The 72,089-nt window shown below is 38.7% G+C and overlaps 4 protein-coding genes across 6 annotated transcripts; 2 read left to right on the forward strand and 2 right to left on the reverse strand.

The window, feature by feature from the left end:
* Window positions 1-8,716: 8,716 nt before the first annotated feature.
* Window positions 8,717-13,501, reverse strand: LOC111913645 (putative disease resistance protein At3g14460). 3 transcript variants are annotated; one of them, XR_006185177.2, is made up of 3 exons: window positions 9,532-13,500; window positions 9,100-9,444; window positions 8,717-8,970 (listed from the first exon to the last, which is right to left on the reverse strand). XR_006185177.2 is itself a non-coding variant. In XM_052765276.1 (2 exons), exons 1-2 carry the CDS (start codon window positions 13,248-13,250, stop codon window positions 9,433-9,435), a joined length of 3,714 nt encoding a protein of 1,237 aa, XP_052621236.1. In that variant the 5' UTR covers window positions 13,251-13,501; the 3' UTR covers window positions 9,128-9,432. The 3 variants fall into 3 exon arrangements, 1 of the variants encoding a protein (XP_052621236.1); XR_006185178.2 differs by having other exon boundaries at window positions 8,717-8,992; XM_052765276.1 differs by lacking the exon at window positions 8,717-8,970 and having other exon boundaries at window positions 9,128-9,444; window positions 9,549-13,501.
* Window positions 13,502-22,626: 9,125 nt separating this feature from the next.
* Window positions 22,627-23,459, forward strand: LOC111913646 (WEB family protein At2g17940). The gene has a single exon (XM_023909366.3). It carries the CDS (start codon window positions 22,691-22,693, stop codon window positions 23,339-23,341), a length of 651 nt encoding a protein of 216 aa, XP_023765134.1. The 5' UTR covers window positions 22,627-22,690; the 3' UTR covers window positions 23,342-23,459.
* A 2,951-nt stretch (window positions 23,460-26,410) lies between these two features.
* LOC111913647 (nifU-like protein 2, chloroplastic) lies at window positions 26,411-28,177 on the forward strand. The gene is made up of 4 exons (XM_023909367.3): window positions 26,411-26,726; window positions 26,838-26,931; window positions 27,254-27,564; window positions 27,793-28,177. The coding sequence occupies exons 1-4, from the start codon at window positions 26,592-26,594 to the stop codon at window positions 27,982-27,984; spliced, it is 732 nt and encodes a 243-aa protein (XP_023765135.1). The 5' UTR covers window positions 26,411-26,591; the 3' UTR covers window positions 27,985-28,177.
* Window positions 28,178-30,461: 2,284 nt separating this feature from the next.
* On the reverse strand, window positions 30,462-34,975 carry LOC111913649 (ribosome biogenesis protein BOP1 homolog). The gene is made up of 17 exons (XM_023909368.3): window positions 34,709-34,975; window positions 34,310-34,396; window positions 33,948-34,079; window positions 33,667-33,821; window positions 33,446-33,563; window positions 33,094-33,352; window positions 32,878-32,986; window positions 32,691-32,793; window positions 32,453-32,603; window positions 32,222-32,354; window positions 31,976-32,079; window positions 31,805-31,872; window positions 31,651-31,711; window positions 31,308-31,535; window positions 31,145-31,229; window positions 30,884-31,062; window positions 30,462-30,794 (listed from the first exon to the last, which is right to left on the reverse strand). The coding sequence occupies exons 1-17, from the start codon at window positions 34,850-34,852 to the stop codon at window positions 30,709-30,711; spliced, it is 2,202 nt and encodes a 733-aa protein (XP_023765136.1). The 5' UTR covers window positions 34,853-34,975; the 3' UTR covers window positions 30,462-30,708.
* Window positions 34,976-72,089: the final 37,114 nt, after the last annotated feature.

Below are 72,089 nucleotides of genomic sequence, written 5' to 3' on the forward strand. Positions count from 1 at the left end.
CCCATCGCCAAATCGCCCTATAGATTGGATCATGCGGAGATGCAAGAGCTGTCCAGCCAACTCAGTGAGCTTTTGGACAAACCGACCCAGTTTCTCACCCTGGGGAGCTCCGGTTCTCTTCGTTAAGAAGAAAGACGGGTCCTTTAGGATGTTTATTGACTACAGGGAACTAAATAAGCTCACTATTAAAAATCGCTATCCCCTCCCACGAATCGACGATCTATTTGACCAACTCCAAGGCGCAAGCTATGTCTCTAAGATAGATCTGCGATCCGGATACTACCAACTCAAGGTCCGGGAAGAGGATATCCCCAAAATCGCTTTCCGAACTCGTTATGGACATTATGAATTTGTTGTAATGCCCTTCGGTTTAACGAATGCCCCTGTCACATTCATAGACCTAATGAATCGAATTTGCCGACCATTGCTTGAAAACTTTGTCATCGTTTTCATTGACGACATTCTAGTTTATTCTCGAAGCGAAGAGGAGCATGGTCAACATCTCTGACGAATCCTGGAAACCCTGTGAACCGAAAAGCTATATGCAAAACTCTCTAAATGTGAATTCTGGCTCCACAGTGTGAACTTTTGGGTCATGTCGTTAGTCAAGAAGGGATACATGTGGATCCTTCTAAGGTCAAAGCCATTGAAGGATGGGCGATCCCAACGGCACCCACAGAAATTCATCAATTTTTAGGTCTCACAGGTTATTACAGGAGGTTCATCCAAAACTTCTCTAAAACAGCCAAGCTACTTACCATGCTTACACAAAAGGGCGTACTCTTTGAATGGACAGATAAGCAAGAGCTTGCATTCCGAACTCTGAAGCAAGCACTCTGCAGTGCACCGGTACTATCACTACCAGAGGGAACAGAGGACTTCATAGTCTACTGCGATGCGTCGAATCAAGGCTTAGGTTGTGTGCTTATGCAGCATGGGAAGGTGATAGCTTATGCGTCCCGACAACTAAAGACACGTGAGGTGAATTATACCACCCATGATCTCGAATTGGGAGTTGTGGTCTTCGCCTTGAAAATTGGGAGGCACTACCTTTATGGTACCAAGTGCACCATTTTCACTAACCACAAGAGTATCCAACACACTTTAAATCAAAAGGAGTTAAACATAAGGCAACAAAGATGGGTGGAGCTGCTAAACGACTATGAGTGCGAAATCAAGTACCACCAAGGTAAGGCTAACGTGGTAGCTGATGCCTTGAGTAGGAAAGAATACTCGGACCGTCGTGTGAAAACTCTCTCCGTAACCATTTAATCCCACCTAACCTTGCAAATCAGAGCAGCTCAGTCCAATGCCATGAAGACAAAAAACAAAACAAACGAAGCATTACGTGGAATGTAAAAGAATTTCGAAACGAAGGAGGATGGAACATATTATTTCATGAACCGCATTTGGATCCCTAAACTTAGGGGATTCAGAGAAGTAATCATGAATGAAGCCCACAAGACACGATACTCTATCTATCCAGGTTCTGATAAAATGTACTTGGATATCAAGCAACATTATTGGTGGCCCAACATGAAGGCAGAGATTGCCACCTATGTTAGCAAATGCCTTACTTGCGCTAAAGTGAAGGTGGAATATCAGAAGCCCTCGGGATTATTACAACAACCAGTAATTCCCGAGTGGAAATGGGAAAGGATTACTATGGACTTTGTGACCAAATTACCTAAGTCAACAGATGGATTGGATACCATATGGGTAATAGTCGACAGATTGACGAAATCCGCTCATTTCCTGCCAATAAAAGAGTCCTACAAGATGGAGAGGTTGACCAGGATATACGTCAAAGAGGTGGTGAGACTTCATGGAGTGCCCATATCTATCATCTCCGACTGAGATAGTAGATTCAATTCGTGTTTTTCGCAATCACTAAAAGGCTATGGGAACACATCTCGACATGAGCACTGCTTATCATCCACAAACGTATAGTCAAAGTGAGTGAACCATTCAAACCCTTGAAGACATGCTTCGCACATGTGTGATAGACTTTGGAAAGTCGTGGGAAACCCACTTGCCTCTAATCGGATTCTCATACAACAACATTTATCATTCAAGCATCAAAGTTGCTCCCTTCGAAGCACTATACGGGCGTAAATGCAGATCGTCGTTGTGTTGGGCTGAGGTAGGTGATACTCAGCTAGCAGGACGACAGACATCCAGCAAGGCATTAACGGGACCGGAGATCATACGCGAAACAACGGAAAAGATAATTCATATCAGAGCTAGACTACAAGCATCACGAGATCGACAGAAGATCTACGCTGATAAACGGCAAAAGCCCTTGGAGTTTCAAGTCGGGGATCGAGTATTGTTGAAAGTCTCTCCCTGGAAATGGGTGATTCATTTTGGTAAACGGGGAAAACTAATCCCACGATACAATGGACCCTTCGAGATTCTTGCCCGAATCGATCCAGTGGCTTATAGACTGCAGCTACATGCCGAGCTCAGTAGTGTACACCCCGTGTTCCATGTTTCTAATTTGAAAAAGTGTTTATCCGAAGAAACCCTCGTCATCCCACTTGAAGAAATCGAAATCAACGAGAATCTCCTGTTCGTCGAAGAACCAGTCGAAATCATGGACAGAAAGGTGAAGCGTACTAAGCAAAGTCGCATTCCGATTGTGAAAGTACGGTGGAACGCGAAGCGTAGGCCGGAATTCACATGGGAACGCGAAGACCAGATGAAGCAGAAGTACCCTCACCTATTCTCGCATTCTCAAATCTAGCTTTAAAAGAGAATTTTGGGACAAAAATCCCTCTAACGGGGGATGATGTCACAACTAGGAATTTTGATGCTTTGTAACAACAACAATGATAACATTTGTGAACCAAAAATGTAAAAGCATGTATGATGCTTATTCAATAACAACAAAGTTTCCATCAAACACTCTATACAAGCACTTCAAATAGTCAACAAAGAATTGGAAGCCCTAGAAATCCCGGTTTAAGTCCATTATGGACTAGGATTTCCTTAATAGGCCTAATGGACCAATACGCTTCCAATTTGACTATTTTGGGCTTAGAACCCTTAAATGGACCCTAATTGGACCCACTTTCATTTATTTAAACATTTTGGGCCATAATGGGCCTAGAATGAAATAAAATACCCTAATGGGCCATAACAAATCTAATTAACCTAATGAGCCATAAAACTCATTCTTTGAATTATATTGGGCCGTGAATCACCTCTAAAGACCAATTGGGCAGAAAATCATCAAAGTGGGCCCCTAATATGGACTTAAGCACAAAAGGGCCCAAAATCTTTCCTTCTTCTCTCTTTCTCGGCCCAAGAAGAAAACAAAAAAAAGGAAAATGGATAATTATCCAAGCCATTCCACCTCACTAATACATGGAGGTAATCCATGCAAACTAACCACTAAACAATACTCAATCCTATACATCCATGCAATTCTCTCTCTTCTCCCCCTCTCTTTTTCTTCTTCGACCGAGAGCAAGAGGAAAAACACACACACCTTCAAACTTCTTTCAAACTCTCTCTAAGTCTTCAAGAACATCTTCTTACCCTCTATCAAAATTTTCGAGATCTAGAGCTTTTCAAGGAGGTTATTCCACAAAAATCATCATCTTAGGTAAGTTGATGCTTGGATCCATAATCTAGACTCTTTGTTTTATCAAAATCTCTTCTTAACTCATATAAACTCATGATCATCATCCTAGAAACCTCTAAGATCGAAATCAACCCAAGAAAACTTGCTAGGGCCAAAAATAGCATCAAACTCTTCCATCTCTTCTTCAAATCAAAATCAACAAGCAAAGGTGAGTTCATACCCCTCTATTTTCGGTTTTCATATGTTTTATGGGGGAGAATACAAGTAAAATGTGTAGATCTATGTGTATGTGTATGTTATGTGTGATTTCATGTGTTTATGTGGTAATTGTGTAACAAAAAGAATAGAAATTTCGAGATCTATGGCTCTAAGAGGAAGATAAACATGATCTAAGATATATTACATTAAAACAAGTCAAGAAAAATTACCCTCTAAGATTAAAATATACATATTGCAACATAAAACTCATTTTTGGGCTATAATTGTCAAACAATCAAAAGTTGTGTTGAAAAATTGCTATTCATGGTTTTCTCAAGGATTAAAAGAGTCAAAACAGTAAAAATAAGTGTTTTTATGAACATCACACTCTTTTAAAGGTTAGAAATAAAATTTATGGCTTAATGGGCCAAATTTTGGGCTTTTTGGCCCAATGAGCCAAAAACTTGTGAAAATTACAACTTTCAAGGGGTTGAAATGGTAAACTTCTCAAGACAGGGGGTAAAAGGGTGAATAAAACTAATTCAGGGGTTAAAATGATGTATTTTCCAAACAAGGATAAAAAAAATGTAAACTTCTTGGATTTTGGGCCAAAATTGTAAAATTGCGAAAAGTTTGGGCTTAAACCGAAAAAATCTTTACTGGAAGGGATGAAACTGCCAAGGAGTAAATTTTTAACTAAAAACATCACATAAACAAGTCTATGGATCAAAAATGTCAAGAAAATGATTTACGGGCCTAAAATGTCTTTTTTTTATAAGGGACTAAAATTGTCATTTTTATTAAAGAAGGGCTGAAAAGTTCAAACCAATATTTTGAACCAATTGTTTTATTATTAAGATATTTGAGTCAAAAATACCAACCTACAACTCATGAAAATGGAAAGATGAATATACGTATAATTCCAAAAATCGTTATAAACAACCGAACGGCCTCGTGTTGATCCAAAAATAACAATCGTTCAATCAAATTTTCCAACAACTATACAATACCTAAAACAAGTAAACATTCAAATCCTTGGGCTTGAAAGTCTCAAATCATGCTTATTGGGCCTTCGTGACCCATTAACATAACTTTTGAGCCCAACGATAAAAATCAATGTTATTGGTTCTCTTGTGACCCAATTACATGTTTAAGGGACCCTCAATGGCTTTTAGGTGCTATTGGGCCTCAGTGGCCCATTAGCATTGCTAGTAAGGTCCAAATAAATCGAATGCGAAATGGGCCTATGTGTCCTTCATATACCCAACAGCCTTAAATAATACACATAATTAGCAGGACTTTGTAATCCTCTTCTTCTCGTTTGTTAGGCTTACCTTCAATACAGTAAACAAATACAGGTCGATAATCAATAGTAATCAAATTCATTGGGATTTAGTGAGTAATAACGGGTGGCACCAACGAGTGTTAGTCGTAGTCTGTAGTTATAATCAAAGTCTCCTGCAGGGAGAGCGAGAGTTTGTGTATAGATCTATACGGGGGTGACTCCCCCACACCTCAGATGTTCGCTACAGTTAGACTCGGCCAGTCTAGGGTGAAAAAATCTTAAGATCAATACCAGCGTTCGCCAGAGTGCCAAGACAGACGAACTAGTCATTATCATGCATAGTTATAACGACTCACATAAATAAATAAATCCAATACTATTCGAGTAATCAAGGCAAATCAAAATCATTCGTTGTGATGGAGTAACAATTCGAACAGTTATATGATATCTTGTTATCGGAAAACATCGGGTTTTCCGGTGGAGATCAACATTTTTCACTGGTACTTTTAATACAAAGCTTTTCAATTATACACATTTTGAAATCATCACGCATATATTTACGGATCTTCATCCTTTTATATAAACAATTGTCTTTTCAGAAAATATCGGATTTTCTGGGTTGTTTTCTTACAAACTACACAAAACATTTTCATATCAAACCTGCTTATGAACTCACCAACATTCCATATGTTGACCGTTTTCAAAATAACTTGTATTCTCAGGTAATAGGTAAGCTGAGGAGTAATACCAAGTATGTTAGGGTGTTATGCTTTTGAAAACTATCAAACAATTTATGCTATGGATTTGAAATGTTAAAACAATGTATGTTATGTGAATAATGTCAGTTGTAATGTATTGATGCATGGTGATGTTTATGTTATGATTCATGTATATTCATTGTGATGATATTCAATTTAAGTCACGCGAGCCATCAGACGTTTCTGTCGTCTGGTTCGGGGGTGTGACACAAAATAAATATCCTCTCACCTCCTTCAACCATCTCTGATGAACACCGCCATATCCACCACCGTCAACGGCCACCTCACCACTGGAACCGCCAACGACGACACGTCCACGTCACAGCCTCCGACCACCGGCGATAACACTTAAATCCGTCATCGTAGTTTCAGATCTGGAACCACTAATGTCTCGTCTTTGTCATTGTTGTGGTGAACCGCCACAATTGTCATCGTGTCCTCCTTCCATGACATGTCTGCTCCGACAAGCCACCGCTTTTTCTTCAGATCTGCTCTAGAGAGCCACCAAAACTACCAGATTTTCACTAAGATACGGTAGATCTCGAATGCATCAGATCTGGACCACGTCCTCCTATTCTCATCAACGAAATCAGATCTAAGATTTCCGCCAGATCTCTTCCCCTTCTTGTCCTCCGACGACTTTTTTCATCGTCGTCTCCTTTGTCAGCTATCAGAAACCGACATCCATGAGAGTTTTCCAGTAATGTTTTTGTTTAAACTATCACCAATCACAACAGAATGTAAATCATATCTAAGTATGCGATGTTTTTCCATTGATGTTTTCCGAAGATGTTTTTCGACTACTATTTTAGGCGTCCCGGTGAGTTCAACACGACTAGGTGTGCTTTTTGGTCACCAATTCCGACAGAGATATTTTCCGACAAGCATTTCATGTGGTTTTCAAGCGTTATCGTTAAAAACAAAAGGTTAGATTTACAAGAAGTGAGAAATCCGGGTTATTTTCTCCAGTAATGTTATGGAGACGTCAAAAAGTTAAAGGTGTATGTGCTATATGTGTGTGCAGTATATGTGCAGGTGATTTGACGGAGAGTGGTAAAGGTTTTGCAATTCTCCATATTTAATTGCTTCCATTTACTCTGAAGACACAAGCACAATAAAGAGTATATTTTTTTTATTGTTTACATATATCTAGTCTGACATATCTAAGGAAATAGGAATAATTCATAAACAAACAAAATTTAATCTATACAACAAGTTGTGTAAATATATAATTATATGTAAATGAACTATTAAAGTAAGACTAATTATATAGAATTTAATAATTGAAATACTATTTAGTCGTAAACTTCGCACAATATTTGATTAAATATCTTAATGATTTTTAAGTTGTTAAGTTGCATTAAATTGTGCATGATAGTCTTGAACTAGTATTGTGAATTATATAAATGAGAGTCCTGAACTATTTTATTAAACTATGAATGAAAGTCTTAAAATATAAGTTTTAAAGTGAGAATAAGACTATGAAAACATACTTTTTGTATATTAAATTATGAATTTATTGTATTTAACTGCGGATTTTGTGTATTAAACTGTGAATTGATTTTATTAAACTATGAATTGATTGTATTAAATTGTGCATTTTTTTATGAATTTTGTGTTTTTTTTTAAATATGAGATGAAAGAAGCATTTATGCGTAGAGATGATTTTCTATAATTTTGAATAAAGTATATAAAGTTTAAATTGTGAATATTGTATAAACTAAATTTTAAAAGAAGCACTAGCCTCTAGATACGAAGGTATATGTGAATGCATATTTTTTGTGCATTAAACTGTGAATTTGTTATATTAAGTTGTGAATTTTGGGTACTAAACAGTGAATTAACCGTATTATACTTGTAAATGAGCTATGAATATACTATATTAAATTGCAAATGTTTATTTATGAAGCTGTGAATTTTATTCACGACTTAATATATTAAATTCACAATTTAATACATAGACATGCTTCCATATATAAACGTATAAATGTAAGTTTTAATTTGAGAATATGGATGTGAATATATAGTTTTTGTGTATTAATCTTTGAATTTTATGTATTAAACTTAAGATTGATTGTATTAAGAGTTTTAAGTTGATAATATGACTGTGAATTTTATACTTTTTGTTTATTAAGCTATGAATTTATTGTAATAAATTGTGAATTTTATTTATTAAGCTATGATTTTTGTATTTTGAACTGTGAATTAACTACATTAAGTTGTGAATTTTTTGTTTAAACTGTGAATTGACTATATTAAGCTCCTAATTTTGTGTATTAAACTGCGATTTTTGTGTATAAGACTTTAAATTGACTACGTTAAACTATAAATTTTTTGTTTAAACTGTGAATTAATTGTATTGAGTTGTTAATTTTAATGAATTTTATGTTAAAATATGAATGATTTATATATGAATTTTTGTATTAATTTTCTTGTGAATATATTTATTTTTTGTGTTGTATAAATATGTAAGAGTATTAGTTTTTATAATTATTTTACATTAAAATCATAATAAGTGAATTAATCGGTTTATTAAATTGTGAATATAGTATTTAATCTGACAGTTAATGATTTTTATATACAAATCTAATTTGGAACGAAAGATGATTGCAACAGTGACACATGTGGCTGGTGGTGGTGGTGGTGATGGTGATATATATATATATATATATATATATATATATATATATATATATATATATATATATATATATATATATATATATATATATATATATATATATATATATATATATATATATATATATATATATATATATATATATATATAACTCCCTACATTATATGTATATATCAAGTTTAGGTGGTTCGGGCTTGGGTTCGGATTCTGAGATGAAATGTTGTAAATGGATTCCCGAGATGAAATGTTGTAAATATAGGATCATATTGATTTATATTGTAGCGCCTCCCAAAAAAGTATCTCAAATCAATAAACATAATTACAAAATGTGTTTATATTGATTTTTATTTACTTGAAGATTTCTAAAAGATGCATTTTTATTTTTATTTTTATTTTTGTATGGGCTTTTCTTCACTTTCAATTTACTTGAGGTCGATGAGGAGTCCCCTTGCTAATTTATTCGGTTCTTGTCACTCTTTGCATTGTACATGTCCACAGCCTATTTCCAACTCACAAATTAGCTAAAAAAATAAAATAAAATAAAAAAACTCTATAGTATGAAATATTAAACAGAAATTTAGGGTGAAATATTGCCATAACCTAAAAGATTGAGGGTCAGTTCACACACCTTCCTGTATTTCTTTTCATGCTTTGAGTTCGGTTAAAGGCAATGCCATTGCAGCAAGTTGAACATGACTTGCACGGAAACACAAAAACTGAAAAAGATGTAAATGCCCTCGTCTACATCAAGAATCTTATTAGGCACTGTTTGTTACGTGACAAGACATAACAGAACAATATCTTTTGTTTATGTAAAAGACATGAATACCCTTGTCCTCATCATCTTTTGCTTTGCAGAAATGACAATAATACCCTTGGTAGAGCACCGACTTTTACAGCCTCTTTCAAATTATGCAAACGGTTATTTTCTTGTTTTTCAACTCGCTGCTGCAATGATTGGTTATCCTAGAGGCTGTTAAACGTTAATAAACTTTAGTTTAATTATATTATTAAAAATAATAGCCAATTTTTAGTACTTATAATGTAAGAAGAGACATACCTTTTTCACCACCATACCTTTATGGTCAAAGATGATGATGGGTGGTCAGAAGTGGAACTTATCTCGGGCAGATCTCTAAGCTTCGGGCAGGACATAATATGAAGACGTTTAAGGCACGAGAGGTGTTGTAAAACCTCTGAAACTGATTCCACATTCATAAAATCATCAAGTGTTAAAGAAGCTAGAGATTTTGGAAGAAGAAAAGACAATGATGATGATGAAGTAGTTGTTGTATTCTTCACGTCTTTTTCCACTACAAACGAAACCACTCCTGAATTTTTTCCATTTAAGTGTAGTTCAACAAGTGAAGTTGGAAAATTCTGTGGGCTCCACTCGGACATGGGCTTGTTTAAGCATCCTATAACTAGGCTACTTAAATTAGGAGGCCACAACCCACAAGGAAAGGTGTAGTCTATACTTTGACAATCATATATTGATAGTTGTTCCAAAGATGTGAGACTTTGGAAATGCTCATAAGGAAATGACTTTAGATTCTTGCAATTACGGATGTCAAGAGATGTTAGGCAAAACACACAATCACTGCTTATTGTTTTGGTGAAAGAAGATGAGAAGGTCAATGAAGTCAATGAATGACAACAACTTATCACTAACCTCTCAACACTATTTAAGCAATTGTAACTCTCGAGTGTGTCACAATTACGAAATATCACTTCTTTAAGAGATTCCATGCTATTAGTAATAGTATTCCCCAAATTAACCTCTCTCTCTTTCTCTACTAATGATAATGATAATGATAATGATACTAATTTTTTACAATTACGAATCTCTAACTTTTTTAAACTCACGAAACTCTTGCATGCCTCCGTTTTTTGTTCCCACAAGTACATCAATTCATCACATCCATCAATATACAGATTCTCAAGTGCTCCAAGATGCATTAAATCAACTTCATGTAATTGAGTAAGTCCTTTAACCTTCCACATTTTCAATGCAACAAGTGATGTGGACACACCAACCATGCTTCTTAAAACCATTTCGGAGCATTCTTTTATATGTAAAACTCGAAGTGATGGTATCAATCCAATTGACACTTGAGTTAGTTTCGGACAATGTTTGATGAAAATCTTATGAAGACGAGGAAACAACGATCTAGAAATTTCATCATTGTTGTCCTCGTCCCCAAAAGTTGACCATTTCTCCCAATTTTGCATGTCAAGAAACTTCAAAACTTCAAGTGATGGAAATGCAATGTGAATGAAAGAATTAGAATTAGTAGGTGTAAGTAACTCAAGACCAATTGTCTTGAGTTCATTCATCTTTTGAACAATTAACTTCTTAAGTGAATTTAGATGTCCAAGTGTTGGTAAATGTGAACAAGTACAACCACGTAATGTAACCTCTGTTAACTGATCAAATACAGGATCACCAACCCAACTAGGAAATCTCATTCCCATGAAGAACAAAATCTTTAGATTTTTCAAGTTATGATGAGGGGTTAGTTCTTTAAGTACTTCATATTCAATCATCTCATTCCGAGATTCATCAAACACATCACTATACACCAATTCCAAAACATCAAGACCTTTCTTTTGATGTAAGCTCGCATCCTTTGCTTGTATTGGATGAATCACTTTGTCAAGCCCCATAATGGAAAGTCGACCTTGAAGATCCAATAGCCTCTTAAGCTCAGATATTTTGAACGTATTGGTTTCTTCGATAATAACCTTGGTTAGAGTTTGTAGACTAATCAACCCACCAATCCCTAAGGGCATTTTGGTCAACATTGGAGTATCGCTCATGTCAAGATGTCGAAGGTTTATTAACTTTATAAAACCTTTTGGCAAGCAAGATAATCGAAAACAACCACGAAGCAACAAGCTTTGTAGATTGTAAAGATCAGTGATTTGTTCAGGTAAATCGGAGATTCCACAATAAGAAAAATTTAGGTACCTTAGATGTTTAAGACTACCAACCGAATTTGGTACCCCTTTGGTTATCTGATTGGCTAGGCTTAACACCCTTAGATATTGTAGTTTAGGAAGTAATTCATCAAGAACATCATGCAAAAAACCACCTGACATTGGTAAGAAAGTTCTCAAGCAAGAAGCGCTTTTTAATTTCTTGAGTTGTGCATACGATTGTAGATTTATAAATGAAAAGTGATGCAAACGGAAGTTTTTAAATGTTTCATTTGCGTATCTTAATTCATCAAATCTAAAGAAAAACTCTCCTGCAACACTCGTGGCCAAATCATTTATCAGACCATGCATTGTATATCTTAATTCATCATTAGTTGAATTTTGAAAAAACGACCTTGATTTTAGCTTTTCAAAATAATGATGACCTAAATTCTCCATTGAATTGTTGCCCTTTGATTGGGATAAAAACCCTTCTGCCATCCACAATAGGACTAACTCATTCTTGTCAAATACATAGTCTTTGGGAAATAAAGAGCAGTATGCAAACAACTGCTTCAAATGTGGAGGGAGGTGATAGTAGCTTAGTTTTAAAGCTGGAAGAATCTCACTTCCATCCTCTATATCCCATATCTCACTATTCAACAACTTCTCCCATTCATCAACATTTCTTGTTGTCTTCAAGACTCTTCCAAGTGTTTTCAAAGCCAAAGGCAATCTACCACATTTCTTCATGATACCTTCACCATGGAGTTTAAGTGTTGGATGTTTGTCAAAGTTCTTTTCACCTAAAGCATTTTGAGCAAATAAAGACAAAGCATCTTCATTTGACAAAACGTCTAGATGATAAACTTCATCAGAGTCCATCATGGTCACAACCCGTGTATTCCTAGTTGTGACCATGATTTTACTTCCAGGTGCCCCTACAACAAGAGGGCTTTGTAGAAGCTCCCACTTACTCTCATCTTCATTCCATACATCATCAAGAACAAGTAGGAACTTTTTCTTTAGGAGTTTTTCTTTGAGGACCACATGAATCAGATCTAGATTGGAAGATCTTTTTTCCTCCCCACTTACAGCTTCAAGAATCGCCTTACTAATATCAAGAACATCAAACTCACCAGAAACACAAACCCATATCCTGAATTCAAACTCATCTTTCACTTTCTCATGGTTGTACACAACTTTGGCAAGAGTGGTTTTGCCTATCCCACCCAGACCAACTATGGAGACTATGCCAACATTTTGATCGAATCTCTCATTCCTCAACAACTTCTTCAACAACGCCTCTTTATCCCCTTTCCGACCCATGATTTTGGACTCATCAACCAGTGAAGTTTGCCCTAATCGTCTCTCTAGTCTATTCGGCCTTTCAGCATTCACATTCACATTCAAACCGAGATTAATTTTCTGATCAACAAGATCACGCAATTTGTTGGAAATCTCATCGAGCTTAGAACTCATCAGACGACCATACATAATGTTGCGAGGAGTGAAATTCGTACAACAAGTAGGGATGATCTTCAATACCTTATTACTGCTGGTGCTGGCATGAGATTCATGATTCAACTTGCGTTGACCGGCTTCGGTGGCCAAATCATCGAGTACATCATCAATGTCGTAAGCCAAATTGTGGAGATCGTTCACCCACAATTGAACAGCTCTGTCTGCTATCTGTTTCTGGCTTGCATCATCCAGCACGGCTTGGATCAAGGGCAAGGTTTTCTTCCATTTGTTTAACTGAGAATCGATTCCTTCGGATCGAGCGAGCTTCAACAAGTCAGTAGAGATCAGCCGCTCACACAGGACGGTGATGGCGGCGCTTACAACGATTTCTGCCATTGCAATTCAGTTTGTAGAGGGTTTTGACTTTTTGATTTCAAAGAGACGTAGAAGCAAAAGCGTGGATTAGCATAACTATGAGCATCAGTAATCAGTGATCACGTATTGTAGAGTAATCCAGTTTACGTGGTTTTCAAAATATCTGGAATCTCGTCACCATTAATCGATGAGTCTTCATGTGCAGATTATTTTAACAACATAAATCGTCATAAATGGGATACACAAAGCAATTAAGGTCTAACACTGATTACACTCATAAATGGGATACACAAAGCAATTAATGTCACAAATAAGGTATACAAAGTAGATTGAACATGGCTTGGTTTGGATCTGTTTTCATCTAAAACACAACCCAACACAATAAAATCAGTTTTCAGAAAAATAAAAACCGAACCTAGAACCCAAACCGTCAGTTCGGTTCCAGGTTTAAACCCGAACCCAATATTAATCTCAAATAAACTGATATAGGGCAGGATAGAGGTACCGATTTCTTATATTAAGGTTGTGTTTGGCGCGCCACAGCTAGCTTATTTTTCGAGCTTTTTTATGTTGTCGTGTTTGGTAAGCCAAAAAGTAGCTTATAAACTAGCTTTTTAAAAAGTTACTTAGATTAGCTTTTTAGGAGCTTTTTTAAAATTTTTCAAATACACCCATTAATTAATTATAGAAACACATATTCTTACATGTCCTTTTATGTAATTTTATATATTTCAGCTAGCTTTTCAGTTAGTTTTACCAAACGTTATTTTTTTATCAGCTAGCTTTTCAGCTATCAGCTAGCTTTTCAGCCATCAGCTAGCTTTTCAGCTAACAGCTAGCTTTTCAGCTAGTCCGCCAAACATAGCCTAAGGGTGAAACATGCGTAACTTTCATACATCCGTCGATATGGGATATACCAAGTTCCAAATTAAAATAGAAAACTTGGGGAAAATTTTGGCAAGCAGGAATAACCAAACCCTTGACATCAGGTTTAAGGGGAAGACGCTCAACCGCTAGGCCAAGAGGGTGTTTGTATATCTAATTCGCGTCTTAGATATATATATATATATATATATATATATATATATATATATATATATATATATATATATATATATATATATATATATATATATTCATATGATTACATATACAAAAACGTGGCACTCAACCGTTAAGTCGGTTTCTCGGGTTAGATGGGTCAGTTTCTAGGCAAAAATCTAACCCGAACCCGATATTTCGGTTTTTAAAAATTTGAAACCCAAACCGCGGTTTTGCTTCGGTTCCGGTTTTTTCGGTTTCGATTTCGTCAGTTTTGGTCGGTTTTCCGGTTTCTTGGTTCGGATTTGCTCACCCTTACAAAGCAATTGAGTTTCATATAAAATTTCCGATTTAAGATTACTTTTCCACCTGTTTTTTGGAATTTTTGTTTTTTTTAAAAGCCAAAAGCTTAAAAAGTGTTCCGTAATTTCAAAAGGTAATGCAAAGAAGAAAAATAAATTGTTTTAGAAGTTATGAATTGGTCCCTTTTGGATTTTTGGTTTTAGCCTTCTTAAAGGTTAACGCAAACATATTTTAAAAAAAAAAATTTGAAAAAAAGTCATTTTGTCAAAAAAAAAAAAAAAACTTTTTAGATTAAAAAATAATCTCAAACACCTCATTAGGCTATCCGATATGGGATAGTAGAAGACACGTAACTTCCGAGTTGGCAGGCCAAGAGACGTGTGAACACCGCCCCATGGTTTGGTGGTTTGGTTGTGGAGTCTCTATTCTCTAACTCTTTATGAAGACAGGGCTTGCTATTGGATGGCTTCTTTATTGACCGTTTGCAGCCGTTGGAAGCAATTAAAAAATTCCTTTCATATTTAAAATTAATTGTTCTATATATACATACACCTTACACATATTATTACATCTAACAAAAACACATCTAACAAAAACACACTTTCAATACAATAAATGACTTTTTAGGTTCAATTTCTTATTCGATAGTAGGGGTGAGCATTTGGACCGGTGGACTGGACCGGACCAGACCGTTTTTTTGGACCCCCGGGCCGGTTCTCAGTTCTAGGAATCCATCAAAACCGGTCCGGTTTTTTTCCCGGTCCGATCCGGTTTTTACCGGGTTTTGAACCGGTTGGACCCGATTTAAAAAAAAATTGTAATCTGTGAATTTTTTTAAACAGCCATAACTCATTCGTTTTAAATCGGATTGACACGCAGTTTTTTCCAGCGTTTAATTTACAGTTCTTAGATGAATTTAGACTATAATTTTGTTGATTTTGGTATTATATTCAATGAGTTAAAGTCTCTCAAAGTTGAACTATCAAAGCTGAAAATTTTCAGCTTTTCAGCAACATTTTTAAAACTTTCTAATCTGTGAAAATTTTTAAACAACCATAACTCATTCGTTTTAAGTCGGATTGACACGCGGGTTTTTTCAACGTTTAATTTTCAGTTTATAAATGCATTTAGACTATAATTTTGTTGATTTTGTTATTATATTCAATGAGTTATAATCTTTCAAAGCTGAGCTATCAAAGCTAAAAAAATTCAGTTTTTCAGCAAGATTTTTAAAATTTTGTAATCTGTGAAATTTTTTAAACAATCATAACTCATTCGTTTTAAGTCGAATTGACCTGCGGTTTTTTCCAAAATTTAGTTTACAATTTGTAGATGAATTTAGACTATAATTTTGTTGATTTTGGGATTATATTCAGTTAGTTACAATCCTTCAAAGTTAAGCTATCAAAGCTGAAATATTTCAACTTTTTAACTATTATTTTAGACTATAATTATTAATTTTATGCATCTTTGAAAGATAAATCATATGAAAGGGATCATGATGAACTTTTTTTATATGTTAGTTGCTTTTATTTGGAAATTTAATTTTGCAAGTTAAAATATTCTAACATCAAGGTAAATTAGTTATGCATGAAACGGAAACGTAATCATTTTTACAAGTTGTATCGTAACAAACTCAATAACATATTCATTTTAACGAGTTCTATCAAACCCAAAATCTTATTTTGACGACTTGTACTCTATGCAATTAAAGTTGTACCGGTCCAAACGGGTCCAAAAACCGGAAAACCCAAACCCGGAAACGGACACGGTCACGACTCATCCGGTCCGGTCCACGGTCCACAATATTCTCCATAATCGGCCTGGTCCAAGAGTCAGTCTGGTCTGGTTTGGTCCAAATGTTCACCCCTATTCGATAGTCTCGTGTTTTAGTTATGACATATTTAAGCTAACAAAAAAAATTAAGTAAAACTCTCCATATGGGCAAAAAGTTGGGATGAGGAAAACCGTAGGAAATAAAAAAGTTAAAAAAAAAATGGATAAAATCGTTGGTTTTGGGTTTAAGATTTCAAAATAGAAAATTCGGTTTTGGTACCCACTAAAACCGAACCGACCCATTTTTATAGAAACCGATCCAAACCGAAAACCAACCCATAATATATAATTTTGATTATTTAATATTCAATATACACTTTAAAATATAAAAAAACTAAAATAAAGAGCTTTGGATTTATGGAATACTCGAACCACAAGAGAGAGTTTAGCCTGCACATCTTTCTTGCAATAAAAAATTTAATTAAATGTTTATAGTTTAATTAATTAATCAAATATTAAAATATAATACAATAATTATATCTTGAGGCCAAAAGAGGTGGTGATTACGTGACTAAGATTTGAAATGGGCATGTCATCGTTTTCAAATTAACATAATGGGTGAGTATGATACGGTTTGGTGCGTTATTTGTCAAAACTGAACCATAAATCGTAAATACGGGTTTTTCAATAAAGAAACCGAACGGTGCGGTATTGTGGTTCGGTTTCTTGTGGCTGCGGTGCGGGTTTTAACCACGTGAGGGTTTTTGTACAGTTTTTCTTTCATTTTTTCATATGCAAGGATTTTAAGGGAACTTACAGTTGATGAACCGAGTAGACAGGGGCGGAACACAAGCACGAAAACTAGAGGGGCCGGAATCAAAATTTCGAAACAAAAGTATATAAACAAGTTTTATTCATACGAAATTATGGCATATCAAATATTTAAAACAAAAAAAACAATATAAAATATTGTTAAATCGTTTATCATCGTGGAACTTGGCAATCTTGTTCATTTTTAAAGTATCGTAGAATTATGTCTAGACTAATGGATGTATAGAGAATTTAATTATTTTCATATCATAATAATAAAATGTATATACAAATTCTAAATAATATTTTAGCATTTCCATTTACATTGTTCTAATAAATCAACAAATAATAATTCATAAACAGATGAATTTTATATGTAAATGGATTCTACGGTGAATAATAAAGTTTAACTAATAATTAAAACTAAAGAGAATAAGAGATATATCTTAATTCATTAAGTATTACCTATCTGCTTTATAGGATCTAGTCATAATAATTAGGTGGCGTTTTCTTCTTTTCTTTTATCTTATTTAGTTATTTATGTTGAGTGTTGTATGAATAGTGAGAGAAAAGAAATAAATATAGATAAAAAAAGATAGACAAAGAGACAATTGAAAGGAGAACGATGGAGAATACCCTTGATGTAACACCGTAAATTTCAAAACAATTTTTCATTTAAAAATAATCGTTTAATTCTTAAAAACACTTTTCTTAAAATCTCATTCATAATCGAATTACAAAACATATCTCCATTTTCACTTGCATAATAAACCAGGATCCTCAAAACATGACTCTTTCTCTGGTGTGTACAATCGAGTCGGTGTCGTCCCGTGATCCTGAGAGAAACCTGAAACACATAACACAAAACATTGTAAGCACGAAGCTTAGTGAGTTCCCCAAAATACCACACATAACACATATTAGCCACACTAGGCTATAACTCTGTGGGTCCGTGGACCCAACTCTATGAACCTTCCGGTTCTAACTCTGTGAACTTTCTGGTTCTAACTCTGGGAACCTTCCGGTTCTAACTCTGTAAACATGCACAGCATAAATCACATAAAAATAATGCAGTACAACACATAACATACATAGCATACAAATACTCTGTCACATAACTCTGATTACCTACTCAAGGTAAAGTATAGTGAGAAGACTCACCTGGCAATCAGAAAGCAGTTATCTGCACATGCGAACCTCGGACTCGCCACCGCCTAACACATAAGGCAAATGTCTCTAATTAATACTCGAAGTCCCAACTCTAATTAACCGGCGATTACTCTTTCCCTCTCTAGTCAGGTAATGGGTAAAAGACCATTTTACCCCTCCCTGACCTCTATTACCTCTGTTGACCAAAACTCCCAAAGTCAACATAAGACAACTCAAGTCAACGGTCAACACTGACCAGACTCGGCGAGTACACAAGAGTGACTCGGCGAGTCCATGTGGGTTCTCTAAATCCTTTTTAAACCTCTTAGACACGACGAGTTCCCTCTCCACTCGTCGAGTTACTCGGTAACGAATCGCGGGGCAACCCCGACTCGACTCGTCGAGTCTGCCTATGGACTCGGTGAGTTGCTCCCATGACAACCCTCATCTGACCTTCTGAGGTCAGATCTGCTTCACCAAACCATAGATCTAACTCCCTCAAAGCCAATAACCACGAAAAGGTCGAACCTTGGGCACTCATGCAAGGTTCTACAAGCTCATTTGGGTGAAACCCTTCATTACATAACAACCCTAGCTCAAAACTCCAAATAGAATGCATAAAGCAGGATGGAAGGGACTCTCTGGACCTCTTTGGGTCCAGATCTATGGCTTCACACTCAATAGGACACTATACTCCACAAATCAAGCCATAAAAGAAGCTAGAAAACCCTAAAATCACCAATCTTACCCAAAACAGAAAAGGGAAAACGATTTGATGCCTCTATGGTGAAGATGCAAGCTCAGAAGCTCTGGATCGACACCCCCCTTGACCTCCCTTTGCTGGAAATGACTACTCCATTGCACAACCACCTCAAGAATGCTCCAAAATGGCTCTTCTTCACTCTCTCAGCTCTCTGGTTCGATAGGAGTCTCTCAAAGGTGTAGGTGGCCACCACTGAAGGCCATAAGGGCCTTTAAATAGGTCCCAAACCCGGACAATTAGGGTTTTCCTTGACAGCGCCGACTCGGCGAGTCTGTGACATCCCCAAAATCACGGCCAGAAAAGACCGATTTTCATTTATGCTTTTAAATAATTTCAGAGTAAATCCTTTTGATTTGAAAGAGTTGCGGAATTTGTTCCCAAAACAAAACATGATAAAATAATATTTATCAAAGCATTTCATCAAGAGATGCATTTTCATTATATAATCAAAACTCGGGATGTCATGTTCCGATACAGACCATAAAACATAAACGATAACATTACAAGTCATTCAACAAATATATACATATACAGACTTGTAAACAAAACAACTTGATGATTCAACCATCTTATGCCCTCGCGCCACTACCTGTAATACAAATAAAACGGAGTGGGTCAGGCTTGGGAGCCTGGTGAGCATATAGGGTTTTCAACCCACAATAAATAAATTATATTTAATTTCACCAACCAATCACTATCCCGATTACCCATTCCCGTTATCCTCACTTTACGTCCCTAAAATAACATCTATCTCAAGGGACCTAATCTAGGATTTTCATCGGGACGGACATCACTGCTAAGGGGTTTCCTCAACAATAGATATCCTAAAGGCAACCATGAGGGGGATAGAGTACACCGGTGAACACATCGTTCACAACACCTACAGGTTATGAACCTGCTAGCGTTCCACTGGACTGTCTAGAAAGAGTCCGTGGTCGTTATCCATACTCCGCTGAATAACTAGATCAACAACAACAACAACATCGAGGCCTCTCATCTGTTTATTACACACCAACTATCTATCCATGTTCTACCCAACATATTAGTAGATAAAATATATACTTTCATACATAGTTTGAAACCTGTATATCATTTTCATTCAATATATATTCCACATAACAGATGAGGCATACCCACGTAACACGTATTTCATAGAAAGCAATTCAGATCTATGAGATGGAAGAGGGTGAACATACATTCACACACATAACAACAAATTCTACACATAACACGTATTTCATATAAAATACTTCTTAATCATGCGTTAGAAGAAAGTAACTACACACTCACACATATAAACAACAATATACTTAATACACTCGAACCATACTTGTATTATTATCGTGTTTATGAAAGGTAGTATACACTCACTTGATCAGAAGACAATCGGACAGCACTACGACTTGCAGAAGTAGTAATCCTCAGCAGATCCGGAAGATCTTCACAAAAATCGAACTTCTCGCGGACAGAGCTTCGACTCGGGAACCGCACTTCTCAGGATCTTCGGGATCTCGGGACTTGCCTCGGGGCTCGAGAATGATACCGGGGCTTCGGGGTATTTTTGGCACGCAAATTGATGCAAAACGGGAGAGAGAAGAGAGAAAATGAACAAAACTCTCGGCTGCCCTCGCAAGCCTTTTATAGAGGCTGAGCCTCGCACGTACGCGGGGCGTACAGGTCCGAAATCGTCATGGCGTTCGTCATCTGAAGCCACTTGCTGCGAGTGTCGACATCTTCGGAGTACGCGGGGCGTACATCGGACTGCTGACTCCCTTTCGGATAATGCCGGAATTAAAGATTAAAAATAAATACAAATTATTTAATAAACTTCAGAAATTCATATCTGCTTCATACGAACTCCGTTTTCGACGTTCTTTATATCCACGCGAAGGTGAGACTACGCTCTACAACTTTTGTTTAGACTTCATCGGCTAATTTTGACTTTATTTTTATTATTTATTTTTAATAGACCGCGACAGAAAAACTTCGTTATAAATTCATAACTTCTTCGTTTAACGTCCGTTCTCGCCTAACTTTTTATCGCTTCGATACCAACAACGAGACCTTCGATCCTCGTTTGGAATGCTTCGGCTAAAAACCGCTTGATCTCAAATCGAGTATTTCAGGCTGCATACCGCAAAGTCGAAACTTCGATAAATCATAACTTCCTTATACGAAGTCAGATTTTGGCGTTCTATATAAATTCGGAAACCTCGTTTTAGCTACTACAACATTATCCAAAGATATTAAGTTTATTTTACACTTAAATTTTGACGCTTATTTTTATTCTTAATTAATCAAACCACATAATTAAGCAATTAAACACAAAACACATAATACTCAAATAATACACTCTTATTATTTCAAAACGGGTTATAAAGGTTAACCTAGACTGTTACATTGCTAAAAATGGCAAGCCCGGAAATATAGGCGTTACAGAGTCCAAATACCCGACTCGTCGAGTCCCTTCATTAAACTGGTCCCCAAAACGCGATCCTACTCGACGAGTTGAGGCGTCAACTCGCCGAGTCTCCTCATTCCCCAATATAAAATACTCAAATTCCCATACCTAGATATCCGGATGTTACAATTCTCCCCCACTTGAATTTGATTTCGTCCCCGAAATCACTCCTGAACCACCCAAAACTTAAATCATTAACCCGAAAGGCACCACCGAAATGATCCTCATACCGCCCGGATATCTTTCTCTAGAGACATCCAAAATCACATGGAACCTCCAAAACAAAGTCTAAACCAACACTTTCGCCGCTAGAAATACGCCTTCCCAATAACTGAAAACTCTAGTGGCCTGAACCGCCTACTCGAGCGATCACCATGATAATTGCTCCTCGAATAACAACCCTGCTTTCTCACTGGTTTTCCGATTCTCATACGACCATATCCAACAACCGACTATCTCTCCTCCAAACTGATCATGCCATAACTGACGAACCCCACCCCTGCGAATAAAAGGGTTCTCACTGGTTTTCATATTCGTGTTAAATCCATGTATGAGAATATATATATATATATATATATATATATATATATATATATATATATATATATATATATATATATATATATATATCCAAGGTCCAAGGTCGGCTCAACCTTATATTATTTTTAAACTAGTGTTTAGGCCTCAATATTATAGTTGTATTGGTGAATCACAAAAAAAACATATACATAATGAAAAAATTAATTCAGTCATTTATAAATTTTTTAGTTTATTATTACTGTACTAAACATGAATAAAAAAAACAAGGGTTTATAATAAAAGTAAAAAAAAAAAAAAAAAAAAAAAAACTTATATTTTTTTACCAGTGTATTTATCCAAGAAAAGTAGCTTTATGGGTTCTGTTTCATTTTGTTTACAACTAATTCTTTGATTTTTATCCTTTAATTGCAAACTGAATTTAATTCGTTGACCAAGTGAAATGTCAAAGTAGTTGACTGGTCAATTTCTTTACCATGTACTTGCAGTGAAAGCAAACCCTAGCTAACTAGCTAGCTCCCTCAACAACATCAACATCTGAAGTGAAAGCAAAGAAAACTCAGCACTCATCCATCATCAAAAGCCAACACTCTCTAACTGCATCCTCCAAATTCCACCACCATGGAATCCCAAACCCTACCGGAAAACCCACCACCACCACCAATAGCCGTTGACTACAGCTCCAATGTAGACACCTCCCGTGCTTTCAGTTCAGTGAAAGAAGCCGTGGCCATCTTCGGAGAGAAGTTTCTCACCGGAGAAATCTTCTTACCATCTCCTAAACCTCCATTCACCTTACCAAAACAAGAAACACCATCATGGAAATCCACACATAGCACTCAAACTTCATGGAAATCATGCTCGTCGTCTTCCAGAGAAATCGAAGAAGAGCCGCCGCCGCCGCCGCCGGTGCCAGTGCTTGTTACCTCCCTGAAAAAGCTTGAGTCGGAACTTGAAGAAACGAAGAAAGAGTTGAAGTTACTGAAAGAGAAAGAGTCTGAGACCGAGGTGGCTTTGGCTTCTTTAAACGCTGAGCTCCAAAAGAACATGTCAAAGATCGCAAAAGCTGAAAAGGTAGTGGAGCAGAGCTCAATGTCAGGCTTGACCCCGGTGGTAAGTAGTGGTGGAGGGAGGAAGATGACGGAGAGGAAAGTGGTGAAGAAGAAACCGATAATTCCTCTTCTGGGAGACTTGTTTTCAAAGAAAAAAGGGAAATCAAATTCTTCTATGCTAAATCCACTGTATACATCTTCTCAGATGCACTGGAATTGAAAACTTGAGGCGTTATAAGTTTCTTGCATGCATGTATGCATTGGTCTATGAATATTCATTGCAATCATTATATTTGTAACATTTAGTGTGATTTAAATTGCTATTACTAGTTAATTTCTTTTTGGGTGTTAAAGAATAAAGAAAAAAAGAAACTGTGTGTAGTTGATTCTTAGGTTCGCTGGAATTTATTGGAATCGGAAGGAATTGGAATTTAATTTCATCACTTTTCTATGTTTGGTTTAAGTTTTAAGAAGGAATTGGATTCCTATATATGTCCAACTTTCCTTCCATCGAGGGAAAATAAATTTCATCTAAAAGATGAGGAAATTCAAATTCCTTCAAGTGAGAGTGTTGAATATTACCATATTACCCTTTTCATTTTTAACATTAAATATGAAAAATCTCTGTCACTACTCGCGACCGCCTCTACCACAACCTTCGCCACCACTACCCACCACCACCACCTCCGCCACCCACCCTCACTAATGTCGTCGCCACTGCCACCACCTTCTACACCACCACCCACCGCTTCCGTTACCACCATCACCATCGCTGACACCACTACTATCACCACCGTCACCACCACCACCACCACTATCACCACTACCCATAACCTCCGTTACCACCTACACCACAACCCTACCACTACCGTAGTTACTACTAACTCTATCATCACCACCATCACCTTTATTGCCACCACCACCACCATCGCCGCCACTAACACCCACCGCCACAACCACCATTGTCTCTACGATTAACACTAGTGATGTCACTACTACCACCACCTCCACCTTCATCACCACCACACACTACCGCCATCACCACCACCGTCACTTCTGCCACCATCGTCGCCGCCACCAGCACCGTTTACTATTTTTATAATTTATATAATATATTTTTACATATAATTATAAAAAAAAGTAAAAGTAAGCAAAAAACAAAAATAGTAGTTCTTTCATTTTACACTATACAAATTCCATTTTCGGTCAACCAAACAAAATATAATATTGAATTCAAATTCCATTTACCGCTAACCAAACAGAATATTGAATTAGATTCCAATTCAAGACAGATTCCAATTCCTTCAAAAACATTCTATGAACCAAATGCCGCCTTAGTGTTCCAAATTTACGTTTCTTTAGATATTTTGAATGTACAAAAATTAAATATTCTTTTATTTTTCTTTCTACTTATCATTCTACCCATATCATGTCAAATGATTACAAGTATCTTTCACTATTATTAATTTTATCAAAATATAACACGTATCACCATTTCATATGATAGGAACTAGGAAGACAAGTAAGAAGAAAAGTTAGAAAGATATTTAATTTCTCTTTAATGTATGATGGTTTACGATCCGGTACCAACTTGTTTTCCTAAATAGGGTTTTATCATTTATTGGCAAATGACTAAATGGTAACCTATTAAAAAGGGTATTTGTTTAACTGCGAATAACTTTCTCTAACTTTTAATTATATTGTAAATAATTATTGTATTTTATATAATTATAAACAATGTTGTTAAAATCAGATCCTGATGGTAGGATCCCAAGATCCTACAACCCTACAAGCCAAAAAAATGATATGGGTTACATTAGAATTTGTTATGTAGAAAGATTGAACCTAAAATCGTATGATCGTGTTAATTTGGTATTTAATGTCTAAATGTGAAGAGTTTGAGGAGAGGGTTTGACTTGACCTTAAGCAAAAGAGAAATTAAATATTCTCCTACTTTTTGTTCCTACATATCCTCCTATCTAATGAAATGGTGACATGTGTAACATTTAATGCTCATTTAATGAGATTTTATGATATTTTAGGATACTAATATGACACATGTCATCATTTAAATGTGTAGCATGATTGTTATGATCAAAAAGTAGGAGGATATTTAATTTCTCTAAGCAAAAAGCTCAGTCGAGATGGGCATCCTTAGGGGATGAAAACTCGGATATTTTCACTCTATCGTCAAGTCGAACGGGAATTATAATTGGCTTAACACCCTCAATATTGATGGTACCTAGTGCACAAACGCTATCACATAATATGACAAACAGACAAAGTGTTCTTTGAAAAAAAAATATTTTATGAAGACCCATTTGACCATCTTTTTGTAGTCTTGCTATTTCCAATGATCTCATACAAAAGCGTTGTCCTTTGTATTTCCTATTTCCTTCGAAGAAATCAAACAAGTGGTGTGGGATTGCCGAGGAGAGTTGTGAAAAGTAACTGGCCTACCCCTAAGTTTTTTAGTCCAAAGAAATAGTTCAAACTTCAATGATTTGATCAATTAAATAACCCGAACAAAAAGAGTCCAATGTCCAAAAGAATAGCCCAATAGAGGTTTAATTAATTTGGGTCTTGATGAGACCGGGTAGTTCATTTGACCAGGGTGCAGGGTTTAATCCTTTTCTTAAAAACTTGAAAAAAATTAGAAATTAATAATGAGGTTATTTGATTAGGGTTAGTATTTAGTTATAACTTTATTATTATAAAATTCTATTTAATTTTGGCCATATTTATCTAATCTAATTTCGTGGTAAAAGATGATAAGGTATCTATTAAATGATTAATAGATCGATTAATGGTTTGACCTATTTATTCTTTCAATACTTAGATGTTTGATGTGATACTTCTTCAAACTTTGATTTTTGATTTTCTAATTCATAAAATGGAATTACAATCATTATTTTCTATTCTTGCAATTGATTGCTTCATTATTGATTTTCCCATCCTAAAATTAATTTTCATTTTGGGTTACATCAAATTAGTGTTGCATCATTTACCTTTATATGCCAACAATAATTTTTCTAATCTATTCAAACTTGTATATGCAAAGATTTAATAAAATCATTAAATATTATCTATGTCGTTTAAAAATCCTCCCTAATTCTTGAGCGATTTTAACCGACTATTTGATAATTTATTTAAAGTCCTAAAAAATCATTTTATAAAAATGTAGTCTTTTTTTTTATATAAAAATGTACTACCTCAAGATATGACATTTTTTTAACAACTCGTTTTTAAATAAAAGATTAATTCTAATAATTCTTGGTCCACGATAATTCCGGAGCCAAGTCAGCCATCACTCGAAGATGCGCTTTCTCCATCTCCTCTCTCTTTGGGTCCATAACAAAAACCCGTAGCCAAGTCGTCTTCTTCAAAAGCTCCAACAATTTCTTACAGAGAGAATTAGGTTTTTGATTATTCTGTTGCTATTTTACCAAAGAAGAACAAGAACAGCGAAGATGCACGGTGCTGCGATTTTGAGCCATTCGTCATGTTCATACATCTGTAGGCGTCAACAACAAACCCTAGATTACCCATCATCCTCTTATGCTTCTTCTTCTTCTTCTTCGTCACCTTCGCCACTCTTCTGGAGGGTAGTTTGTTTTATTTATTTATTAATCTATGTGTTTTCATCTATGCCTCTGGATTTCGTTATGATCAATTATTGATTTCTTTGTTGGGATTTTCGTATTGAACAATTCCAGGTTTCTTCTAGTATTTTGGGCAATCGATTTTCTTTTGCAAGGGGCGGTTCTAGGACATCAAAAATTCGATTTTCATCATCGACCCGTAGGAAAGGTATGATTTTCTGGTGCTTGAAGCTGTTGTCATCTAGAACTAGTGGTTTCAGTTAAACTTTTCAGCCGCGTTTGCTCGATTCTAACTTCAGAATCTGGAATTCGTGATCCTAAACATGTCTATTGTTGTTTTTGTAAGCTTGAGGCTTGTGATTCTGAGGTGAAATTGGAATAGTTCTTCGCTTCTTGCCTGTTTATGGGCTTCAGATTAATTGGATGAAGTTGCTAATAATGCTAACATGCTATTGATGTCAATTACTTAATTCTTCAAGTGCTTCTAATTGAGTATTTGTGCTAAAGCCTAAATCACTCCCATGTTGCAGTTGTGAAGGCTGTTGCTACTCCAGAATCAGCTATTGAGCTACCTCTTACAGCAGAAAACATTGAGAGTGTATTGGATGAAATCAGACCATATCTCATTGCAGATGGAGGAAATGTAGCATTACATGAAATCGATGGAAACATTGTTCGATTAAAGCTTCAAGGAGCTTGTGGTTCATGTCCAAGTTCTGTAACAACAATGAAATTAGGGATTGAACGTCGTCTCATGGAGAAGATCCCTGAAATTGTTGCAGTTGAACCAATTCCAGATGAAGAAACTGGCCTTGAGCTCAATGAAGAAAACATAGAGAAGGTATTTCACTTCATAATTGCCCACAAACATGAAAAATGATACAACTTTATTTATATTCAATATTGTATTTCATATCTCAAAAAGGGTCTGTTTGGTTGTATGGAATCATTGAATGGAATAAAAAGTCACAATCTTTGTCTTATTGACATCAGTCACGGTCTCAGAGACACATACACAGTCTGTCATGTCATGTCATGTCAGTTGATCTGATGGTTTGAAATATGATAGGTGTTGGAAGAAATTCGACCGTATCTTGTGGGGGCCGCAGGTGGAGAAGTGGAGCTTGTGTCAATAGAAGAGCCAATTGTGAAAGTACGGTTAACGGGTCCCGCAGCAAGTGTGATGACAGTGAGAGTAGCCTTGACACAGAAACTGCGTGAAAAGATACCTGCCATAGCTGCTGTTCAACTTTTACAATAGATTCTTGTTTTTGAAACTATATGAAGTTTCTTTAACATTTTGTAACAAATGCATATTGGTTTTGGGATTTTTTTCTCTTATAGTTATACATCATGAAGTAAGCATTATTGTATATTATTTGAAAGTTATTTGGTTGTAATATGCTACAATGTTGGTTCACTTTTATTTAAATAAGTAGGTTGATATTGTTGTTTGTTTTGTATGTTGAGCGAACAATTTTAATCATCCATTTTTTGGGATTAGAGTCTATTTGGTTGGATGAAATAATGATAAACAATGTGATATATTGACTACAATTTTAATCATCCATTTTTTGGGATTAGAGTCTATTTGGTTGGATGAAATAATGATAAACAATGTGATATATTGACTGATCTGTCATGTTATGTCTTTTGATAAAGTTATTTTTGAAATAACTTTAAGTCTGTGAAATCAAATTCGAAAACCATAGAGCATTTAAATAAATCTTATTTGCTTATAATATTCGAAAATCACAAGTCAACTTCCAAAAATTTATTTCCAAAGAACCTTTTGTTAGAAATATATTTTCAGAAATGGGAAATTTCAAAATTCTTGATGATGTGTTGATATTTTCTTTAAAGATAGTTATTATATGAGGCGCGCTTTTTGTGGTTAATGATGTCAATATCTAATTTATAATCATGTTTTTTGTTGGTGTATAGGAAAACAATGAATTTTCATATTCAAATGCATTTAAATAGATCAATAATATATGGGGCGACCAAACACACTTTGTTGTGTAACGGGTGGACATCATTAGGGTGGTAGGCCCAGGATTGGGGCTTGAGTTGAATATCAAGAAAATTGAGCTATTTTAGCCTTCATGTGATGGTACGAAGTTTCGTACAGGTTTATTCCCTGCTGATATTAGGCGACCTTTAGTGGGGGTGAAGCTTCTTGGGGGAGCTGCTAGTAGAGATGCGGATTTTATTAGTGAGTTAGCCATGAAGAGGGCTGCAAAGGCTGTTGATTTGATGCGTCTTCTACCACAGTTACATGACCCCCATAGTGAACTTTTGCTTCGATCTTGTATGGGCATCACCAAACTTTTCTTTGGCTTAAGAACGTGTCATCCCGTTCACATGGAAGAGGCTGCTTTGTTTTGATAAATGGTTACGTAGGTCGATTGAGGACATTGTGGTTTGCGGGGGTCTGTTCTTTGGGGACCTTCAATGGCTTCTTTACCAATTAGGCTCGGTGGTTTGGGGTTGTACTCAGTCGTAGAGGCTTCCTCCTACGCTTTTGTGGTCTCACAAGCTCAATTGTGGGCGTTACAAGACCACATCTTACGAAATAGCGATATATATGGTATAGATTCAGATTATGTTTGTGCTTTGGCATGTCTTCGTGATACGATTTCTGGCTTTGATTTCAGTTGTTTCACTAATAAGGACACCGCCCCTCCAAAAGCCCAACATTCATTGGCGAGTGCCCTTTTTAGTAAAATTGTCCAAGACATGGAAGTTGACTTCGACATGACGATTAGACAGAAAGCAATTTTTAAGTGTCTAAGGCCCCACATGCTCAGGATTTCCTTATGATTATTCCTATTGACGGTCTTGGCAAACATATGTCGCCAGTGGAGTATCATGTCATCCTCAAGTATTACCTTATGATCCCTTTATTTCCGGCTGACGAGACTTGCCTTGTTTGTCGTAAAGTATGCTTGGACTCCTTTGGGGAGCATGTAGTTCATTGTAAAGAGCTCCCGGGGTTCAAGTACCGACACGATTTGGTTATGGATGTTCTTTTCGACATATTTAGGCGCACTGGGGTTTCCGCCAAGAAAGAGGCACCTGTGAATTTTTTGACTGACCCATTAGAAGAAAAATCAACACTTAGACCAGCTGATGTTTTAATATTTGGATGGGCCGGAAGAAAACATGCATGCATGGATCTAACAGGGGTTTCCCTTCTTGTGGGTTTGGAGAGTAGAGTTGCAAGCTGCTTTAAAAGTTGTATCAACCAAAATGACAAAACATGAAAAAACATGCATTAAAAATCAACACATTTATACCCTTTACATTTGATACTTTCGGTTTCTTTGCACCAGATGCTGTAGAGCTACTCAATAGAGTCGAGTAGGTTATACATAGTAATATTATCACTCCAAGATCTATATAGGTTGGTTTTAAAAGAATTAGTTGTCATCCAAAAAAATGTTGTGTGATAGCTTGTTGCTTGTTTACCCGCTACGTCTATGTAAAACTTTGTTCTTATGTTTTATAAAAAAAAATGCATTTTAATTTTCAAAGGACCAAAATCTGCACTGTATTTTAAATTTTTTTTGAACATGTGCAAGGGAAAAAAATTGACTCAACTTGTACTTTTTAAGATACCTCGGGGACCAAATTTGCAATTTACTCAAAAAGAAATTAACAAAATAGAAAGTGATTCCACCCATCAAAAACAAACAAGTCTTTTTCCCATTCCATGCCTTCCTTGATCTCATCATATATGTCAAAATGCAATCACCATTCATAAGATAAACTCATAAACATACATAATCCCATCCCTTTGAATGCTCTTTAGGAATAACAAATATCTAAAAGTCAACCCTCACACTTCCTACAATGATATAACAAAATTGAACTACAACCATAACCATATGCTTTTCTACAAATCACAAAACAAAACAATTCCACATTTTGTAGAGATGTTGAAGACAAACATATCATCATTTCAAACTTTCTTCCGAGTTTTTTAATGGCAGAAGAGCTTGATCACAGAATCAGCCCCTGCAGTGAACAACCATGGCTGCCTTGGATGAAACTTACAATCCAACACACCTAAACAACAACAAATAATAAGATGATTTGTTTATAACTAAAAATAGCATTCAGAAAGAAACTAAAGAAGAAGAAGAAGAAGAAAATACCTCTTCCATTTGTGTCTCTATGGCCATGAAGAATCTCCAAAGGAACAATAAGAGGATTCTGATTCAAATCTGAGTAAACCATGCCATGGAAAACATATGCTGTGGAATCATCAGAACAAGATGCAAACAAAGGGTAGTTGCGATGGAATGCCACATTTGTTATGTCTTTATTGTGAGATCTGAACACATTTGGAAAAATCATATCATGTTAATGTTAGATTCATGGATATCAATCATGGTATGTATTAATGAAAAACATACCTGAGAACTTTGTAAGGTTTTGATGAAAGATCCATGTCAAACCAACATAACTTTCCATCTTTACTTCCCACAATAACATTATCACCTGCATAAAAACAATAATATAGTTTTCATTAAAAAATTGATCTAGAACAATAAACAAGGGATAGAATTGGAAACATACCACCAGGATGAATGGAGATAGAAGAGATTTCACGCACTCCAGCTTCAAGCTTTTTGATGAACTTCTTCTTTACTAAATCATAAACTCTAACATTCTTTTTTGTTGAAACAAAAAAGATTGATCTTGTAGGATGAAAAGTTGAAGAAACAGGAAGACCATGTAATTTGAAGGGTAATCTTTGAGTAAGTTTCTTTGATAGAAGATGTATTAATACTGCTTTTGATTCACGTAAGAATCAAGTCAAGGTGTAACAATTAAGTAATCATAATAAAATACAAGGGCAAATCTGTAAAATATTAGGACTTAATGGGGAAAGCAGATGAAGTCAAAATAAAAAGGATATCTGCAGGCATAACAGTAGAGAAATAGTCTCCTTTTCGATGCCATTCCACAGATGAAACAGACTGCAATGACATTCAAAAACATGTGAATTAATCTTTTTTATTATCTAATTTGAGTTTTTTAAAAAATGAAAAGAATAAAAATAAATAAACCACCTTGAAGTGTGTGATCCTGATTCCTTCATATTTATCGTATTGAGACCAGCTTACACTGACTGCAGTTTCTATAACAAATCAAATTTAAGGTTTATGGTTTTTTGTTTAGATAAGACGATTTATAAAAAATAAAAAATAAAATAAAGAATCCAAAAAAAAGAAAAAACTAACCAGATTCATCAGGGGAAGTGGGAGTTTCAACATGCAAAAGATCTGAAATCATCTTATGTTCTTCTTTCTCAAGCCCAGTGTCCAAAAGAAAAACATCATGTCCCCTGAATATTTTTCACATATAATCATTACAACTTTTGAAAATATATATATATATATATATATATATATATATATATATATATATATATATATATATATATATATATATAAACAAGTGATTTAAATTTAATGAAGTGATCTTACATTGAAACAGCTAAAATAGGAAGCTCAGGTAAAGGATTCCATGCAACATGTTTCACAGGTTCACCTAATTCCCAAATCTTGATACATCTACCAGTTTCAACCTCCCATAAACGAACAGATCCATCATGTGATCCTATTTAATCATATAATAAAGTTTTAAAAAAATAATAATAACACAAAAAAACATGTCTCCATTGAATAAAAAGAAAATCAGAATGTAAAATATGTTACCAGAAGCAATATACTGGCCAGATGTGTCAGTGCAAATTGAAGAAACTGGACCTTTATGCCCTTTATACTCAAGATAACATGTTGTTGGATAAGGTTTAAGATCTTTTCGACTTGGAAGCTTGGGTTTTAAAGACTCTGGATCTATATTAATCTGAAAAAATCACAAAAGTTTCAAGTTATATGAAAAGATTAAAGTCAGAAACTGATATTTACAGATCTTTATGTGGGACCCACTTACACGCTTCTTTCGTGCCCTAGGGCACAAGTATAAGTCCAAACAACGATCAAAAGTTTCCCTCACACTTTTTTCATAAGCTGGAACACTTCTCAAAGATGTAAACCTAAAAGATTGAAAGATAAAGATAATATTAGTACCTGAATCTTGAAATTTAAAGCCAAAATCAAGATTCAAGAAAGTGGGATACCGTTTTGGGATAAACTTAGGTCTGTCCTCCTCAAACATAAGCTGATAACCACTTATCTCTTCTTGAGTTGGAATATATTCCAAAGATGGATTATACGATTCATCATGGCCTAAAAGTGATAAAAGTTTGATTATAAGTTGTGAGAAAAAAAAAAGAAAATATCATGAAATTTGAAGAATTTAGATTTTAGAAACAAGAATATGAAGGAAATCAAACCTGGTAATTTAGTTTTGGGAGCAGGTATGTATGATAATCCATGTCCTTTTTCATTTGAACTAGATTCATCACCCCATAAGTTATAAAAACGGGGTTGTTCTTTTGGCTTATCGAATGTTATAAGTCCCTTTCTAATTGCTCTGATGTATTTAACAACCTTTTTGCTTTCCCATTTTGAAGGAATAAAACGCCTTTTTGGTTCTGGAGCATTTGAGAGTGGATGTTTAGCACCATCCCATGCAAACCAATCAACATAAGGCTGCAAAAAAAGAACAAGAATAGTGTGGATTCAGTTATGTAATTGTTATTGTTAATCACATTTTGATGTGAAATTACTAAAAAGGACACTAACTGCATGTGGATCGAAGTCTGCATGAGGGGCATGTCCTTTCAATAGTCTGCGAATAAGCTTAGTTTCTTCTTTAGTAAGTTCAACTTCCTCATCTTCAATATCATCTGTGATCTTGCGCCTGAAATGTTTTAAAAAAATGATAAAAAGTTTGAATCTTTTTAAAAAATGAATAAGTTTTGATGTCAAAGTAAGCAAGTTTATGAAAAAAGACTCCAACCCACCAACTATTTGAGTCATCTGTTCTTGCTAGAAATGAATCGAGTTTATCTAGTCTTTCCTTTTTCTTGATTTTCTTTCCAGCAACATCATATCCAATATGTTCTTCTTCATTATACCATTCCAAAGGAACATCACCAATAGTGTTCCTAGGTCCAACCTATTATAAAAAGCAAATATCAAAACCACATTCATACTATGTATTTGAATAACATATAACTGAAACCCCTAGTGAAGCTAAATATGCAGCTCTATTTCAAACTGAAAAAGAAATGTTATAGTGGACCTCATCTTCTGATGAATCACTTTCATCAACTACTTCACGAGAATCCTCACTTGCACTTTGATCTCCTTCACTATGATCATCAACTCCATCACTCAAATCACCTTCAGCTTCGTTGATTGGGTTCTCATCATCCTGATATTATAGCAATAACGAGAACTCAGGATTACATTTATGGTATGCTTTATAATTTCCAGAGGAAGCCCAAAAACTTTTTCAGAATTAAGAAGTTCCTTAGGACTAAAATAAAGATAAGAGATGATTAGATATAGGTAACTGTATATCACACATATGTGTGTCAAGTTATTGATGGTGTGTGCTTTGAAAGATCTTTGGAATTCACTACAAAGTTAATTACTATGTACCTCATCTTCCGAGAATTCACTCTGTTCAGATCCTGATTCTGATTCTGAATCTGAGTTCCTTGAAGAATCGTCACCCTCAGAGAAGCTCTAGAATCAGACAAACCACATTAACAAGCATAAGAAACAGACTCGTAATGCTCTTGCAAAATTATAACTTCAATATGCGCACATATCAATAGTAATACAAACATGTAGCTTTAGAATTGACTACCCACTCCCCCCTGTGTTTGCGCCATCAATCTGATTACTTAAAATTAAAAATAAACCTCAAACGTTGCCCGAGTACGATTCAGTTGAACATTCTAATAAAACACCATCTGACGACACCAATTTAATCCTGTGCAAATATTTGTTTACTTTATCAAAAATGGAGTGTTAGAAATTGGAATACGAACATACCCCATAATCATCATCCGAAACGACAGGACTTTCTACACCGTCGTCCTCAGAATCACTAGGAACTTCTTTTCCATTCACAACATCTTCTTTCTCTACTGGCTTCAAATCCTCATCCTTCAGCTTCTTCCTCCCTTCCTTCTTCATCTTCGGTGTTCAATGCCTGTATGAAGGAATTCAGAAGAATATGACGAAAGTGGGTTTTAGAAGATGAACGCGGCAAGGGTAAGAGAGAGAGGATGCAGCAGGGTTTTAGAGGACGGTATGAGAAAAGCCCTAAAACTAATAGATTAGCAAAATATTACGTTATAATCCCCCCAAGTCTTGAAATTTTTGAATTTGAGCCGCATAATTCTAACGAAGTTCGGTTTAGGCCACTTTTTTGTTTTTATTTTAGTAGCAATAAAATACGTTTTCTAAAATTGTACTCATTTTGTGAAGGAGGTGTTTATTTATTTTGTAGAGTTCATCAATGGAAATTGTCATTTTATCATTGAAACTTTCTCTTACTCTAGGTGGGTCCAAATATACTTGATATCCGAAAAAAACCAAAAGACGAAGCTCTTCGGATATCAAGTTTTGAAACAAAAACTTATTCATCCAACATTTAATTTTAAAAGGCATGGTCGATACGATCATTAAAGACTATTTTCCGCGACTAAGTCAATCACAACGAGCATTATTTGAAGCTTCACCGTTTGGAAGATTCTTATGAATGCATGTCCCTAATGTTGACCCCTTACTTGTGCATTTGATGGTGTTGCATGAAGTACGACCTTAAGAAGTGTTTGAACGGGGGAGGTTTCTGTTTGAGATATAGGGGTGCAATTGGATTTTGGTGAAACGGGGTATATTTTGATTAGTGGGTTAAGAGTTGGTCCTTATGTCGATTTAGTACATGACGAAAAAGGTCGATCAAATTTAAATCTTCAGGCTTGGTTGTTCTCGGAAATTATAGATGCACGTTTGCGACTCGGAGATTTAGAAGAGTACATTATGTCTCCGAATTATCTGCAACTTCAGGATGAAGATGCGGTAATGCTTATCCAACTTGTTTTTATGTTGAAAGGTCTCCACGGACGGGACGTTAAAACATGCATTCCTGCGGCAGTATACAAGTTTGCTGATAATATGTATGATTTGAACAGATATTACATTTAAAAATTATGTATAAATACAAAAATAATTATAATAGATAAATTGAAAATTGTATGTTTGTATATGGTACGTATTTCTGGACCTATACTTTGAGGTTGATGCGTGGAATGTTTGAGAAAATAGAAAAAATTTAAATATTTAAGCAGGCCAATCCCAAATCGACGAAAGTACACAAGTATATTGTTCCCAGTTTTATACTCTCGTTTAAGGTTAGTTTCTAATGTATTTAAATAGTTATCATACTTTCGTTTTTTATACCATATTAACATTGTATTTTCGTTCTACATAATACCGTTATACTTTCATTTTTATACTATAATAGCATCATACTTCCCTTTTTCCATAGATATGGATTTTGGAGACGTTCCCAGAGGCAACACAATATTATGCTCACATGTCAACAAAATTGCCATGAACGAGGTCGTAGAGAAGAAAAACACCATTATCTTGGGTTCAATGTTGTCGAATAATCAACGTGTCTATGGTATGTTTTTTATATTATAATTATATATAGTTACAAATTCCAATGTTTGTTCATGTTAAACTAACAATCTGATTTTTGCAGCCTAACAACCAGTATGTTGCTGTAGTGGCAAACGAGATGGATATCATGGAGTCGTTTTATATTCGCTATGTGAATTGGACTCTTAACCGTGAAGAATCTCCCCCACGGCAGCAAAGTCCACCACCTATTGTTGCATCGCCTCCTCGAAGAAAGAAGTACAAGTCGGAAACATCTTCGACCGAAACGGCCACAAATGCCTCTACCTCGCAACAACCTCGAGTATAAAGAAGTTATATGTCAAGCGACACATCAACAAGGTCGGTAAAGAAGAAGAAGACGAGCACAAAGACATTGATGAAGCATCTAATAAGCGTTGTGGCTGACTTAACTTCTAAAGTAGACCGTGTATTACAGAAAAAATATAAACCACATATAGGTTTTAGTGGGGAGGACACGATGTAGCACCTGGTTCCTGGTACGTAAAATTTATCTTAGTATTTTTCATTTTTAGCTTTGGACTCGGCGAGTTGTAGGTCCGACTCACAGAGTAGAGACGGGATCCGGAACACGTTTAAGTTGGCGACTCGGCGAGTCCCCGCTGTCTGATGAAACCCTAAATTTCAAAGGTTTGCACCCTATTTAAACCCTCTTATCCGGCCCCAAGCTCGCCCCCTTCACCCTCAGAGCTCTATACTTCGTTCAAGCCTTGTTCCTTGTGAGTTTGAAGCATTTTGGTGTGTTTTCTTGAAGATTTGGAGAGGGAAGGATAGTAGATCAAGAAGAGAAGAAAGAGGTCAGGCATATTTGTGTTATCTCAGTGATTCCTTAAGGTATAACTTAGTTTCCCTCTGTTTCCATGCTTATCGTCCCTTGTAGCTCCATCAAAAGTCCTTCTTGAGCCTTTCCCAAGCTTGTTTGTGTTTTAGGGTTCGTAATAAGTTGTTTAGCCTCTAGATCTAAGCATGATTGAGCTCCAGGAGCTTGGATCTACTGCCTTTATGGAGCCATATTGCATGAAAGCCCTAGATCTACTATTTTGGTGCATTTTGAGCCCTAAAACCCTCATGGGTGATTATTTACACGTAAAGTTGGAAACTTTATGTGTTAATCAGGCCCTAGAAACCTGAATCTATGAATGACATGAGCTGGATTCAAGCAGAATCGCGTGTATAGTTTTTGCATGTGGCAGACTCGGCGAGTCGAGTCGCGAGTCCCCGAGTTTTTCCCCTTTTTCGTGTTGCGGGTAGGAGTAATGAGTCATGGGGTGTGACTCAGTGGGTCGGAAGCCAGACTCACTCATGAAGTAACTCGGCGAGTCAATGTCATGAGGCGAGTTCAAGGCAATCTTCTTGCCTCAAGAACAGACTCGGCGAGTTGTTCATACAGCTCGCCGAGTCTCAACATAGAGTGTTCTTCGGATGAAGATGAACTCGGCGAGTTGTTCATACAACTCGAGGAGTAAGATGAAGGACTATTGGCCTTTAGTTTAGAAGGAGGACTCGTCGAGTCAATGCTTAACTCGACGAGTAGAGATGGGTTTATGGTCGAACAGAGGGATAGGGACTCGGCGAGTGTCACACCCCCGAACCAGACGGCGGAAACGTCCGGGGGCTGTCGTGACTCAATTGAATACCATAACATTGAATATATATGAAACATAACAACATTCATCACCATTCATCAACATAGTACAACCAGTAGTGTTTACATGTCATACATTGTTTAAGACATTACATTTCCAAAAATTAATATTGTTTGGTTCATTCAAAAATAAACTGCAACCGTCACTGAGCATGATTTCCCTTGATTCACTGGTTCCCTGAGAATACAAGTATTTTGAAAAACGTCAACATATGAAATGTTGGTGAGTTCATAAGTAGTGTTTGAAATCGAATGTTTATATTGTTTGAAAAACCACCAGAAAATCCGATATTTTCTGAAAAGAAAAGCTTTCAAAAACGTTTGTGAAGATCCATAGGTATGCTTGTTTGTTTCTATACTTGTAAAAAAAAAATGTTCGTTGAAGATGTATGCGTTTCAAATCTGTATGTAACGAAAACCCTAGGGAAACCCGATGTTCCCCTAGTTCTTTTGAAATCCCTTGAGTTGCGTTGAAAACATTATGAAAATAGCAGTATCGGTCCCAAGCGACGTTGGAAGGTTCTCGAGCATTGATTATTTACTACAAACCCGCATTACACAAACGCCCAGTTTGTAGTTATACTAACGAACCCGAAGGCGTCGTCCGTACTAATCACGTTATCCAATCGCCCGGACTATGTGTAGTCCCACATCCGAAGAGAAAGAGGTCACGAAGACCCCGGTAACTCTATTAATCGGCTGGGGAAAATATGCGTGCGAGGGGTCCCCGACCCGCCTCGTAAAATGTGTAGACTTTTCTAGCAATACCATGGACCCTTGGGGACCAGTGGTACAAGCCATTGAAAGTCACCCTACGTTGTGCCAAGTCGGTGAAACTCAACACTTCGTAGAAAAAAAATGTCTTCGGGCCTTAAGATCAGGTCATTGGGCTAGCTAGGCCCAACAAACAAGATTTTACACTTTTGGGGCCCAAAGATGGTGCGTAGACGTCTGTGCACACTCGTGTGTATATGTATTACCAATCGTTATTTGTATGTATCAAGGAGTTAGTAGTTGTAGATTTGCATTGGCTCGAGACCGAGCCAATTCGTTTAACAACGACTTTTGGTATTGTAATGAGTTGTATTTCGTTGATAGTCGAGGTGTCATTATTTGATCAAATTGTACACATAGAATCAGCATTGAAATATTTCTGTTTTCAGCCTCTCATTATTTGTAAAAATTACATTTTCAACCCTTTTATTTGAATATTTCCCGGTTTGGTCCTTAAACTATTTTTCTTGACATTTTAACACCAAAAATTATTGAAATTAATATTTTCCAGCATATTTTTCAAAGAAAACAGTTTAAGTCCCTGAAAATGCAGTTTTTCTCGGTTTTAGCCCATCTTTTCGCAATTTTGACAATTTTGGCCCAAAATGGAAAATTTTTGCAACTTTGGTCCTTTTTAAATTTAAAAAGCATTTTAAACCTTTGAAAAGGATTTGGAACACTTATAGTCCACTGTTTTACAGAAAGTTACAGTTTTGGCCCTCCAAAACAGAAAAATTCGCATAATGGGCCTTATTGGGCCGAAATTTTCATTTTTAGCCCAATAGGCTTGAAATTTATGTTTTTAATCCACCAATTGAATAGAATTTCAGAAATAGTCTTATGAAAACTGTTTTGGCACATTCCAACCATCAGAATCTGTAAAATGTCAATTTGGGCCCTTAATTTTGTATTTTTCACATTTTTGGCCCAAAATGTGTGTTTTTAGCTTAAAGAAAATTGTTGCTAACCACTTGGCTATTTATCTAGTATCACTTATTATGTAGGAACATATTTGAAGCTAATATCATAAAACATGAGTTATATCTCGGTTTTGAGGGGTTTAATGGCTAGATCCAACATTAAAACACATATAAGCATACATATAAGCATGTAAATCATACAAGACATACAAATACATATAGATCTACACTTTCACTTGTATTCCCCCCACAAAAACTCTTAAAAACAGAAAATAGGGGTATGAATCTCACCTTGAGTGGGTAGTTTCGGTTCTTGAAGAAAAATTGGAAGAAATGAAGTGATTTTTGGCCCTTGCACTCCTTGATGAACTTTTCGAGATTATGGGGTTTCTAGAGTGCAAGATCATGGTTTTTACATGGATTAGGAAGAGATTTTGATAACAAAAGAATTTAAACCATAGATCTATGCATAATCTTACCTTAGATGATGATTTACTTGCAAAATCCTCTTGGAAAGTCCCTAAATTTCGAGATTTTTGGAGAGGGAAGAAGAGAGTGTTCTTGAGTGAACTAGAGAGAATTTGTGAGAGATTTTTGGTGTGTGGGTGTGTATGGCCGAGAGTGAGAGAGGAGAGAAGAAGAAATGACTTTTGAAGTGATATGCATGGAGATATGGACTAAGGTGCATGGAAACATGTTGGGTAATAATGAGGTGGCAAGCAAATAGTCAACTCTTCCATTTCTCTTTGGGTGTGGGCCTTGGGCCGAGAATTTGAAAGAAAAAAAAAGATTTTTGGGCCTTTTGGCCCTTAAGCCCAATATTAGTGTTAACTAGGGTGTGTTTTAAGCTTAAGAGAATGTAGTAGGATTTTTATGTTTTTCTTGAACTAGTTTTAGGTTTCTCATGTACCCAAACTCTTAATCCATTTCATTCTAGGCCCAACATGACCTAAAATGTTAAAATAAATAAGTGTGGGTCCAATTAGAGTCCAATTAGGGTCCTAAGCCCATGATAGTCTAATTGGAAGCTTATTGGCCCATTTGGATCCAATAAGGAAGTTCTAGCCTAAATTAGACTTAATAAGAACTTCTAGGGTCTCCAATTGTTTGATGACTATTTGTACTCCTAGCATGTTGTATTTGATTGAAGTTTTTGATTCACATAAATTTGAATGTATAGATTACATGGCTCAAAATTTACAGTTGTGACATCATCCCCCCGTTAGAGGGAATTTCGTCCCGAAATTCTGTTTGAAAGCTAGATTTGAGAATGCTAGAATAGGTGAGGGTACTTCTGCTTCATTTGATCTTCGCGTTCCCACGTGAATTCTGGCCCACGCTTTGCGTTCCACCGTACCTTCACGATCGGGATGCGACTCTGCTTAGTACGCTTCACCTCTCTGTCCATGATTTCGATTGGCTCTTCGACGAACAGGAGATTCTCATTGATTTCGATTTCGTCAAGAGGAACGACAAGGGTTTCATCTGATAGGCACTTTTTCAGATTAGAAACATGAAACACGGGGTGCACACCGTTTAGCTCCGGGGGTAGTTGTAGTCTGTAGGCTACCGGACCTATTCGGGCGACGATTTCGAAAGGTCCAATGTACCGTGGGTTTAGCTTTCCTCGTTTTCCGAAACGTATAACTCCTTTCCAGGGTGAGACCTTCAACAATACTCGATCACCGACCTGGAACTCTAAGGGCTTTCGCCGTTTATCAGCGTAGCTCTTTTGCCGGTCACGCGATGCCTGTAATCGAGCTTTGATCTGGACAATCTTTTCTGTGGTCTCGCGAATGATTTCCGGTCCTGTCATTGCTCCATCCGACGTATGTGTTCCTGCTAGCTGGGTGTCACCTACTTCAGCCCAACATAACGGTGATCTACATTTACGCCCGTACAGTGCTTCGAAAGGGGCCACCTTAATGCTCGAATGATAACTATTGTTATATGAAAACTCGATCAACGGTAGGTGGGTATCCCAAGACTTTCCGAAATCTATCACACAAGCACGAAGCATGTCTTCAAGCGTCTGAATGGTTCGTTCGCTTTGACCGTCCGTTTGTGGGTGATACGCGGTGCTCATATCAAGATGAGTTCCCATTGCCTTGTGGAGCGACTGCCAAAAGCGTGACGTGAATCTACTGTCCCTATCCGAAATGATGGATTTTGGCACTCCATGAAGTCTTACAATCTCTCGTAGGTATAAACGCGTCAGCCTCTCCATCTTGTAGGACTCTTTGATTGGCAGGAAATGGGCAGATTTCGTCAGTCGGTCGATTATTACCCATATGGTGTCCAATCCATCCGATGTCTTAGGCAGCTTGGTCACGAAGTCCATAGAAATCCCCTCCCATTTCCACTCAGGGATTGCCGGTTGCTGTAACAATCCGGAAGGTTTCTGGTATTCCACTTTTACTTTGGCACACGTAAGGCACTTACTAACATAAGTTGCGATTTCCGCCTTCATGTTAGGCCACCAATAGTGCTGCTTAATGTCCAAATACATCTTGTCCGAACCAGGATGAATGGAGTATCGTGTCTTGTGGGCTTCCTTCATGACGGTCTCTCTGAATCCTCCGATTTTTGGAACCCAAATGCGGTTCATGAAGTAGTATACCCCATCCTCTTTGACTTCCAGGTTCTTCTCCATTCCGCGTAGTGCCTCGCTAGTTCTATTTTCCGCTTTCATAGCCTCTGCCTGGACTGATGCAATTTGAGTGGTCAGATGAGACTGAATGGTTATCGAGTGCGTTTTCGTACGGCGATTTGTGTATTCCTTCCGACTTAATGCGTCAGCTACCACGTTGGCCTTGCCTGGATGGTACTTGATCTCGCATTCGTAGTCGTTTAACAATTCCACCCATCTTCGTTGTCTCATGTTCAGCTCCTTCTGACTCAAAATGTGCTGGAGGCTCTTGTGGTCCGTAAAGATGGTGCACCTTGTACCGTACAGGTAGTGCCTCCAAATTTTTAGGGCGAAGACCACAGCTCCCAGTTCTAGGTCATGGGTTGTGTAATTTACTTCGTGCGCCTTTAGTTGACGGGACGCATACGCTATCACTCTTCCACGTTGCATGAGAACGCAACCTAAGCCTTGATTTGACGCGTCACAGTATACTACAAAATCTTCCGTTCCTTCAGGTAGAGATAGTACAGGAGCGCTGCAAAGAGCTTGCTTCAAGTTTCGAAACGCAATCTCTTGTCTGTCTGTCCACTTGAATGGCACACTCTTTTGCGTAAGCAAGGTAAGTGGCTTGGCGATTTTTGAGAAGTTTTGGATGAATCTCCTATAGTAGCCTGCCAGGCCTAAGAACTGACGAATTTCTGTGGGCGTAGTCGGAGTTGCCCATCCTTCCACAGCTTTGACCTTAGAGGGATCCACATGAATCCCGTCTTGGCTAACTACGTGGCCTAAGAAATTCACACTCCGAAGCCAGAACTCGCACTTGGAGAGTTTGGCGTAAAGCTTTTCCGATCGCAGCGTTTCTAAGACTTGTCGGAGATGTTGGCCATGCTCCTCTTTGCTTCGAGAATAGACGAGGATGTCATCGATAAACACAATGACGAAGTTGTCCAAGAACGGTCGACAGATTCGGTTCATTAGGTCCATAAATGCGGCGGGTGCATTTGTTAGACCGAAGGGCATTACGACGAATTCATAATGTCCATAGCGGGTTCGGAAAGCGGTTTTAGCAATATCTTCTTCTCGGACCTTGAGTTGATGGTATCCGGACCGCAGATCTATTTTAGAAAAATAGCTAGCTCCTTGGAGCTGGTCGAATAAATCATCGATTCGCGGGAGTGGGTAGCGGTTTTTAACAGTGAGTTTATTCAACTCTCTGTAATCGATGCACATTCTGAAAGATCCGTCCTTCTTTTTGACAAAGAGCACCGGAGCTCCCCATGGCGAGTAGCTAGGTCGGATAAATCCCTTGTCCAGAAGCTCACTGAGTTGGCTGGACAATTCCTGCATTTCAGCAGGAGCCAGTCGATATGGTGATTTAGCGAGGGGAGTTGCTCCTGGAACGAGGTCGATTCGGAATTCAACCTGTCTCTCTGGGGGTACTCCTGGAAGATCTTCGGGAAACACGTCCGGATATTCACACGCTACCGGAATGTCTTGGATGTTAGTTTCTTCTTTTGTCTTGTCCACTATGTGGGCCAAGAACGCTAAATTGTTCTTTCGCAAGTGTTTTTGCGCTTTGATGCACGAGATAAGGCGGAGATTCGTACTGGGTTTGTCTCCGTAAATTACTAGGGTTTCGTGATTTGGGAGACGAAGGCGAACGGCCTTCTCGTGGCACAAAATCTCAGCATGGTGGGGGCTTAACCAATCCATGCCGATAATCACATCAAAACTCCTAATTGATACTGGCATTAGGTCTATTCGAAAGACGTGCTGGTTAAGGGTTAGGGTACATCCGATGTAGATCTCCCTAGTGGATTCGGTTTTCCCATTGGCCATTTCCACCGTATAGGTTTCATTTAGCTTCTGGGGTTGTTGTTTTAGTAAATGTTTAAACTTCTCGCTTACGAAACTTCGCTCCGCTCCGGTATCAAATAAGATGCATGCATAGGTGTGGTTTAGGAGAAACGTACCGGTCACAACTGCGGGATCTTGAACTGCATCACTCTGACCCATAGTCAGAATTCTTCCTGTTCCTCTGTTTCCGGAGTTGTTGTTGTTGTTAGGGCAATCTCGACGGAAATGTCCCGTCCTTCCACACCCGAAACAGGTGTGGCTAGGCCCTGCGTTGTTGCCGCCGGCATTGGTGTTGTTGGTGTTGCGGTGATTGTTGTTGTTGTTCTGGTTGTTTCCCTGACTCTGGTTCTGAGAAGGATAAGTCCTGCAGAACTTTGCAGTGTGTCCCCTTCGGTTGCAACTGGTGCAATGGAACTCCCTACATTCTCCTTGGTGATGGAAACCGCACTTGTTGCATTTGGGATGAGTGCCGGAATAGGGTCTTGAAGTATTTGAAGTAGCTGAGGCTGGAGCATGTGATGCGACTGGTACCGGCGCAGTGACAGCGTGAACTGCCACCGTTTGCTGCTTTTTAGAGGTCTCGGGACCTTGACGCCCCTTCCTCTTGTTGTTCCATCCCTTCTTACCATCGCTCTCCTTCTTCTTCTCAGTCTCTACCGGTTTCTCGCCCTTTTTGTGGTTATGATCATAGAGCCTTTTTGCCAATCTCTTCGCGCTGTCAAACGTTTCAGGGTTAGCAGCTATCACGTTCCCTTGAATGGGGGATGTCAGTCCCCAAATGAATCGTTCAATCTTCTTTCCCTCTGATGTGATCATACCCGGGCACAACAGAGATAGTTCGCTGAATCTCGATATGTAAGCATCGATGTTCCCATTCTGCACCGTGAGATTCCATAGTTCCTGCTCCATCTTCTGTATTTCACCTCGGGGGCAGTACTCAGCCGTCAACATCTCTTTCATTTCCGTCCAGGGTATAGAGTTGGCAACAGGGAGTGTCATAGCCTCCACATGACCATTCCACCAAGTGAGTGCTTGGTCCACGAAAGTGCAGGCCGCGAACTTCACTTTCATCTGCTCGGGGCACTCGCATATCTCGAACACCGACTCTACCTTCTCGATCCATCGCCTTAGGGCGATCACTCCTCCGGTACCGTTGAAAGTTCGGGGTTTAGCGTTCGCAAAATCCTTGTAGGTGCACGTTTTAGTGAGTCCTTGGTTCGTCCCGTTGTTCGAACTTCCGGATCCTTGCCCGTTACCTCCTCCGTTGTTCCCTCGGTGAAGTTGTGCCATAGCCGCTGTGACCGCAGCAGACACGGCTGCCTGGAAAGCAGTGGAGTCAACTTCCGGCGGGGTTGGTTCGGGATTTCCGCGAGTAGTTGGGCGAGGCATCTTTCTGTCATGAAACGGAAAGATGTTGAGTGTACGTGGTTTCGGTGAGGTTATGATCCTACTAACTAGGTGTAGGGTACGAACCTAAGCATTACTATCATCAAGCATACAATCACAACACCTCAACACATAACAACTGAGAATATCATAGCAAAACACACAAAAGTTCATTAATATTATCCGTGTTTAGTACAAGAAAATTTGCTCGTAGGAGCATACATAAGTAACACTAATCCGACAGCATAACGGCTCCATGAGTAGTGTAGTCACTTAAACATAGAGCCGGAGTACATAACATAGTTACTAATATCCTACTACGATAGGTCTATCCCTAACCGCGATGAGCTGCGTCAGGAGGTGGTGCCGAAGATGTGGATGTTCCCTGAAGACGAGCCACTAGGCGTTCTGCATCCTGAAGTCGAGATTCCCACCTTACCTGCCTCATGTGAAACTCCCGGAGGACGTCACGCGTCTCCTGTTCCGCACGCTCGACTCTAGTCCACAGCTGGCGTACTTGATCAGCAGTGTCCTGAGCAAGGTCGCCGGTGTCCCGTAACCGTCTCACCATGACCGGTAGGGCTCGGTCGGCCGGTCCTCCGTCCCTCAAGTCAAAGAACTCCCGTGACATGCCAAACGGGGGTCGCTGTCCCTGATGTCTGCTCCATCTCCAAAGATCCATGCCCCAAGGAGGGGTAGGTCCAGTGGGTCCCACACGATAAGCGGGTACCCTGATCGGGTAAGGGGGGTCGATGACCTCGGACTCTGCATCCGAATCACCCCCTTCGCTGTCATCGAGCTCCTCTTCGAAAGGTTCTTCGTCTTCTTCGGGTTCGGCAGGCTCGCCCTCGACTTCTGCTTCCGGTTCCCCATCTGATTCCTCTTCGGGGTCCTCCTCAGGTTCTTCTTCAGGCTCTTCCTCAGGCTCCTCCTCTAGCCACCCGTTGTTTCCCTGATTAGGGAAGTAGGGGTCTCCAGGGTGATGAAAACCAGCCATGCTGTCTGCGCGAGTACGTAATTATGCTACATTATTCCTAGGGTACTATGACTATTACACAGACTAAGCAGATATTCTCTTTTTGGGTGATAGAGGGTAAAATTTTTAGGTTCCCTGGCTATTCCGATCTCATCAAGACATGTGTTAGTTTTACCTTGGAGAGAATGTAGTTGATCAGGCTACATTCACCCCTTGGTATCACTAAGAACAGTTCCGAGTTAACCGGGATACCAGCATTATGGTGTTTGATTCAGTGTTAGGTCCTTACTCCTAATGCAAGCAAGTGTATTTTATTCATTTGTTTTGTTCAGAGTTATGTTAGTCCCTCTTTTTGGTTTATAGTTGCATATCAATGTATGGCTCGACATGCTAGTTCACTATAAACAAAGCTCTGATACCAACCTGTCACACCCCCGAACCAGACGGCGGAAACGTCCGGGGGCTGTCGTGACTCAATTGAATACCATAACATTGAATATATATGAAACATAACAACATTCATCACCATTCATCAACATAGTACAACCAGTAGTGTTTACATGTCATACATTGTTTAAGACATTACATTTCCAAAAATTAATATTGTTTGGTTCATTCAAAAATAAACTGCAACCGTCACTGAGCATGATTTCCCTTGATTCACTGGTTCCCTGAGAATACAAGTATTTTGAAAAACGTCAACATATGAAATGTTGGTGAGTTCATAAGTAGTGTTTGAAATCGAATGTTTATATTGTTTGAAAAACCACCAGAAAATCCGATATTTTCTGAAAAGAAAAGCTTTCAAAAACGTTTGTGAAGATCCATAGGTATGCTTGTTTGTTTCTATACTTGTAAAAAAAAAATGTTCGTTGAAGATGTATGCGTTTCAAATCTGTATGTAACGAAAACCCTAGGGAAACCCGATGTTCCCCTAGTTCTTTTGAAATCCCTTGAGTTGCGTTGAAAACATTATGAAAATAGCAGTATCGGTCCCAAGCGACGTTGGAAGGTTCTCGAGCATTGATTATTTACTACAAACCCGCATTACACAAACGCCCAGTTTGTAGTTATACTAACGAACCCGAAGGCGTCGTCCGTACTAATCACGTTATCCAATCGCCCGGACTATGTGTAGTCCCACATCCGAAGAGAAAGAGGTCACGAAGACCCCGGTAACTCTATTAATCGGCTGGGGAAAATATGCGTGCGAGGGGTCCCCGACCCGCCTCGTAAAATGTGTAGACTTTTCTAGCAATACCATGGACCCTTGGGGACCAGTGGTACAAGCCATTGAAAGTCACCCTACGTTGTGCCAAGTCGGTGAAACTCAACACTTCGTAGAAAAAAAATGTCTTCGGGCCTTAAGATCAGGTCATTGGGCTAGCTAGGCCCAACAAACAAGATTTTACACTTTTGGGGCCCAAAGATGGTGCGTAGACGTCTGTGCACACTCGTGTGTATATGTATTACCAATCGTTATTTGTATGTATCAAGGAGTTAGTAGTTGTAGATTTGCATTGGCTCGAGACCGAGCCAATTCGTTTAACAACGACTTTTGGTATTGTAATGAGTTGTATTTCGTTGATAGTCGAGGTGTCATTATTTGATCAAATTGTACACATAGAATCAGCATTGAAATATTTCTGTTTTCAGCCTCTCATTATTTGTAAAAATTACATTTTCAACCCTTTTATTTGAATATTTCCCGGTTTGGTCCTTAAACTATTTTTCTTGACATTTTAACACCAAAAATTATTGAAATTAATATTTTCCAGCATATTTTTCAAAGAAAACAGTTTATGTCCCTGAAAATGCAGTTTTTCTCGGTTTTAGCCCATCTTTTCGCAATTTTGACAATTTTGGCCCAAAATGGAAAATTTTTGCAACTTTGGTCCTTTTTAAATTTAAAAAGCATTTTAAACCTTTGAAAAGGATTTGGAACACTTATAGTCCACTGTTTTACAGAAAGTTACAGTTTTGGCCCTCCAAAACAGAAAAATTCGCATAATGGGCCTTATTGGGCCGAAATTTTCATTTTTAGCCCAATAGGCTTGAAATTTATGTTTTTAATCCACCAATTGAATAGAATTTCAGAAATAGTCTTATGAAAACTGTTTTGGCACATTCCAACCATCAGAATCTGTAAAATGTCAATTTGGGCCCTTAATTTTGTATTTTTCACATTTTTGGCCCAAAATGTGTGTTTTTAGCTTAAAGAAAATTGTTGCTAACCACTTGGCTATTTATCTAGTATCACTTATTATGTAGGAACATATTTGAAGCTAATATCATAAAACATGAGTTATATCTCGGTTTTGAGGGGTTTAATGGCTAGATCCAACATTAAAACACATATAAGCATACATATAAGCATGGAAATCATACAAGACATACAAATACATATAGAACTACACTTTCACTTGTATTCCCCCCCACAAAAACTCTTAAAAACAGAAAATAGGGGTATGAATCTCACCTTGAGTGGGTAGTTTCGGTTCTTGAAGAAAAATTGGAAGAAATGAAGTGATTTTTGGCCCTTGCACTCCTTGATGAACTTTTCGAGATTATGGGGTTTCTAGAGTGCAAGATCACGGTTTTTACATGGATTAGGAAGAGATTTTGATAACAAAAGAATTTAAACCATAGATCTATGCATAATCTTACCTTAGATGATGATTTACTTGCAAAATCCTCTTGGAAAGTCCCTAAATTTCGAGATTTTTGGAGAGGGAAGAAGAGAGTGTTCTTGAGTGAACTAGAGAGAATTTGTGAGAGATTTTTGGTGTGTGGGTGTGTATGGCCGAGAGTGAGAGAGGAGAGAAGAAGAAATGACTTTTGAAGTGATATGCATGGAGATATGGACTAAGGTGCATGGAAACATGTTGGGTAATAATGAGGTGGCAAGCAAATAGTCAACTCTTCCATTTCTCTTTGGGTGTGGGCCTTGGGCCGAGAATTTGAAAGAAAAAAAAAAGATTTTTGGGCCTTTTGGCCCTTAAGCCCAATATTAGTGTTAACTAGGGTGTGTTTTAAGCTTAAGAGAATGTAGTAGGATTTTTATGTTTTTCTTGAACTAGTTTTAGGTTTCTCATGTACCCAAGCTCTTAATCCATTTCATTCTAGGCCCAACATGACCTAAAATGTTAAAATAAATAAGTGTGGGTCCAATTAGAGTCCAATTAGGGTCCTAAGCCCATGATAGTCTAATTGGAAGCTTATTGGCCCATTTGGATCCAATAAGGAAGTTCTAGCCTAAATTAGACTTAATAAGAACTTCTAGGGTCTCCAATTGTTTGATGACTATTTGTACTCCTAGCATGTTGTATTTGATTGAAGTTTTTGATTCACATAAATTTGAATGTATAGATTACATGGCTCAAAATTTACAGTTGTGACAGCGAGTTGGCAAGTCAACTCGGCGAGTCGGGCCAATTGGCAGTTGACTTTGACTTTGACTCTTGATTGGTAAGGGGTAAATGGTCATTTTACCCTGAGGTCGGTTAGCAGTAATTGACTAAGGGTTTTGTGGGAATTATAGTCGGAGGATTTCCGGAGCGGCAGCAACAGAAGACAGTCAGTTCCCACACAAATCAGCAACTACTTTGAGGTGAGTTACCTTCCAGTAGCGGTGGGTCTACGACCACAATGCCGGCCCACCAGTAGGAGTTGTATGTTAGATGATTGTCTTTGTGATATCATCTAGGCTTGCTACTACCTGATATGTTATATGCTAGCATGATATGTATATGTGATAGTAGTAGAATTCGATTGTTAGGACCGAAGGGTAGGTCAGACTCCCCATATATGTCTGACAGTATGTGATGATATGTTTATATACTGACATGATATGTTATATGTGATAGCGGTAGTAGGAGGGGAATAGTCCCCAAGTTCGGTCGTTAGGACCGAAGGGTAGATCGGACACCCCAGGTATGTCTGATAATATGTTATGTTATGATATATGTGATAGTAGCAGTAGGGGGTGAAATAGTCCCCGAGGATCGGTTGTTAGGACCGATGGGTAGTCAGCACCCCAGAATGGCTTGACATGGGTAGTCATCACCCCAGAACGGCTTGACACGGGTAGGCCGGCACCCCATAATGGTCGTACCGGGTAGGTCGGGCACCCCAGAATTGCCCGACAGTGTGTATGATATATAATTGTATGGTATGTGGTAATATGGGGGAACTCACTAAGCTTCGTGCTTACAGTTTTCAGTTTTGGTTTCAGGTACCTCTTCTTCGAAGGGGAAGGAGCCGGCACGGTAGCGGTACATCACACACGCTTTGTATTCCACACTATGGGACCCTCCTGGGGTTTTGTACTCTGATAGTATTATGTTTTACGAAATGGTTTCCATATAAACAACATCTTTTATGAAATGTCATGATCCGGGAATGTTTTATTTATAATGTTTTGCAAATGGTATGTTTTAAAATGAAATTTTTGGCTCGTATTTTTGGGATGTTACAAGTTGGTATCAGAGCCTTGGTTTGAGGGATTCGGACACACCTTCGGGAGTGTTTGAACTCAAATCGAGGGATTAAAAGATTTTAGAAAAAGAAAATGTTTTCTAAAAGGCTAAGTAAAGGGTTTTAAGAAAGAACAAAGTGTGTGATGTGCGCGACCGGCCAAGCTCAAGTAAGTATTCCCCAAAGTACCCATACAAGCTTATGTTATGTTTATCAGTTTTAGTAGAACATCATGCTAGAATAGGACTAAGGATCTAGGAGTGATGCCTTATGTGCCTGCCTTATGTGCTTCAGTGTATGAAAATTGCATTATAGAATTGAGTAGACAGCAGTATGATAGCCTGTTAGGGTTATGCCTGATAGTATGAGTTTAGCATTGTATGCTAGTACAACTGTCCTCTATGAGGATGGAATTGCCTGAGATTGTTCATTGTGTCTGAATGCTGCTTGTTTTTTGCTTCGAGGGGACTCTGAGTAATGGGAGTTAGACATTAGATGAATACGTCACGTCACATGTGATCAGGGTTGAATAATCTTAGAGTGTTGGATTTGGCCTTATTGCGCGACTTTTGTCTGAGTCTAACCGTGTAAAGCCGATTCTGATACTCGAAGGATTATCTGAGCCTCACCACATGTGATGGTATTCAGGTAATGACTAATTGGCCTTACAAGGAGGCCTTCAGCAACTGAGGACCGAGTAGGGTGGAGTTAGAGATTCCCTAGGGCAAGCCTAGGATGAGTTTAGCAGTGATCAGCGGTAGTGAAAGGGGCCTGGTGGAGTCAAGGCAGTCCTTGGAAAGGGTACAGATAGATGTGGAAGGTAGTATGGGCCCGTACTACTGAAAGCAGAGGATCCGTACTCGAACTAAGGAAGGCCAAGATAAGACCAGGGAACTTGTAGTAAGTGTGATCCCTCCAGAGGTGTCAATATCGCTAATAATTATTATTTTTGCATTTCAGAATGGTGGTACTACGCTCGAGGCCAGCAGTTGGCAGTTCAGGAGAGGGATCGGGTTTGGGATCAGGTTTCGTGCCAGTAGATGAGGGGCTACACGGGTTTATCACGTCAGAGATCGCCAGAGCCATCCTTGAGTCGACCTCCATTATCTTCGGGTCGATCAAGGAAGGGATATTGGAGTTGATGGAGGATCGTCTCAGGGCATTCAGGAGCGACATGGCATCTGGCCAGTCAGGATCTCGCACACTGTCCTTCAAGGACTTCCGGGGCAGTGGTGCGCCGGATTTTCACGGGGCGAAGGACCCCATAGCTGCCAGGCGATGGATTGCAGACATTGAGTCCGCACAAATGATTAGCTTTTGCCCTAAGGGGTCGAAGGTGAGGTTTGCAGCAGGGTGTTTACGAGATCGAGCTAGGGATTGGTGGGAGTTCGTGGGTGACTCGTTGGGAGCCTCGGCTGTCAAGGTTATGACTTGGTCGGACTTCGCGACCAGGTTCAGGGCAGAGTTTGTGCCGGCTGTCGAGCTTCAGCAGCTGGCCAGGGAGTTCTTGGATATGAGACAGACGACGGAGACTGTGGCGGAGATCACTGCGAAGTTCCGGGAGAGAGCGTTGTTGGTACCCCAGTACGCGGGTGATGAGGATATGAGGAGGACCCACTATCATGACATGCTACGAGCTGATATTCGGGAGCATGTTAGTTTTTCAGCTTGCCCTACCCTGGACTCTATGATTGCCAGGGCAAGGGAGAGGGAGATAGATCTGGAGCACATCCGGAAGAGGAAGACAGAGGAGGGTCAGGCAGGCGGGGCTTCGGGGAAGAAGCCCAAGGTACCAGATGGTAGGCCGAAAGGCCAGTCAGGACCGAGCCGCTGCAAGAAATTCGGCAGGCCTCATGAGGGGGCATGTAGGTTGGGGGCGTCGGGCTGCTATAAGTGCGGCAAGACGTGGCATTTCAGCAGGGATTGTACCGCCCCTGCACTTGTGATCCAGACATCGGAGTTGCTGTGTTTCCACTGCAACCAGAGGGGCCACAAGAAGGACAATTGCCCCCAATTGACAGCATCAACGCCGGCTAAGGCACCAGCTCCAGCTACCCTTCGGATTACAGATGGCTGGCAGGTCAAGTCAAAGGCTCCAGTGGTGAGGAGTCGGGCATTTCAGCTGATGACAGAGGAGGCACGCGCCGCACCCGATGTGGTGACGGGTATTATTCTATCCCTATACTTTATTTTTGCAATGTTATGATATTGATATGTGCTCTGTGTATATGCATTAGGATCGTTCCATGTGAACGGTATTCCTGTTCAGGTGTTGTTTGACTCGGGTGCCACCCGATCATTTGTTTCCCTTGCACTTAGCAAGAGGTTTGCAGAGTCTTCAGGCATGTTGGATTGCCCTTTAGAGGTAGAGATTGTCGATGATCGATCGGTGCGAGCGTCGGCAGTATTCAGGGACTGTGTCCTAAGGTTATTTGAGGAGCGCTATTTGATGGATTTGGTTCCCATCCCATTGCGGGGGAACAAGGTGATTATAGGCATGGATTGGTTGAGCCGTAATGGGGCGGTGATAGATTGCGCATAACAGCTAGTACGGATCAGGACCCCAAGTGGGGGAGAGTTGGTGATCCACAGCGAGAGGCCACAACGTGGACCCACAGTATGTTCATCAGCGAGAGCTAGGCGCTACCTTCAGCAGGGTTGCGTGGGATACGTCGCGTATGTTATGGATACCCGGGATGTGGGTAAGATGACGATGAGCGAGGTTCCAGTGGTGTGAGACTACGCTGATGTGTTCCCGGAAGAGCTACCTGGAATACCTCCGGAGTGTCAGGTAGAGTTCAGGATCAACCTAGTTCCTGGTGCGGCTCCGATAGCCAAGGCACCATATCGGTTGGCTCCTCCCGAGATGCAGGAGTTGTCTACGCAGCTGCAGGAGCTGCTAGACAAGGGATTTATTCGACCGAGCAATTCACCCTGGGGAGCCCCGATCCTGTTTGTGAAGAAGAAGGAGATGCTATTATCAGAGATTACCGGGAGCTGAATAAGGTAACGGTGAAGAACCGTTACCCACTCCTGAGGATTGATGACCTTTTTGATCGGTTACAGGGAGCATCTTGGTTCTCAAAGATCGATTTGCGTTCAGGTTATCATCAGATGAGGGTCAGAGAGGAGGATGTACAGAAGACCGTGTTATGGCCATTATGAGTTCGTGGTGATGTCGTTTGGGCTCACCAATGCTCTTGCCGCGTTCATGGACCTCATGAACCGCGTGTATAGACCGATGCTAGATCGGTTTGTGATAGTTTTCATTGATGACATCTTGGTTTATTCCAAGACGCAGGAGGAGCACGAGGACCACCTGAGAGAGGTTTTGGAGACCTTGAGGAGGGAGAGCTTGTACGCCAAGTTCTCCAAATGTGAGTTTTGGTTGCGCGAGGTGCAGTTTCTTGGGCACCTCGTCAACCAGAGCGGGATATCAGTAGACCCGATCAAGGTGGAGGCCGTGATGAGATGGGAGGTTCCGAAGTCTCCATCCAAGATTCGGAGTTTCCTAGGATTAGCAGGCTATTATCGGAGATTCATTCAGGATTTCTCCAAGATAGCCGTACCCCTGACACGGTTAACTAGGAAAGTCGTGGTCTTTCGATGGGGGCCTGAGCAGCAGGCAACGTTCGAGATTCTGAGACAGAGATTGTGTGAGGCGCCAATCTTAGCCCTGCCCGAGGGCGTAGAGGATTTTGTGGTATATTATGATGCGTCCATCTCGGGCTTAGGCACGGTATTGATGCAGAGGGGTCATGTCATTGCTTACGCCTCGAGGAAGCTGAAGCCTCATGAGGCGAACTACCCGACGCATGATTTAGAGTTGGGGTTGTGGTCTTCGCCCTCAAGATTTGGCGGCGTTACCTATACGGGGTTTGATGTACCATTTACACGGACCACAAGAGTTTGAGGTACCTCATGGATCAGCCAAATCTGAACATGAGGCAGCGTCGGTGGTTGGACGTGGTGAAGGATTATGATTATGAGATCCTTTACCACCCAGGGAAGGCCAACGTGGTGGCCGATGCGCTTAGCTGTAAGGCGGCACCGATCAGGGATGTGTGTATGAGGATGACGGTAGTGACACCACTGTTAGAGCAGATTCAGGAAGCCCAGTAGGAGGCTATGAAGGAGGAACATCGGAAGAGTGAGCGAATAGTGGGTCAAGTCACCTCCTTTGATTATGATAGCCGAGGGTTGCTGACACTACACCGTAGGCTGTGGGTGCCGTATCACGGAGGCGTGTGCCAGAACTTAATGGAGGAGGCGCACAAATCCTGATTCTCTATTCATCCAGGGGCGACGAAGATGTATCGAGATCTTCGTTTAGACTATTGGTGGCCCTGCATGAAGTGGGATGTGGCCTGGTACGTCGAGCGATGTTTGACCTGCAGGAAGGTCAAGGTCGAGCATCAGAGACCGCACGGCAAGATGCAGCCGTTAGATATCCCGTTATCGAAATGGGAAGATATTACGATGGATTTTATCATGAAGCTTCCTCGGACGGCGCGAGGAGTGGATTCGATTTGGGTCATCGTGGATCGGTTGACCAAGAGCACCCATTTTATTCCGATTTAGGAGAGTGTCTCGGCCGAAAAGTTGGCTGATATCTATATCAGGGAGATAGTGGCACGACATGGGGTGCCAGTGTCAGTGATATCAGATCGTGATGTGCGGTTCACTTCCAGGTTTTGGTAGAGGTTTCATGATGAGTTGGGCACTCGTTTGCATTTTAGCACCACCTTTCACCCGCAGACGAATGGTCAGAGCGAGTGGACCATCCAGACATTGGAGGATATGTTGCGGCATGCGTATTAGACTTCGGTTCTAGTTGGGATACCTATCTTCCTTTGGCTGAGTTCTCATACAACAACAGCTACCACACGAGCATTGACCGTCCCCCATTCGAGATGTTGTATGGACAGGGGTGTAGGACCCCGATATGTTGGGGTGAAGTTGGCCATAGGGTCATGGGGAGCATCGAGGTGGTGCTCAAGACGACCGAGAGGATCCAGCAGGTTCGAAGCAGGCTTCAGACTGCGCAGAGTCGGCAGAAACGTTATGCCGACAAGCGTCGATCAGACCTGGAATTCCAGGTAGGGGATATGGTTCTCCTGAAAGTGTCGCCTTGGAAAGGCGTCATTCATTCAGGAAGCGGGGCAAGTTGGGCCCGAGATACATTGGTCCATTCAGGGTTGTAGCCCGGGTGGGCAAGGTGGCATATAGGCTGGATCTGCCAGCCGAGCTCAGTCAGATCCACAACACCTTCCATGTCTCCCAGCTGCGGAAGTGCCTCGTGGATGATTCAGCGGTGGTGCCGTTAGAGGATATACATGTTGATGACAGCCTGAATTACATTGAGCGCCCAGTCGCAATCCTCGACCGGAAGTCGAAGGATCTAAGGAACAAGAGGGTGGAATTAGTAAAGGTGCAGTGGCAGCACCGAAAGGGGTCAGAGTGGACTTGGGAGCCGGTGGAAGAAATAATGGAACATTACCCCGAGCTGTTTCAGGATCGAGCAGCAGACTTCGAGGACGAAGTCTAAAATAAGTGGGGGAGATTTGTAGCACCTGGTTCCTGGTACGTAAAATTTATCTTAGTATTTTTCATTTTTAGCTTTGGACTCGGCGAGTTGTAGGTCCGACTCGCCGAGTAGAGACGAGATCCGGAACACGTTTAAGTTGGCGACTCGGCGAGTCCATATTCTGGACTCGGCGAGTCCATATTCTGGACTCGACGAGTCCCCGCTGTCTGATGAAACCCTAAATTTCAAGGGTTTGCACCCTATTTAAACCCTCTTATCCGCCCCCAAGCTTGCCCCCTTCACCCTCAGAGCTCTATACTTCGTTCAAGCCTTGTTCCTTGTGAGTTTGAAGCATTTTGGTGTGTTTTCTTGAAGATTTGGAGAGGGAAGGAGAGTAGATCAAGAAGAGAAGAAGGAGGTCAGGCATATTTGTGTTATCTCAGTGATTCCTTAAGGTATAACTTAGTTTCCCTCTATTTACATGCTTGTTGTCCCTTGTAGCTCCATGAAAGTCCTTCTTGAGCCTTTCCCAAGCTTGTTTTATTTTTAGGGTTCTTAATAAGTTGTTTAGCCTCTAGATCTAGGCATGATTGAGCTCCAAGAGCTTGGATCTACTGCCTTTAGGGAGCCATATTGCATGAAAGCCCTAGATCTACTATTTTGGTGCATTTTGAGCCCTAAAACCCTCATGGGTGATTATTTACACATAAAGTTGGAAACTTTACGTGTTAATCAGGCCCTAGAAACCCAGATCTATGAATGACATGAGCTGGATTCAAGCATAATCGCGTGTATAGTTTTTGCATGTGGCAGACTCGGCGAGTCGTTCATCTGACTCGGCGAGTCGAGTCGCGAGTCCCCAAGTTTTTCCCCTTTTTCGTGTTGCAGGTAGGAGTAATGAGTCATGGGGTGTGACTTAGTGGGTCGGAAGCCAGAGTCACTCATGAAGTAACTCGACGAGTCAATGCCATGACTCGGCGAGTTCAAGGCAATCTTCTTGCCTCAAGAACAGACTCGGCGAGTTGTTCATACAGCTCGCCGAGTCTCAACATAGAGTGTTCTTCGGATGAAGATGAACTCGGCGAGTTGTTCATACAACTCGAGGAGTAAGATGAAGGACTATTGGCCTTTAGTTTAGAAGGAGGACTCGTCGAGTCAATGCTTAACTCGACGAGTAGAGATGGGTTTATGGTCGAACAGAGGGATAGGGACTCGGCGAGTTGGCAAGTCAACTCGGCGAGTCGGGCCAATTGGCAGTTGACTTTGACTTTGACTCTTGATTGGTAAGGGGTAAATGGTCATTTTACCCTGAGGTCGGTTAGCAGTAATTGACTAAGGGTTTTGTGGGAATTATAGTCGGAGGATTTCCGGAGCGGCAGCAACAGAAGACAGTCAGTTCCCACACAAATCAGCAACTACTTTGAGGTGAGTTACCTTCCAGTAGCGGTGGGTCTACGACCACAATGCCGGCCCACCAGTAGGAGTTGTATGTTAGATGATTGTCTTTGTGATATCATCTAGGTTTGCTACTACCTGATATGTTATATGCTAGCATGATATGTATATGTGATAGTAGTAGAATTCGGTTGTTAGGACCGAAGGGTAGGTCAGACTCCCCATATATGTCTGACAGTATGTGATGATATGTTTATATACTGACATGATATGTTATATGTGATAGCGGTAGTAGGAGGGGAATAGTCCCCAAGTTCGGTCGTTAGGACCGAAGGGTAGATCGGACACCCCAGGTATGTCTGATAATATGTTATGTTATGATATATGTGATAGTAGCAGTAGGGGGTGAAATAGTCCCCGAGGATCGGTTGTTAGGACCGATGGGTAGTCAGCACCCCAGAATGGCTTGACATGGGTAGTCAGCACCCCAGAACGGCTTGACACGGGTAGGGCGGCACCCCAGAATGGTCGTACCGGGTAGGTCGGGCACCCCAGAATTGCACGGCAGTGTGTATGATATATAATTGTATGGTATGTGGTAATATGGGGGGAACTCACTAAGCTTCGTGCTTACAGTTTTCAGTTTTGGTTTCAGGTACCTCTTCTTCGAAGGGGAAGGAGCCGGCACGGTAGCGGTACATCACACACACGCTTTGTATTCCGCACTATGGGATCCTCCTGGGGTTTTGTACTCTGATAGTATTATGTTTTACGAAATGGTTTCCAGACAAACAACATCTTTTATGAAATGTCATGATCCAGGAATGTTTTATTTATAATGTTTTGCAAATGGTATGTTTTAAAATTAAAATTTTGGCTCGTATTTTTGGGATGTTATACACGATAAATGAAGAGGGGCAAGAAACATATTACCATGGCACGAAGTTGAATTATGATGATACATTTATGCATGGTTTGGAGGGGGAAGTTGGACCTACAACTACGGGGCAATATGTTGAGTTGTCACCGGACGTGGTTCAACATCACAAAAAAACAATCACTCATATTGTTAGGGCGCAAGAACAAGGGGACTATTAATCTAATCTAAATTTGGTGTATTTATAAAATATTATGTTGTTGATAATTAATTAACATTTTAATTTTTTAGATGGACTCCACACCAAAATTGAATAAAATCACCAAACCAAGGAAAAAAAGCAGTGGAGTGTCCCGAAAAAACAAATAAAGATATTATGAATGCATTAGTGATGTATCAAATCATTTACTGTTAGAAAGTCTTCATGTTGTTAGTACGTTGGGTTCTTGGAAAAAATGGAATATGATCTCTTCCAACCTCAACACTACACACATAATGCATATACTCTCAATGAATGTGGAGTTTCGGTCAAGGTTACTTGCAGTTACCAACTATCGGCGGTTAATTTCTTCGATAACATTCGTTAAATTTTAACTACTTTTTTAGACGATAATTTATATAAATAATTGTAACAATTTTTTCTTAAAATGTACAACATATTGCAATATGGAGTGTCTTGCTCATGGAAAGACCGTCGGCGTCTGTAAGGTGGACTGACAAATATTATAATACACATTACAAAAAAACACTAAAAATAACATAAAAACATTACAAAAAAATAGAAACATAAACATAAACATTACGAAAAAGATATAGGACTGACAAGCATTACATAAAACATTACAAATAAAAGAATCATTTACATGAAAACAAGTTTATTTTTAACGAGATTCCAAACGTCCTTATACCCGAACTCATTTCCGTCAAACTCGAAAATGTAATATTCGTTCACTTCTTCAAAAAAGTTCTTCATCGTCTGCATGAGAGTGTCGCATTTTAGCATAATTGTAACATCGATTGAACCATGTGACTTATATTCTTTAAATCCATCAGTTTACTAACAATATTAGGTTTTAGCCGTTATTGTCTTTTGTGACATCCCCAAAATCACGTCCATAAAAGACCAGTTTAACTTATGCTTTTAAAATGATTTCAGAGTAATCCTTTGATTTAAAGAGTTGCGGAATTTGTTCCCAAAAACAAAGTATGATAAAATAATATTTACCAAAGCATTTCATCAAGAAATGTATTTTCATTATATAATCAAAACTCGGGATGTCATGTTCCGATACAGACCATAAAGCATAAACGATAACATTACAAGTCGTTCAACAAATATATACATATACAGACTTGTAAACAAAACAACTTGATGATTCATCCATCTTATGCCCTTGCGCCACTTCCTGTAATACAAATAAAACTGAGTGGGTGAGGCTTGGGAGCCTGGTGAGCATATAGGGTTTTCAACCCACAATAAATAATTATATTTAATTCCACCAACCAACAATAACCCGATTACCCATTCCCGTTATTCTCACTTTACGTCCCTAAGACAACTAACATAAGGGACCTAGTCTAAGAATATTTCTTCGGGGCGACAACACATGCTTCGGGGGTTCCTCGGCAATATAAGTCAAATAAGGCAACCATGAGGTGGATGGAGTACAACGAATGAACACCCAAGTTCATTAACACCTAGAGGTGGCGAACCTGCTAGCGTTCCACATGACTGTCTAGAAAAGTCTGTGGTCATCATCTAAACTCCGCTAGATGACTGAATCAGCAACAACATCGAGGCCTCACATATGTTTATCACACAACTATCTACCCGTGTTCTACCCACATATTAGTAGATAAAAATATATATTTTTATACATAGTTTAAAACCTGTATAGCATTCTCATTCAATACATATTCCAAACAACAGATGAGACACATACACATAACACGTATTTCATATAGAATAAATCATATCTATGAGATAGAAGAAAGTGAATATACATTCACGCATATAACAACAAAATATACACATAACACGTATTTCGTATAAAATACTTCATAATTATGCGTTAGAAGAAAGTAACTACACGCTCACTTGATCAGAAGATGATCGGACAGCACTACGGCTTATAGAAGTAGTATTCTTCGGTAGATCTGGAAGATCTTCTTAAAAACCGGACTCCTCACGGGCAGAGCTTCGGCTCGGAAACTCTTTTCTTTTCGGGATCTTTGGGCTTCGAGACTCGCTTCGGGTCTCGGGATGATACTGGGGCTTCGGGATATTTCTTGCACGTAAATCGAGGTAAAACGGGAGAGAGAGGAGAGAAAATAGCAACCCTAAATGGTTGGCCCTTCAAATCTATTTATAGGGCAAAATCTGCCCTTGCCACGTCGTGGCACCTTTTTCCACGTCGTAGGCTTGATCATCACTGCATGCGTCATCACAAGTTGCGTCAGGAGGACTCCCGGAGGTGTCAGAATGTCACACCCCAAAACCGAGGACGGCGGAAACGTTCTGGGGCGGAGGACGTCATGTAATGTATCACAACAATGTAAAGTAGTAAACAAGCAACAACATCATCCATTGCATTAATAGTATAATTTTGATTACAAGTGTGTTCTTTCATAATATACAACAATAAAATGAATAATCAGAATAAGACGAGTCTGGACTGCTCCGTCTTCACAAACCTGGTCGTCGTACCTGTCTATTTGTGACCTGAGAATACAAGTTATTTTGAAAGCAAGTATATGCCAAAAAGCTGGTGAATTCATAAGTATTAATGTGTATTTGATTTGTAAAACTTGAAATGAAAGTCTTGACATTTTTTTGAAAGAAAGTCGTATAAGTATGAAAATGTTTGTAAGTAATGGAAAGCGTTTGAATAACCCTAGAAATCCCTATGATCCCTATAAAAGAAGTCTTCTACCAAGACCCTACTATTTTGAAAGTAAGCAAGTAAGTAGTCTTCTCACGAGACCCGCTGTAAGTAAGTTGTCTTCTCACGAGACCCGCTGTAGGTAAGTAGTATTCTCACGAGCCCCGCTGTAAGTAAGTAGTCTTCTCACGAGACCCGCTGTAAGTAAGTATATACCTAAAAGTTTACTAGGAGTATATGAACGTATACCTTTGCTAACCAAAGGCACTGAACCGGCTGACTTGAACTATTATGTCTATATATGTACACATAATATGTAACTGATATTTAAACGACCTTCGGACGGATACCCGATAACCTACTAGACCACATCCTAACGGGGAAAAGGAAATAAAGCGGGCTAGCCTTCCTAAGTCCTTTAAACATTATTTATATAACTATACATATACATGCATGCTTTCAACAAGGTATCTATGTAAAGGTCTTCATGTAAGTGTATCCAAGTAATTGTATCTATGTAAGTGTACCCAAGTAGGTGTACCCATGTAAGTGTATCCAAGTAAGTGTATCTCTACAAGCAACATGTATTCGTATGGACTCATGAATGAACTGAATCTGGTGTAATTCCTTGTAATAGGAATAGCAACTAGTATCTCCTAACTATACCTATAATAGTTACTAGAAATGTACAAGTATCAACGAAAGTATACCTTTGCTAGCCAAAGGTACTGAACTGACTGAAGGCACTTTTATGTCTACATATGTATACATAATATATAACGAATATTTAGACGACATTCAGACGGTTACCCGATACCCTACCAGACCACATCCCAACGGGGAAAAGGAAATAAAGCGAGTTAGCCTTCCTAAGTCCTTTAAACATTTCTTATATAACTATACATATGTGGGCATGCATTTGATAATATAAAAGCATAAAAGAAGTTTTGTAAAACCTTTGAAAAAGATTAATATCTAAGAAAAGATCGACCTGATGTCAATTTATAAATCGGTTTGAAAGTATTTGTTTGATAAAAAAAAACAGTTTAAGTATAAAGGAACCCTTGTTTGAAAACACATTTGTAACTGAGTTTAAAAGGAAACTTACAGTATGTAAGACAGTTTGATAAAGAGTTTTAATCATGTAAAAACGTTTAAGAAAGTCATTTGAAGAAATCTATTTGGTAAAACAGCTAACGTATAGTAAATCCATTTGCATGTTAGTTATTAATCACATGTGATTGATATAATAACTAGCATGTTTCAACTTGTATTCCCCCCCCCCCCCATAAAGCATTTAAAAACATTTAGAAACATTTAAAAGGTTAATTCAAGGTGTATGAACTCACCTGAAGCGAGTGGATTGGATGGAAGTGTCGGACAAGTACTGGGTATCAAGTGAAGACTTAGACACACACAATGATCCTAATTACATATGAAGACATATGTATATAAACAATTAGTGATCAAAACACTAATTAAACATGTATAAACATCCTATTGCGAGGAAAACACTTTGGTCAAGTGCTAGGAGGCTATCGGGTTGCAACTAAGGAGTGCAAAGTCTTATACGGGAGTTTATGGTCCAATGACCATATTTATTGGAGTTTACGGCCTGGGGGAGTTTAATCCTAGCCGTAAAATCTCCATTGGTCACCAAAAGGGGCTTAAAACTCTAAGGGCTTAATTGGTTAAGTGCTCCAACGACTTAAACAAGAGTTTGGGTGGGTTTAAGGTCCTAAAATGGCCTTGCTTGGTGTTCACGGCCCTGGGACCACTCCCCCATGAGTTTACGGCCGTAAACTCATGGTAAAGAGTACCATTTCGTGAAATGAAGTCCTTAATTCAAAGGGGTGAGGTTCTATGCTAATATCCAAGGCTCACTAAAGTGTTAGGGTGTCATTTGCACCCTTAAAAGGGGTTTACGGCCCAAGAACATGTCTTGGCCGTAAACTCCTTGAATCCCGTGTTTTCTTATGTTTTCTAAGCTCTAAACATGATATACCTAGTGTACAAGGAGTTGGATCAAGGGTACTTACAATCTAAGAGCTTGAATGGTCGTTTTTGGCCAAGAACACTAGTGTGTGTTCTTGGTGGATCTTGAAAATCTACAAAATGGAATGATTTCACGGATGAAATCATGTAAGATTACTAGATCATCTAAGATATCAACTAGTTAGGGTAAGAAACTTACGAGTTTTGAAGATCAGGGACGAAGACCGGGATGGTACTTGAGAGGATTTGGGCCAAGGAAATGAAAGAAATGGACAAATGGCCTTCATCTTCACCATATAAGGTGAGTTTACGGACCACATGGAGTTTAAGGCCGTAAACTCACATGTGGTGGCCGTGAACTCATGGTTAATGTGCTTAAGGCTCGGTCTTTGTGCTATAAATTCAACAGATAAACCCTGACACTTCTTCCTTAAGTGTACAAGGCTTAGAACTCTCAAACAAACTCTAAATTGTGATGAATGATAGTAGGAATGAGTTTGACTTTCTATTGACTTGGTATGTTGTACAAAATGGAAATTTCGGGTTGTCACACAGAAGACCTGCCACGTCGTGGTCTTTGACACAGCTTTGGGGCTCGCGCCCCGAACTTTAGAAATTCATAACTTTCGCATACGAACTCCATTTTCGACGTTCTTTATATCGACGCAAAGGTGAGATTATGCTCTACAACTCTCGTTTAGACTCCGTTGGCTAATTTTGACTTTATTTTTACAATATTATAAATATATTACTTATATATTATTTTTAGTAGGCCGGGACAGGAAGACTCCGTTCGAAATTCATAACTCCTTCATCCGAACTCCGTTTTCGTCTGTCTTTTTATCGTTGGACTACTATTGAAAAGATCTCCGACTCTCGTTTAGATTGCTTCGGTTAAGAATCAATCGATCTCATATTTGAGTATTCGGGCTGCATACCGCTAAGTCGAAACTTCGGAAAATCATAACTTCCTCATACGAAGTCAGATTTGGGCGTTCTTTTTATGCACGCTCTTGGTTTAACAAACCCTACGACTTTCGTTTAGATCACTAAGGCTAGATATCATGCTATCTTAAATTCATATTTTACGTCATTCGGCGTCGTGCCGGTTCTGTCGCGAAACTTCGACATGTCATAACTTCTTCATTATAACTCGGATTTCGACATTCCTTATATCTCCGGAATCCTTGTTTCGACCACTACAACTTTATGAAAAGATATTGTGCTTATCTTAAACTTTAATTTTGACGCTTATTTTATTCTTAATTCAGTTAAGCCACACAACTAAGCATAAAACACATAATACTCAAATATTGCATCGTTAATACTTCAAAAAGAGTTACAAGGGTTAACCTAGACTATTGCATCAACGAAAATGCCTAGCTTGGAAACGCGGGCGTTACAATTCTCTCCCCCTTAGGATGATTCCGTCCCCAGAATCACACATCAACAAACAAATGCGGATAGCGACTCAACATGTCACTCTCCGTTTCCCAAGTGAGATTTGGCCCATTCGAATGTTTCCAATGGACAAGAACTAATTCGACCATCTTGCGTCGAAGCTTCTTAGTATTTTGGTCAACAATTGCCTCAGGTTCTTCAATTAACCTTTTGTTTTCATTAATTCTCAATTCAAAAATTGGAATTATATTGAGAACTTCTCTCGTGAACTTCCTCAAATAACACATATGGAAAGTGTTATGAATTCCATTCAGTTCTTCGGGTAGTTCGAGCTTGTAAGCTTGGTTCCCAACCCTCTGAAGAACTTTAAACGGTCCAATAAACCTTGGACTTAACTTTCCCCCTTTTACCAAATCTTATAAGTCCCTTCCACGGTGAGACTTTAAGCAAAACCGAATCTCCAGCTTTGAAGGTCATCGACCTTCGCTTCTTGTCAACATAGCTCTTTTGACGATCTTGAGCTGCTAACATTCTTTCCCTGATCACTTTCAACTTTTCAGCGGTTTGATGGACCATCTCGGGTCCCATAAACTGCTTTTCCCCAGCCTCAAGCCAACAAGACGGCGTACGCCACTTCTGTCCGTACAAAGATTGATAAGGTGCCATCCTTATACTCGAGTGGAAACTATTGTTGTAGGAAAATTCTACCAAAGGTAAATGTTCATCCCAGTTACCTAGGAATTCTAGGGTACATGGTCTCAACATATCTTCAAGTGTTTGTATCGTTCTTTCGCTCTGACCATCAGTCTGTGGATGGTAAGCTGTGCTTAAACACAACTTGGTACCCATTTCCTCTTGTATACTTTTCCAAAACCTTGAGGTGAAACGACTGTCACAATCTGACACAATCGTTAATGGGACACCGTGAAGCCTCACAATTTCCTTCACATAAGAATTCGCAAGCTTATTCATAGACCATTTGTCGTTGGCTGCTATGAAATGCGCACTCTTAGTGAATCGATCGACGACCACCGAAATCATGTCGTGACCATTCTTTGTTCTGGGTAGTTTAGTGACAAAATCCATCGCAATGTCTTCCCATTTACCCATAGGCACAGGTAAAGGTTCTAAACTCCCATATGGTTTCTGATGTTGTGTCTTGACTCTCGCACAAGTCACACACTCGGCCACATACTTTGCAACATCAAGCTTCATCGTTGGCCACCAGTAGTAGGGTTTCAGGTCCCTATACATTTTAGTACTGCTAGGATGAATCGAGTACATGGTCTTGTGAGCTTCTTCCATCAGAAGATCTCTGACTCCTCCTGTCTTAGGTATCTAAACCCGATCTTGGAACACCTTCAGTCCATGACTGTTTCTACCGAACACCAACGTTTTGCCCAAACGTTCTTCCTTTCGGTCATTCTTCTCAGAAGCTTCCTCTTGAGCTTTCTTTATACTCTCCACAATTGTCGAGACAACTTCTATTCTCAACGCTCTTGGCCTCTTCCTTTCAAGATTGATTTTCCGGCTGAGAGCATCAACAACAACATTAGCTTTACCAGGGTGGTAAAGTATCTCACAGTCGTAGTCCTTAAGTAACTCTAGCCAGCGTCGTTGCTGTTGGATTAATGTCTAAGTCCATAACTATAATTGGTAAGACTTGACCCGACCCGGCATGGTCCATTTGGGTTGCATGGCATCATGCACTTGGATAGACTATAATGAGAGAAATAAGACACTTATGGTTATTAATATATTATAAGTTCTAGTATATTAATAATAAGAATAATAAGATTATTTAATTAGTATTGATCAAGAATTAATCTAGGATTAATTAAGTGATCAAAAGAAGACTAATTAAATATATGGGTTGATTGTGTAAATCATCCATACTTGTATAGTGGGCTAATGCTCCATGGATAATCAAGTTGGGCTAAAACCCATAAGATGGTCCATGGATGCTCCATGGTGTGTTTGAACCCATGGATCCAAGGAAATGGAAAGCCATGACAATTAAGGGTTTACCCTAATCGTAACACTATATAAAGATCACATTCTTGGGAAAAATCGGCCACTAGAGATAGTAAGAAAGGGCTAGCCGATTTTCATGAAGTGTAGAATTCTCTCAAGTCATTCCATTTGTATTTGGTGTTGTGTGAACCATTTGAGGTGTCACACTTGGGGCACTAGGCACTCAAGCTTCATGAAGACTTTCTACTCCAAAGAGGTATGTATTCTATCTTGCTATAGTCATTGTTTTGTATGCTAGATTAGGATAATACCTTGGATGTTCTTATTTGCATGTATAATAGAGAAAACATAGATCCAAGGTATTTAGGGTTGCATGTACACTTAGGAGTGTTAGAATGCTCAAAACCCAATAGTGGTATCAGTGCCTAGGCTTGTTTTCTTGTTATACTTGCAAAACTGCTTAAAAAATCAAAGTTGGTGCTGTCTGATCATCAGACTCGGCGAGTCCATCAGGAGACTCGGCGAGTCCATGCCTAAAAGTGATCAAATCGATCCAACTCGCCGAGTTGGTTCATGCACTCGACGAGTTGGACCCCCAGACAACATATTTTCGAGGTTTTTGGCTAGAAATGGACTAGGAACATTACCCTAAGTTGTTTTTGAACTTATAAACTTGTTTTTGATGTGGTAATGTTCATGCTAATCCATTTTCAAAGATAATTGTCAATAGATTCATTTGTGTATTAGTTTAAGGTTTAGACTAATTACATGAAAAAGTTTGATTTGAATTATCTTGTTCTTATGAGTTGCTTAGATTAATAGAAAAGTTAATTGATTATGTGTTTTCAATCCAAATTAATCTAAGAGTTGATTCTAAAATGTGTTTGTGTAACTTGTTCTCAAGTTATATGAAAAGTCACATTTAAGTTTCATAAAACTCATAAAAGTTGGCAATGGTTACAAAAGATGAAGAGTCTTGTCCTTAAGTTATGGAGGTTCAAGAGTCACTTCATTAAGTAATAAAATATGTAACCATAATTAAATCCATAAGTTATAAAATAAAGAAAAGTTAATTCTTTTATTAGTTTAAAGTCCTCCATAACTTGTCCTCAAGTTATGGAACTTGAAGAGTTTTTGGATTAAAACTACTTTAAACACATAAGTTATGGAATTAATTAGTTTTGAATAGTTTCAAAACTTGCCCTCAAGTTTTGGAATTTGAAAAGTTTTCACTTATGAATACTTTAATTCCAAGTTAGCCCTTAGAATTTTAAAAGTTAAAATTCAACCCTTATACTTTATAATATTATAAGTTAATAATATATATATATATATATATATATATATATATATATGTATGTATAAGAGTAAAGTCAGTCTTACCGCTAGTACGCCTCATTCACGAAGCCGGTCTATAAGGTGGGTATAAGGTTGTTGCTTATAAAATGGAAACTTAATGGGTGTCCACTCTCACTCACCGCTTGCTTGACCGGTGGAGGGTCGTTAGTCGAACGGGTTTGACAGGACTATAATTATCCCTTCATTAAAAGTATTAATGATAAATACTAAGTAACTAAACTCTTAATAATACCCAATCTTAGTTACTTAGGAAAAAGTGAATAAGGTGCTAATCCATGAAATTACACTTTGCACCTTGTTTAAGTCGGTTAGTGGAGCGTGTGTGGTTAACCGACACACTAACTCGCATTTAACAAGGTAGGCAAAGGGTAACTTAATGTTTATCATAGTATCGATGGAGCGTGTGTGGTTAACCGACACATCGATTAAGGGGTAAACACTTAAGGGTACCAAGTAATTTGCATGGTTACTTCACACCTTGTTTTGTGATCCTCGGCATCCCAGTCACAAAACCTGAAGGGCACACTCGAGAGTGAAACATGCCTTTGAACAGTTAAATGAATCTCAAAGATCTAGGAGTTTCAAATCCAATTAAAACCTAATAATACATTTCGTTTATCTTGGTGGAAATTGGTGAATCGTCATTCACCTACCTTCAAATATTTTATAGCTTGGATTATGGCATCCCTCTTCTAAGTTATAAAATAGTTTGTTGGGTCCTAGCCTTAATATTTCATATTGGGTGTCATATTAAGGACTTTAAATCAACTGTCTTGAATATCTCCCAAAAGATGTCTGGTTTAGACACCTATGATCTTCCCAAATCTCTTGAAACAAGGTATCCTAAATGAAGATGATGTCCCTTGGAAATCATACTTCTCTCACCTCCTCCAACTATTCTCCCTAACCCACAAGTTCTTGAAAAGTTTAAGGTCACTCAAGCCCTATTGGCAAGTAAAGGTCTATGTGTGGTCACATCTTGGAGATGTAGTCACATATTGACAAGCCGGGAGAGTTGGGTGTCAAAGTCTTGAGAAAGTTGGTGGTTCAATCACTTTCTAAGTCACATAGTGAGTTCCTTTGGGACACCTATGAAACAGACTATGATAAGACCCTTAATGATCTTATCTATTTGTTAAGATCAACTTCCTTAAAACTTGATGGACATTGACAATAGTGACATTGGATATCTAGTAAAGCTCTCTCTTCCCAGTGGAAAGGGATCGGCCATAGTCAACTCGGTTGACCAAATGGTAAAGAGAAAGCTAAGTCTGTGATAGTCCCGTGTACCATTATCAAAGGGTCCATATGTTGATATTGCCAAAGAAAGGGGCATTGGTTGCGAAGCTGCCAGATTTACCTAAGGATGTTAAAGTCAATAAGTTTGACTCTACTTCAGGTAAAGTCCACTATCTAACTCTGTTAAGTTTCTATTCTGAGATTCTTGATACATGATGTGACTGGGTCACATGGTGATGTTTTAAGAATCAAAGAAAAGTGAAGAAACTTAAAGAAAGAATATGCTGAATCTGATCGCGTAGATGGATTTCTATCGCATAGTTTGAAGATCGGATTCTTGAGCTACTTCTTAAGAGTTATGAGATATTGCTTAGGAATAGATAACAACAAAGTTTTCATGTGCTTTTGCACTGTAAGGATAAGTTTTTCCGCAAAGTTTTAAAATAAAAGGAAATTTTTTGATTTTATTTATTTTAAAATATCCTTACAATGGCATTTGAGGAAAAATTGTTGCTTATATGATTCCATTAATAGCAAGAGTGGAAATATGAAATTGATTCTTTCATTTGTGGTAATGTCAAAATTTACCAAATAAGGAAAGATTCTCATCACCCAAGTTTCATTTGGACCGGGACTTGGAATCATGCAAGGTGTATAGCATGATGAATGAGAACTTTCAAGTATTGGAAAATTAAGACTAATTACTTGTTCACATGGATGTGTGAGTCAAGTAAAGGACTAAGGGATCGAGTACACATTCTTGTGCACTGGTCTAGTCCACCACAAAAGATTGATAAAACTATTCGTCATAGTTTACTAAAGCTCAGTAAATATGATTATACTTACAAGCTTATGTGTAATTCTGAGACATTGGAAAAAGGTTCCAATGTATGACAGAGCGAATAAGAAGAATCAAATTAGGCAGACGGATAAAAGTTTCTCCAATCTGAAAAGATAGGAGAGTACTTTAGTATCAGTTTTTGTGATCATCTTAATGATTAAGAAACCATAGCACAATTAGTTCTCTAAGGAAGTCTTAGTGCATTCTTATGACTAAGAAGAGGGATCTTGAATTGTTGAAATGGTTAAATCAAGAAGATGAGTCATACTTCATTCTAATACAAGTCTTAGAGTCATACTCCAAGATTGTTATTTGAGTGACATGTCTTAATGAAGGTTTAAAACACTTGTCAAATGGAAGAGTAAAAGTTTCCTACTCTTGTACATTTGAAATTGGTAAGTTGTGATGTTTTGGATAAAACAAAGACCAACTAAGGCCAATTGTGTGAAGTGTTTGTCTTGATTAGAATCCACACTATCTCTTGGATATTTGACAAGGGGGTCTTATAGGTCAAGAGGATAGTGGGAGTCTTAAAGGTCTTGAAAGTCTCAAGAACTAATCAAGAATAGAACCTGAAGTTCTTCACTAGTACACGACTTGAGGTTTATAACCTATCGTGTTGACATATTCTATGCCCATTCCAGTTAAAGTTGGCTTTGCATATGAGTTCTTAGAGTACTCAATTTGTTGCACAACAGCTTGGAAGCAATGGCAGGCTCTTCAGCTGCCAGGTGGCAAGAAATTAAGATTGAGTTCAATCCATATGGTTTTGGATTTGTCATTATCTTTGTCTTGTGATTATGGTTTTGACAAATTCATATGGGTAGGAACTCATACACCATATAAATCTAAGTTTCATAAGGTTTCTCTCCGATTCATGAAAATGATGGTGAGGAAACACTTTCACTAAGTAGATTTTAGCTAGATAGCAATTGTGATATTTGCATTCTCAAAGTCGTTAGTGGAGCGTGTGTGGTTTACCGGCACACTAACCTGGACTTGTGAGAAGTGGCAAAAAGGTCTAACCATTATGATTACGGCATCCCTCTTCATAATTGTTTAGACACACAAGTGTGCTATCTAAGGGAAGGTGTATGATTTTGATAAAGTTTTATCAAAACAATCTAGTATCATAAATCTGAACTTTAGTAAGAAAGTCAGCTAATTTCTGAGTACATGTCAAAGCTAGTGGGAGCATAAGTGTTATGCTAATAATCATCATGTTAGTGGGAGCATGATAATTATGATAAGTATTGCAAGTTAGCAATGTTAATTATAGAAAACAAAAGTTTCAATTGGGAAAGAGTTGTTTTGCTATAATTAAGGGAGAGGAAATTATAATTCATCTCAAATCTGTAAGCTTAGATTGTGAGGTTTTAATCATTTAGTCAAGGATATATATATGAATTTCATGTTGGGATGGCTCAACATAAGTAAATTCTGTATATGGGTCCATTATTTGCGTTCTAAAATTCGATTATGTTTACGGCATCCCTTTTCATAATCTGAATTATGAGAACTTGGAAAATAGAAATGGAAATGTTATAGCAAAAGACTGGTTTAGTCTTTATG

Source organism: Lactuca sativa, chromosome 7 (genome assembly GCF_002870075.4).
Source record: "Lactuca sativa cultivar Salinas chromosome 7, Lsat_Salinas_v11, whole genome shotgun sequence".
Lineage (NCBI taxonomy): Eukaryota > Viridiplantae > Streptophyta > Magnoliopsida > Asterales > Asteraceae > Lactuca > Lactuca sativa.

Excerpts from the sequence above, each read along its gene's own strand:
- LOC111913645 (XM_052765276.1), bottom strand. The coding sequence starts at position 13,250 with ATGGCAGAAATCGTTGTAAGCGCCGCCATCACCGTCCTGTGTGAGCGG.
- LOC111913646 (XM_023909366.3), top strand. The coding sequence starts at position 22,691 with ATGGAATCCCAAACCCTACCGGAAAACCCACCACCACCACCAATAGCC.
- LOC111913649 (XM_023909368.3), bottom strand. The coding sequence starts at position 34,852 with ATGAAGAAGGAAGGGAGGAAGAAGCTGAAGGATGAGGATTTGAAGCCA. Across the intron at positions 31,536-31,650 it reads CTCTACTGTTATGCCTGCAG|GTGAATCAAAAGCAGTATTA; the intron begins ATATCCTTTTTA and ends CTTGATTCTTAC. Across the intron at positions 31,230-31,307 it reads TATCTCCATTCATCCTGGTG|GTGATAATGTTATTGTGGGA; the intron begins GTATGTTTCCAA and ends GTTTTTATGCAG.
- LOC111913647 (XM_023909367.3), top strand. The coding sequence starts at position 26,592 with ATGCACGGTGCTGCGATTTTGAGCCATTCGTCATGTTCATACATCTGT. Across the intron at positions 26,932-27,253 it reads ATCATCGACCCGTAGGAAAG|TTGTGAAGGCTGTTGCTACT; the intron begins GTATGATTTTCT and ends CCCATGTTGCAG. Across the intron at positions 27,565-27,792 it reads ATGAAGAAAACATAGAGAAG|GTGTTGGAAGAAATTCGACC; the intron begins GTATTTCACTTC and ends GAAATATGATAG.